Source organism: Saccopteryx bilineata, chromosome 11 (assembly GCF_036850765.1).
Source record: "Saccopteryx bilineata isolate mSacBil1 chromosome 11, mSacBil1_pri_phased_curated, whole genome shotgun sequence".
NCBI lineage: Eukaryota > Metazoa > Chordata > Mammalia > Chiroptera > Emballonuridae > Saccopteryx > Saccopteryx bilineata.
This window is the reverse complement of record NC_089500.1, coordinates 70,814,063-70,883,745: the sequence shown is the minus strand read 5'-3', so window position 1 is coordinate 70,883,745 and position 69,683 is coordinate 70,814,063. Positions and strand designations below refer to the sequence as shown.

Sequence of the window (69,683 nt, the reverse complement as noted above, 5' to 3'; positions counted from 1 at the left end):
CCAGCCCAGGGCATGAGTGTCAAAGCAGGCCAGGGGGGAACTGTCCGCCAGGCTGCCCCCCTCCAACTGATGGGAGAAATAGATGAGAAGAAGTTAGTGACTCATTTGTTTTTCTTTGCAAAAACGAAAAGGACTTTAAAATTTCTAAGTATTCACTGATGTAGCCCTAATGTAAAATAATGTCCGTGGAGTAGAATGGGAACTTAAATAATGAGTACATTTAAAGAGAGTTAAAATTCATGTATGCTTTTCATATGCCAGGAACTGCTCTAAGTGCTTTACATGCGGTATCTTAACTCACTCAATGGTGACAAACCCCCCCCCCCCCCAAGAAGGCAAGTATCATCGTTATCTGGATCTTAACTGGGAAACTGTCACAGGAGGGGTTGTAGACTGGAGAAAGAGGGCTTTCACTTTTGTAGCACACAGATCTGCTTGCTCAGATTCCTTTTTTATGAGGACGGATTACTTTTATCATGGACATGTCTTTTTGTCTTCAAATTCTCACCAAGAAAAGGTTCACACTCACTGTAGAATGTTTAGAATATGAAAACAAGCTCAAGTGGGTAAAGAATGACTCGTAACCTCGCCACACAGAGGACATGCACATGTGGTGTTTCCCTTTTATTTTCTTTGTCTAAATCTATAATTGGATGTTTATGAAAACACCGGTTCACGCTGTAATGCTGTTTGAAAGGCTGCTTTCTCGACTAGCAATTTTGTCACGGCCACTTTACCATGTCATTATATTATACCATCTTCCGCCTGGGCATCGCGTTTACCCTGTTTTGATTGCCTCCTGCTGAACTTTCCTCTTGCGCTTGGAAGTGGAACAGGGTGATAATTGAAAATCGAATGTAAATGTGGCAGAATTAACCTGATTGATAAATCAGCCAGCTCTGGTTTTCCTGGCTGTGAATTCTCCAGGAAAGAATGTGAAGTATTCTTCCCACATCCTCCCAGGAGGGCGGCCAGGGCTTCCAGGCCTGGAGGTCAGAGAGGATGGAGTTGGTTTTCCAGTCGGGGAGTGGGAGGATTCTCACCTGTGGGGCAGTGGCTTCCAGGACCGCAGAAGACGCAGAGGACGGCAGGGCAGTGTGAGTGTCCACATGTGGCAGAAATTGAGCTCCAGCTGGAATGCCTACATCCGTCCACCTCGCAGGATGCCAAAACCTGGTGAGGGGATAGCTGTGAGGAGGAGGATGGAAACAAAAACCACGAGGAGGCCAGCTGCTGGGAGAGGCCAGTGTGAGTGGGCAGCTCGGCAGCCTGCCTGGAGGAGCAGTGCCCACAGACAGGAAGGACCGGCATTCAGCACGTAGCACAAGGAGCAGCCATAACTGGGGCCATCTTCACTGATTAAGGACAAGTTGCCCCCGTCCCACCAGACCCAGCCCTTTGTTTGCTTATATGGGGATATCTGTTTTGTTCTGTCTTCTTGTTAAATTCAGTGAGCCAAGGGAGGAAGCCCTAATAATGATAGGAAACTGCTCACCAGCTCACAAAAATAAAGGAAATTGGTGTTTCTTCCCCATCAGGTGTCAGGGAGCTATTTGTTCCTTCCTTATGTGCAACACCACGAGGCTAAATCTCTTGTGTTCATCCTTGATCGCTGGTTACTCACTTCAGACGTCCTCTGTGCCTTTCACAGGTGACAAGCTCTGCTGGATCAGTCAGCTCCGTGGATTAAGGGACCTGACCTGAGCCAAGACAGATAAGGGTGGGGACCCTTGTTCTGGGCCTTAGTCACTAATCACTAAATCACTCTTTTAAATCACAAATGTGTTTTATAGTTCCTAGCAGGTTTCTTCACCTTTCTGTGAAATAGGTCTTCGCCCCTTGGCAGCCCTCGGCCAATAGGAAGGACAATCTCACTGGCAAATTAAATGATATATCCACAGTCAATACTTTCCTGTGTGCTCCAATCAAACCAGAGTGCACACAATGCTCCAGCAGATGCTTGGACCTCCCCAGTGTCGCTCTTGCTGTTCCCCCAGAAGGCGCGCCCCTCGTTTCTGCCTGTCGACATCCTGATCATCCTGTAAGAGTCCACAGAAACCACTCTCCTCATAAGGCTGCTCCATTCCTCCTCTAGGAAGCCATCTTTGCTCTCCCACAGGCCTCAGATGCCTTTGATGGCGGCAGTGACCAGGGCACACTTTGCAAGCTCCCCGGAGGCAGAGGCGGGGCCTCATTCATCTCTGCATCCTTCACGGGACCCAGTCCAGGATTCTGCAACCTAAGGTGCAGCCAAATGTTTGTGGAGCTAAAAGTGAGCCCTGGGCTTCAGCTGGGACGGAGTCTCAGGCTATTTCAGGCCCTGGCACGGGAGGGGTGCTGGCGGGCATGCCAGGGCCAGGAGAAGCAAGGACAAGCGGGAAGGAGGCTTCCGTGACTGGGCGGCCTCTCCGCAGCCCCCTCGCCGGCCCCCTCCTCCCCGCTCAGCCCCTCCAGGAGCAGGAAACACTGTGTCCTGAGGACTCTCTTCTATCAGGCTTGGGCCCCTGAGGGCCCTCGCTCCACCCACTCTGTCCCTGGGTCATTTCAAACAGGGCAGAGGCCCAAGTGGGTCTGCAGAGTATGGTGAGTGGGGCTGTGGGGAGAGGCCAGGGTCCCGCCCTCCGGTCCCTGGCTTGGGCCCCACACTCGCTCTTGGTCTAAAACGTGCGCTGCCCTTTGGGCACTGTTTGGAGTGTGGAAGGGGCATGAGCTCATGCTGCAAGCTGAGGAGCCTTCCCTCCCTGCTGCAGCATGGGCCACATGATGAGGGTGGGGACGAGGGAGGTTAACTCTTGTTCTGAGGAAGAGGCCAGGCTGGCATGGGGTCAGGCAGAGCCCTCCGCCCTCACCGGGCTGCCCAGGCAGAAGGCCCGTCTCTCCCGGAGCCGAAGGGAGGTTTCCATGGTTGGGACGGATGTGTGTAGGGGACAGCCTTGGGAACCCAGGTTGGCCAAAGGGAGGACGAGGAGGCTGAAATGGTTAATGGTTTGTTGAAAAACAGGGAGAGTCCCTCCTCCAGGGGCCCAGCTGGCTGCAAAGCCAGGAACAGAGGCTCCAAGGCTGATGCAATGGGACCCGCCCTGCACAACAGAGAGGGTGCGGAAGGCGGGCTCCCACCCAGCAGCAGCCTGAGCACAACCTACGGCTGACAGCTCTCCTCCGGCTCCAACAAATCCGCCGCAGGGCAGGGCCTTTGGGGCCAAGTGGGCAAGACCCGGCCTCCCGAGCTTCGGGCAGTGGCCGCTCCTGTCGGCCCCACTCCACCCTGCTCCTGTGCCTTCCCGGCCAAGGCAAGCCCTTCTGCTAGCCGGCAACAGGGTGTCTAATCGGCGCGGCCCACCTCTGGTCTCCACCAATCCCAGGACCATTTCCAGTCCTACAGGGCAGGGGCAGGGGGCAGGGGGCAGGCAGGGGCCAGAGAGGCCTTGCTGGTGAGGAGCCCAGACAGGCAATGTAGTCTCTGCTCCTGGCAAACTGGTGTCTCCACCTGACCAGCTCACTCTCTGTTGTCTTGTGACAGGGCATCGGCCACAGTCACAGTATTCCAGAGACTTCTAAATGACTCAGGGCAGTTACAAGGGTGGGTGTGTTGATCCAAACTCCAGATGGACTGGTGTCTCCACCTTGGGGTCTGGCCTAGTCTCAGGGGCAGGGAGAGTGTGTCATTTGTTTCTGAGAGGGACTCTGGAAGGTGGGGCCCAGGAGAGAGGAAGGAGAGCTCTTCTCTGAGAAGTTCTCGGGGAGGAGCCCGGGTCTCGTGACCAAGTCCTGCCATTGACTCTAAGCCCCATGAGGACAGGAACTGCGTCTCTCTTGTGGACTGCAGGCTCGCTGGTGCTGAGCACAGCTCCCAGCACAAGCCTATGCTCAGTCAATAACGGAATTGGCAGAGACCTGGCAGCGGCTGAAGTCCAAGGTCAGTTTCACAATTTCTGCAGTCTGCTTTTGTGATAAAGTCCTCAACACACACACACACACACACACACACACACACACACACACAAAACAAAACCAGAGAGTAGCACAAAGAATCACCAGAAGAAGATTTCCTTGACTGTTGTTTACTATTTGTGGATGCTGTCTAAGCCTTAAATTTCACTGGCTGCAGCTTTGGGATGTGAAGAAAGAGACATCAGGATTCCTAGTGCAAGCCGGAATAATGCATTTGAGGACAATTTGAGGGGCTGCTGGACACAGAGTCGCCAGACCTGGGGCCAGGTTGGGCCCAGGTGGTGGCAGTTGGTCACAGCTCGATCCATCCAACCCTCCTCTTCAAGGAAGTATGGTCCCAGCGCAAACAGGCTCAACCCTGCGCGGACTTCTTCCCCTGCAGCGGGCAGGGTTCTGCCGCTTTGTGTCCTCTGGGAAGCCGGCACAGAGAGAATTTCAAATTTGCAACAGTCACCTCCTTCCCCTCAAGGTTTTTAGCCTGGATTCACATTTTAGAAACTTACATTTGCACAATACTTGTAACTTGTTCAAAGCTCGTTTATATTGATGTTTTGCTGGAAGGAGTCATCGCAAGCCCCAGAGGGAGACCCCGTCTTGCAGGAGGAAACAGGTGCAGGAAGGTCCAGGCTTCCAGCGGCCAAGTTGGTAGCAGACTCAAGACTTGAGGCCGCATCTCCGCCTGCCCAGATGCCCGGCCCTCCTCCACAGCACGCAGTCTTCCCCTGACTCAGCTGTCACGAGTTCTGGGCACCGCACCTCCTGCCCCTTACTGTCAGTCACAAAGGGCCTTCTCCCAGGCCGGGTGCACAACCAGGACAATTGGCCCCATTATTTACATTTTTGCTGCTTCTCTCTGGCAGGACCTGTGCTGTGTGTGACCCAACCCTGTCTCTTTTGCCTAGAAGCCATTCCGTTCCCCTCTGAGTCCTACCCCGGTGCACACACACTATTTATTTCGCACCAGGCTGCAAACAACTCCAATGTCCCACGATATAGGAAAACGCGTTCGGCAAACTCCTATGGCAATAGAGGGAACACTTGGGTCATCTCCGAAAAGTATGTAAACAATCTCGGTATGGGGCCCTGTGTTTCAAAATCCTGTGATTTGATCAAAGCAGAACACAAAATGGCACACTGATCACAGGTATAGCAAAGTGAGCACCTGAAAATGGGTAAGAACCAGAAGTAGACTCAGAGGGGTGTAAAGAGATCTTTCTCTTCATGGTGCTTTACTCTCCTCCCCCCCTAAAGAATATGCTCAGAACAGTATAAACAGCAGAGTAAATAATAAATATGATCGTGATAAGCAGAGGAGGAGGCAGAGAAGGAGGAGTCTCTCCTGGTTCCCAGCAGGCTGTCTGTCTTGTGGAAAGGGCTGGAATTGTGGTAGGGGGGGAGGGATGGAGGAGGGGGGGCTGGAAGTGGGGAGTCAGGGAGCTGTGGGAAGGGGAGGCAGGCATGCCTCTGGGAAGTAGAGTAGGGAGAGAAGGGGGAGCCAGCACCCACAGCCTTGTCCCTGGGAGCCCCTTGGGGACAGTGGGGCAAATTAGCATCGTCAGTGGTGCCTCCCAGGGTTGTACACCATGACAGTTCTGAAGATGGGATGTCATCTAAGATCTCCTGCAATCTTTCTGCACCTTTCAGTTCAGAGACCAAAGTGGGACCTGGCCTACAGGAAGTGAAGGCCTACAGAGAGAGCACAGCCTTGCTGGGGCTGTGGGGGGCGGGGGCAGTGCCAGCCTGCAGGGAGCAGGCGGTGTGAAAGGCGCCAACCCAGGGGCCTGGGGACCTGGGGGCCTGGGGGCGGTGCACTCCACAGGCAGATCAAACTCTCCATGGCTTACACCAGGGGTCGGGAACCTATGGCTCATGAGCCAGATGTGGCTCTTTCGATGGCTGCATCTGGCTCGCAGACAAATCTTTAATAAAAAAAATAATGTTAAAAATATAAAACAGGCCCTGGCCGGTTGGCTCAGTGGTAGAGCGTCGGCCTGGCGTGCAGGAGTCCCGGGTTCGATTTCCGACCAGGACACACAGGAGAAGCGCCCATCTGCTTCTCCACCCCTCCCCCTCTCCTTCCTCTCTGTCTCTCTCTTCCCCTCCTGCAGCCAAGGCTCCATTGGAGCAAAAGTTGGCCTGGGTGCTGAGGATGGCTCCATGGCCTCTGCTTCAGGTGCTAGAATGGCTCTGGTTGCAACAGAGCCATGCCCCAGATGGGCAGAGCATCGCCCCCTGGAGGGCATGCTGGGTCGATCCCGGTCGGGCACATGCGGGAGTCTGACTGCTTCCCCATTTCCAACTTCAGAAAAATACAAAAAAAATAAAATAAATAAATAAATAAATATATATATATATAATCTCAAACATTCTCATGCATTACAATCAATTCATTTCCTACCACTCATGTTCATGGTTGCGGGTAGCTGGAGCCAATCACAGCTGTCCTCCGGGACAACACCAAATTTTATTGGATAATGCCTAACGTACACGGGTCATTGTATGGCTCTCACAGAATTACATTTTAAAATATGTGGCATTCATGGCTCTCTCAGCCAAAAAACTTCCCGACCCCTGGTCTACACTGACCCTTGATCTCAACAGACCCCTGGTTTACACTGGCCCTTGATCTCAGCAGCCACTGCCCGGAGCGGCTCCAGCTCCCTCCCGCGTCCCCCGCCCTGGTGGCTGACACCACCATCCTCCAGGGCCTGCCAGCTCCGCAGGACCTTGCCCTGGCTTCAGCTCTCACTCCGCCCTACTTCTCACCCTCTGCCCCACCCCTACGGAGACACAGTTCCTGTAACATGCCCAGCTGCTTTGCTGCCCTGCCTTCTCTCAGGCTGTTCCTTCATCCCAGAATCCCTTCCCGACCTCGTCCAGCCGCCTAGCTGTCAAGAGTCAGCTTAAGCAGCCCCACCCTCTGTGAAGCCTTTCTGCTCACCCCTCCGTCCCCGCCCTGCCCGACCCTCTGTCCCAGGTAGATAGCACTGCTCCATGGGTCTCTGCAGGCCAGTACCTAGCACTGCCCCCGGCACAGCTTCCGTATTTGAAACACAGCTCATGAATTAAAAAAAAAAAAAAAAAAAAAAAAGAATGAATGTGAAGGGTAACTCTGGGCTAGACTAGACCAGGCCTGCATGTGGTACTCCAGTACCACCTTTTTTCTGGTGACATTTTCCAAGTCACGTCTACCCTCAGGCTACTACTCCTTTCCAGAGCAGGGTCCCCTCCCGTCTCAAGGTCCTTTGGAGGCCTCCGCCCACCCCACGACCACTCACAGCAGGGGCACCAGTCCTTGGGTTCCTGCTCTTCTCAGACCCTGGCCCCTGGTCTTTGATCCGAGCAAGGGTTGTGCTACTCAGGGGATTGAGCCCCCTGAGTCAGGTAGGTTTGGGCTGGGCCAGAGACAGGTCAGTCTCACCACCCATGAGAGGTAACCCTCTTTGCTGGGCCCTGGGGGTCATCTAGGAGGGGTGGGGACAGTGTGAACTGGTTCACACCGATGTCAGGTCATCATGCTCTCTGGCTGGATGAGTTCTTTGATCTCCAGATCACGCATGGTAAGGGTGGCAGTCACCCGTGTCCTCCGTGGCAAGCTGGTTTCTGGTTTCCAGGAATGCCCTTGGCCCTGGCCTGCTGCCTCTCCCACCTTGCAGTCGAAGTACTCCCAACGCCCTTAGGCCAGCCTCCCCAGCCTCCTGTGGGCCAGGCGCTCAGGTAAGTGGAGTCAGACCTGTTAGTCTTCTTGACTCAGACTCTGAAGGCACTGACTGCTTCCTCTTGGCCTGGCTCTATCTTAGCAACAGCCACTCTGGGAGCCTGGTGGAAGGGGAAACCTAGTATTTCAACTCAGGAGTAAAAGAGGCTGAATCTCATTGTCTGAACGCGAACCTCTCTGTCGAGAGGAATTTCAAACATCAAATCCAAAGGACAGGCACACCTATGCTTTTATTTTTGTCAAAATAAACTAACTTAAGCCACGTGTTTTCCTAGTCAAAGGATGGGGAGTTTCACCTCTGTTCCAACTGGCTCTGCCTCCACTCTCTGAGCAAGCGGCTCTGATCCCTGGCCTCGGAGGACAGTTCTGGCAAACCCACAGAATGAAAGCTACGTCAGGCTGTCCACCCAAAGAGTCCCGGGTGGGCAAGGATGGCTGCTGGCCCCAGCTGGGAGCTGAGGAGGAAGGTGCCAGCCAGGCACCTCTGGGTGAATCTGGTATCCTGGTCCCCCGTCTCTCTGTCCCTTCTGCTATGGGAACACCCCTGAGAGAGAAGATGAGGAGCGGGAAAGAGTGGGCAGATGAGAGAACCCTCACAGTTAAAGCCCAGCATCTGCAAAAAGCACACGTCCTCCCACGAGCTTCCACAGGCCGCCTTGTGGGGCTAGGTGGTGGGAACATGGGCTTCTCTGACGAAGACCGCTGGGGCCTGAGAGACACTCTTCCCAACCTTGATTGGAAACCAGTGGGGAAAATGTCACTTCAAACCACAACTTTGTTCTTGAAAGAGTGGACCCTGTCAGAAACCTAGCGGGATTCTGGAAACGAAAAGGCGGGCTTGGGGGGAGGGGGTTTAGGAAAAGAACCCTGGACAGACTTGAATTCTCAGCACAGAGAGGACCGGCTTCCGAGAGTCTGTCAAGGAAGGGAGGTGGGGTGGAGGAATGGGAAAGGAGTAACGGGGAAGTTAGATAGGACACAATGGGCCAGGGAGCTTTGTGGGGTGGTGTGGCCGGTGAGAAATCCCGGGTGACCAGATAGCCAAAATAACTTTTCAGAACATTTCAAAAATATGACTTTAAATTGTTTGCTGTGTGATGTAATCTCTCCCCTGTGGCCAACAAATTTTCATTAAAAGTTCTGTTACATGTTACAGCATTATTTTTGTGGTTGTTTTGGAATAGGGGTGGGGGTGGGAAGGAACAGAGGCTGTGTTCCCTATGTGAATTGACGGCAGGAACTGAAGAAACGGCCCCAAGGCCAGAATACTGAATACTGAATACAACTTCCAATGAGGCAGAAAACTAGGGCCAGAGGTAACCACAAAAATCGATGTCCCCCCAGGAATTCACAGAAATCCTGGGGAGGGCATTGGACTTTCCACAGGACATGGGAGTTCAAGCCAATGTCATTTGAATCTCAAAGGACACGCTACCTCAGCTGACATTAGGTTACAAATAGGCTTGGCTTCTCCAGCTGGACTAAGCCTTACAAAACACAAAATGTGTCACCCGCCTCTACTACCCAGGGCCAAGCATGGGATGGCACATTGTAGGGCACAGTGAAAGTAAATGAATGGTCCATGGACGCCCCAGGTGCCACACTGAGAACTGAGAGAATTTAATGTTCTGGGGTATGGTGGAGGCTGAAGCAGGAAAGCCACTCAGTCTGGAAATGTCTCCCTCAATCTACATCTTCTGACCCATTAAGCTCTCTGGCCAGATAACATCAGCTCTGTGGCCTAAAGATCTGTAAACAGACCAGACCTAGTGGAGATGGTGGTGGAGTAGGTCACAAAGCGTTGTGTAGAACTAAACTGCTCTGAGTCTGCCCACACTTACAGAGTCAAGGAGGTGTACATGGCCCCATGGAAAGGGACTTCTGATCCGAAGGTCCTAGGGCAGGGGCATTGAGTGAGTGAGCTGTCTCGGGCCACAGATGTTATGAGGACTGGCTGAGGAATGTGTCATGTGGGGCTCTGGTCTTTGCCCCCAAGCACTCCTCTTATGCCCTTCTGAGGCCTTGCTGGGAACCCTACAGCCCAAAGACCCCCCAGTTCTGCGGCATCCCTACAGGGACCACGCTCTGCTCATAGGGCTGATGGCGCCACCTGGCGGCACAAAGGGTCTGACTCATCCTGGGAGCCGGGAAACAGAGGGGGTGGCTTCAGCGGCCCAATCCAGCGCGGTGACGTCATGACAGAGCGCCTTTTCTCCCCGCCCCTTCTCTCGCCCTGGAGCTGCCAGTACTCGACGTGGCGTCACCGCCCTCTACCCTTACTTTGCGTGCGTGTGTGCGTGCGGCGGAGGTGGCGGCGCGGGCCGGTCGGAGCTCGCGGCTGCTGCTTCTAGCTTTCCTGTCGCCGCTGTCGCTGTCCGGCTGTCTCGGACGGCGGAGCGGACCAGGCTCCCTCCCCGGCACCTCGGCAGCCGACGCCGCTCGGCGTGGGGCCCGGCGGGAGGGTGGGCGAGCGCGAGTCCGCGGGCGCCGCGCGGGCAGGCGGGCGGGCGCTCGAGAGGGAGAGAGGCGGGGGCGGCGGGTCAGCGGCGGGCCCGGCCGGCCGGGGAATGTCGATGCCTGACGCGATGCCGCTGCCCGGGGTCGGGGAGGAGCTGAAGCAGGCCAAGGAGATTGAGGACGCCGAGAAGTACTCCTTCATGGCCACCGTCACCAAGGCGCCCAAGAAGGTGCGGGGGCTCGGGGTGGCGGCGGGGCCGGGGCCGGGGCCTCTTGGAAGGGCGCGAGCGGGCGCCGCGCTCCAGCTAGTGCGCGGCTTCGGGGGCGAGGTTGGAGGGTCTCGGGGACCTCTGAGATGGGGGACGGGGTGGCGGGTGAGCCTCCCCGGGCCTATCCCGAGCTGGAGAGGCCGCCCCTGACCTCACTTTCCTTTGTCCTTAGGCCCTAGTCCTCCGGGATCTTTCTGAAACCCGGCAGGGCCGGGCCTTCAGTTTGCCCCTGGCTGTTCCTGGATGAAGGGCCTGGAAGACAGGAATGGGAGGGGGAAACCCACTCATTTGACCCCTGTGCCCGGCCCCTGGGGATGAGGGTGTACAGAACATCTCCGCCTGGGGGAGTGGGTCGGTCTGGTAGAGTTTCTTTGGGAGCAGTGGCAGGTTTATCTAACAACTGCGTGCTCGTGTGGAGGCAAAGAGACATGCGTGGGACTAGCTCTTAAACGCAGGTGAAAGCCGGGAGGGCAGCGCGAGACTGAAAAGAGGGCTATGATTTCCACCATCTGTGGCCGTCCAGTTCCTCCACACATGTCAGAAATGAACACTTGGAGGTTGGTGACAGCAGACCCTGTCATGGATACAAGTGAATCGTGTAGTCATGTGGGTAGACCACTCACGCGTCCCTTGAGAAGGGAGCTGGGGTGGGTTGGACCGGTGGGCGAGAAGGCACGATGGCTCATTCTTGACTGCAGTTAGGGAGGCAGAATGAGTTTCATCTATTGTGGGTTGAGCTCAAAGGACGTCCTTCTAATTCTCTCGTGGTGGAAGATTAAATGGCAGCCTTTGGAGCGTCCTGTCTCACTCGCTCTGGGATGGTGGAGTCGGGATCCCCAGGGCTTTCTGAGCACTTGCTGCCAGCCACATCTTGACTTGCCACATACGGGGCAGCCAGATCACAGGAGAGCAGAGGACCTCTGCAGACCAGTGAGAACTTGGGTGACTGTTTCCCACCCGCCTCTCTGCCTGAAGTGTTCCGTGGGGGCAGCACTTGTATAAGCTGAACAGAGCCGAGTTTGCAGGAATAGTTACAAGCCCTTGAGGCTCCTATACCTGAACCGGTTAAGCTGTCATAAGTGGGAGAACTGACTTTTTTTTTTTTTTTAAGGAAATGAACACCCCAGAAATCAAAGCAGGATTGAAAAGACAGGCCACTCTTGTGTGCCTTAGCTCCATTTACCTATGAAATTAAGATTTTACCAATAGGATCCTTTAACAAATGTTGTGAAAGATCCCTTGATTCTAAGGAGCCTGTTTAACCTTTGTTTTAGTGCTCTGAGTTCAGCTGACTGCGTATTGGAGCAGTAACCCTTTGTAATCTGCACTATGTAGAGACCGTCACAGCCTTCATAAGCAGAATACTTACGGGTAGTACCTATGCTGAGTTAGGAGAAAGACTGGGAAAGCCCTGGTACCCTAAGTCCCTGAACTCTCCCTCTCCCTGTTAGCTATCTGTTGTCTTGTTTCTTCAGGAATAGTTGCCTTTGTTTGCACTTGCCTTTATCTTACCAAGCTCTTATTCTTACAAGTGCCACTATTAATAAAGACAAAGTTTGTATTATAGAAGGTAAACTCCATAAAGTCAGGGACTCTTGTGCACCATTGTATGCGTCTTGCATGGCTCTGTACCTGCCACATAGTAGCTACTCAAATATTAATTGCCCACCTGGCTACTTAGTAATCCAGATGTCACTATGGCTGCCTACCAGGAATAAATATCCTTTTTCCTCTTTTCTTCCCTGGAGGAATATTGCTAATGTGTATTATTGTCAGGCCAAGTGCTAATGATCTTAGAGACTCATTCCATTTGCTGACAGAAGCAGCCTGGGCTAGGAATGTAGGAAGACCCTGTGTTAGTTTCCTTTGCTGGTAATTGAATCCCTGTGTTTCTTACTAATTTCTCTCTCTCTGAGCTTATTATGTAGCATTTACAACAGCACTGTATTAAAGTGGTTTATGATAACTAATTACCCTTTTCCTGGTGATGATAAAGGACGTTAATTTAGTTAATGAGTTGGTTGAGGACTAGTCAAGGTCACATAGCAGCAAGTTCGAAGTGATCCATTTTTTTAGAACTTCAGTTGAGTTGGATATTGTGACCGAAGGCCCTTTTGTACCTGTGCCATGTGTTGATACTGTGAAAATACATGAGAAAAATAAGAGGAAAAACGTAGCTTAGTGTGTACCGAATGGTGTGAGAAAAAGGCCTCTTCAAAGAGTGCTTTCCTTTACCTGTGCAGATTCCGATGTGGCTCTGGACCAAGGCATTCTTAGATTATTCCAAGCCCTTCGGCCCTTTGGGAAATGAGGACATTTCTGATGCCAGTCAGGGGCGGTAGGTTACGTCAGGGTGACCTTGATGGTCCTCAGATCAGATCCACTGTTAACTGGTGAAGTTTTATTCACTTTTTGGGAGGGGAGAGTAGATGTCCATCAAGTAAAAGCATAGATACTGAGATTTCTTCAGATAATCATGACTTTCCCAGTTTCATATGCCTTGGAGTCTGCCACAGTGCTGTGTAGCTAATAGGACTTGTTGGTTTGATTCTGGGCTTGACCTGGTTGTCAACAAGCCAATTGGCTACCACCTGAAGCAAGTGAGTTTCTGTGCCTCAGTTTCATCATCTGCCAAATAAATGCTTTTTGTTTGCAGCAAATGGAAATAGGAATAGGTTGGGAAGCAAGGTATAGCAAAACTGATTTTTAAAAAGAAGTCTGTTAGTATATTACACTCCTTTTCAGTGAGCATTTGAGCTGCTTATAACACAGGACTTACGCAATATAGATAGGAAGTCAAAACTCTACAAGTGAAAAATATTGTTAACTGAGGGCTGAGACAGTTAATGAGACTGATCATCACATGTAACTAAGCTTCCTAGGGGCCCAAGGATAAAGAGAATTTCAGAGTTATGGTCTTATTAGCAGAGTTAATAATGCACGCCAGTTCCATAGGAAGACAACTTTGTGCTGACACTTAAGTTCTAAAGGAAATTTTTGTGGGACCAATTTTAATTTCTATAAAGACTTGTTCACAGTGGTCACTGGTGATTTCAGATGGTATTACCAGGAAATTTGGGTTAGAAAGGAGTCCTTTAGTTGTACATTGTACCACAATTTAGCAGGGTCCTTGCTTAATGTTGGCGCTTATCAGTCAAACCAGTTTCCCATAATCATTGGGTAAATCCCTCTGTTTCTGCTACTTTGTGTTACAAAGGTAACAGCAGTCCTTGGGCCTTTAGAAATTGACATTGTGTCAAGGTGATTTTTTTATTGATAGAGTAAACCCAAATCTCCAGCTTTTTGATGAAAATTACCAGAATGGGCATGTTTCTCTGGAAGGCCTGTCAGCACGATTGCTCTTCTCTGTACTTCTGCACATTTGGAGGAGCTCCCTGGAGTGATACCTTAGGCATTTGCCCTAGGATTTGTGCAGTCAGACTTTTACCACCAGCACAAGAGGGGCAAGGAAAGAAAGAACACAAAAGAAGTTACTCTTACCTGACCAGGCGGTGGCGCAGTGGATAGAGCATTGGACTGGGACACAGAGGACCCAGGTTCGAAACTATTAGGTCGCCAGCTTGAGTGCAGGCTCACCTGGTTTGAGCAAGACTCACCAGCTTGAGCCCAAGGTCGCTGGCTTGAGCAAGGGGTCACTTGCACTGCTATAGCCCCCTGGTCAAGGCACATATGAGAAAGCAGCCACTGAACAACTAAGGTGCCGCAACGAACAATTGATGCTTCTCATCTCTCTGCCTGTCTGTCCCTACTGTCCCTATCTCCCTCTCTCTGTCTCTGTTACAAAGAAAAACAAAGTTACTTTTGCTTGCAGGATATACTTTATTTGAATAAAGCATATATGTCAAGGGGTCAGCTAAACTCAGGAGGCTACCAGGTAGAGCCCCAGCGAGTGCTGCATCGGTGTGAACCCCTTCAGTGAATCCGGGTGCACCTCTTCTCTTCGGGTTATATTATGGCTAATTCTTGGTGCAGTTAGTTGTGCAGCATTTACACCAGTAATTAGAGTCACTGAGAAGAGATTTAATAGGGTGACATTTGCTATCTTCCCACATCATTAGTATCTCTTGATTCTCTTAAGAGTGCTATTGTATTCATGGCAGTCTTTGAACAGGAGTCAGACATGTAAGAAGATCCTATCTTTCTTAGATTTCTCCGTATTTGATTCTGTTTAGTTAATTCGACACTAGTTTCCATATCACGTTGTTCTAAGCCAGGGGTAGTCAACCTTTTTATACCTACCGCCCACTTTTGTATCTCTGTTAGGAGTAAAATTTTCTAACCACTCGCCAGTTCCACAGTAATGGTGATTTATAAAGTAGGGAAGTCACTTTACTTTATAAAATTTATAAAGCAGAGTTACAGCAAGTTAAAGCATATAATAATCATTACTTACCAAGTACTTTATGTTGGATTTTCGCTAAGTTTGGCAGAATAAATCTTTATAAAACAACTTACTATAGTTAAATCTATCTTTTTATTTCTACTTTGGTTGCTCCACTACCACCCACCATGAAAGCTGGAACGCCCCCTAGTGGGTGGTAGGGACCAGGTTGACTACCACTGTTCTAAGCTCATTAGACTTTTAGCTTGTGACAGCAATCTGTTCATTGTCTAGGTCCTTTGCTGACAAGATTACAAATGTGGACCATTTGTTTTATCAGGAGGTTATGGTTTGGATCCATTGTGTTACCCAATGTAATATTCTTGTAAATTGGTTTATCAAGGTTTTTTTTATATAAATAAATTTTTATTTTAATGGGGTGACGGTTTATCAAGTTTTTAATGTTATTTGGTACATATTGAATACAATCCAGAGCTTTAGTTAACTGTGACTTCTAATCAGTTTACTTTGCCACCTCATGTAGTTAAGAACTGTAAACAAGCATTTTAATGCTCTCTTAGGGCTGTTATTTAAAGGAATTGGCCAGTAAAGGAAACTCATTTATACCTGCTTATTTCTCAAGTTTGGGAATCTGAACATTAGAAGGACCACCCTTATTATTCTGAGTGTAATAATTCAGAACACATCATAGTGAGGTGAGTGAGAAGTATCCCCATATATGGAGAACAACACATTGCACTGACCAGGGAAATCTGAGAATCCAAAATACTACAGGTTTTCCTTCCAACTTTTGTCAACACTGTCAGTGCCTTGCATATCGTAAGCAGTTAAAAAGTCATACATAATTGTGGCCACCTTTTCTCTTCTGATTCTATATTTCCCGTTGACTCATTTAGGGAGTCCCAGTGTTGCTTGGCTGTTCCATGACACATCTTTAACTTTTCCTTTTTGTTCCTAAAACTGAGGAGTAGTACAGTGTAAGTCAAGTAGTTGATTTTTGGAGTCAGGTTTGCCTTCAATCTCTACCGTCTAATGGACTTGTGATCTTGGACAAGTGACTTAACCTGTCTGAGCCTCGTTTTCTTCCTCTCCTCCCCCCCCCATCTCTTTCTTTATTTCTGTCTTTTTTATCTGTATGTGACTTTATTTCAGTCTCATTCTTGAGAGATAGTTTTGCGGGGTCCACAATTTTAGGTTGACTTGTTATTTTCTCCACATTTCAAAGGTATGTTTCCCTCCTGGCCTTAGTTATCATGAAATAAAAGTCAGCTGCCTTTCTATTTATTTGTATATCTATCCCCCCTTTTTTTTCTAGCTACTTTTTAAGTTGTTTATGACTTTGTATCACTCTGGTCAAGGACATGGACTTTGAGCCTCCATTTTCTTATCTGTTAAATGAGGAATAGTAATAGCACTACAGGATTATCAGGGTAATAGCATTTAGTAAATACTAGTGTATCTGCTCCTTTATACCTAGGGTGACCATACATCCTGGTTAGCCTGGTACAGTTGTAGTGTATCCCTCTTATCCCAGTATGTTTGTTCAATTAGTGCTGCCTTACACTCTGAAAAGTACCTTGATTTATTTGAGATATTCTTAAAAGAGTTCAAACAAAGATGTTTTTATTAGAACAGCTTTTCAACAGCTGACAAAAGTGTTATTTTGCGTACAACTTACCACCTGTTGCACACTAAAGTAGACGCTGGTTTCTAAGAAGTACACAGACTATGGGAGAACTTACTTAGAGCTTGTGATGAGGTTGGATCCTCTCTACCCGGCTGACCACTCTTCACCCCACCCCCCATTCCACACAAGGCATAGAATGTGAGTGTCTAGCTGAGTCCAGGAGCTTATTTCTCCGATCTGCAGTAGTTTGGGAGTCTTCCCAAACTAGAATCCTGGAATTACATGAAACCAGTAAAGATTCCTCTGAGCTGTGACTACCCTTTTACGTAGTCACCTTCAGATGGCCTCTCGGTGTCCTGCAAGGCCCTCCCCCAGGCACTCTCTTTCTACTCCAAACAGTCTGCTCCTCATTACGGGTAACTGACGTTCCCCTGAAGAATCGAGTGGCCTTTGCTCCACAGCTATTACAGAACTCGGATGAACACCCAGGCCTTTGTTGACACTCAGACTGGTTTCATTTTTGTTCTTATCTCTGTTCATTTTTTTCTAGATGATTCAACCCAGTGCCTAAATCTCAGAATGTATATATTAAAGGTACACTTAGCAATATACAGTGGGGCATAATCATTTACTGCCCTAACAGGACACAAAGTAAAAAAGCTTGATGTACTACTGGCAGAAAGTAGTACTAGAAGTGCTGAGATAGAGAGTGGAAAGGACTTTGACAGAACCATAAACCTAGGACTCTCCAAGCACGTTGCTGCTTTCTTTTATTTATTTTTTTAATTAAGTATAGTAGACATACAATATTATATTAGTTTTAGGCGTACCATGTAGGATTGTACATTTGTATACCTTACAAACTGATTACCACGGTAAGTCTAGTAACCATCTGTCATTGTACAAAGTTACTATGATATTATGGACTATTTTCTTTATGCTATACATGACATCCCCTTAACTTTTTATTTTCTAACTGGGAATTTGTACCTCTCAATGCCCTCTTCACGTTTTTTGCCCATCTCCCCCGCCCCCTGGCTACCATCAGTGTGTTCTCTATGAGTCTGTTTCTGGTTTTTGTTTTTGTTTTTCAGATTCCATATGTAAGGGAAGTCATACACCATTTGTTTTGCTCCTGCTTTCTTGCCATGAATGCCCTAATGCCTCAGCTAATGTGCCTCTGTATTCAACCTGCAGGGCTGTATGTTCTCTTTTACCAGTCCAAACCAGTTTACTGCTTTCAAAATGGACACTCTGTACTCAGCTGTGTGCTAGAACAAGGCTTAAACAGGAGGGGTGGGGACTGCTCACTTTTGTGCTGTTCATCTTGGACCTGTCGCAGGCGTAGTTCTTTACAGTCTGAAGAAATGCCCAGCCAGAGCAAGTCCTGTTGTTGATAGACTCTTCTCTTCCGAACCTGTGTGTGTGTGCATCAGTGGAATCCCAGTGAGCCTGGCACTCAGGGTGCCGAGGCAAGGCTCACGTGCTGGTCTGCATGGTGCACAGCTCTGAGCCGGATGGTGAACTGGTAAGTGGCAGAGTGAAGGGGTCACATGCCTGGAGGCGGTGAGTGCACCGGGTTTCATTCATGTGGGCCTGAATGAAGCTGTTCACAGCGCTGTGCTGTGAGTACTGTCAGGATTTGGAGAGTTCTGTTTTTAATAAATGGCTCCAACTTTCTAGTACTCGAATTACTTGTATTAAAGTGGAACTTTGGGGCAGGGGTTTCCATGAGCATAATGGGAAGTACTTTATCACTTTCCTGTAGGACTGGCTTGACCTCAAGTCAAAGTTACTGGGCTGTGACCTATTCTCCTGACTGGTCTTAGAATTCTGAAATCAAAAAAGGGACCTATCAAGGAAGTTACTAGGACAGAGATTCTGCTCTGTCCTCTTTGATCACCTCCACCCCATATCCTTCCTCAAAGGCTTTAAAGAAAACCTATTTGGGCTCTCATGACAGTTAGCTTTATTTTGAAGTTGTGGAAAGGAGCTCTTGCCTTGCATTTTCAAAGTGTGCACCCTGATTCTGTTTCTAATTTCAGAAGAGAGCTCAGTAAGTAGGCAGATCTCTGTGGAAGGGGAAGAACTTACATAGGCTTCTCTTTGGCCAGTCTGAGATGTTCGCTGGACCACAGCCCTTGAGGGCTCATTTCAAGAACTCATGCCTACTGAAACCAGCAACTTTGGGGGGTTTGTGCTGAAATGATTTTCAGTACTGACTGATATTTAAATCTTTTTCTTCATTTGATTTCTCTAGACCAAGCATATTGAGGTCAAGGGCTAGATACCTCACACATGTGTACTATGTATGCCTCTCAGTACTTGTTTATTGAGTTAAATATTGTGAGATGATTGTCCCTAGGAGAAAGTGAGTTTGGCTCACTTTCCCTTTCAGGTTGGCCTGGGGTATTTTTCTAACTTAGACTTCTCCCACATGGGTGGTAATGGAGAACCATGAACTGCAGATGAGAAAGTATGAGAATTTCTAACATCTTAGTAGATCCCTGTATCTGCCAGAAATCGCTATGGTATGAGACTTGAGAATACGTGACCGCCAGCTTCTTAGCTCAGTAGCATGAGAACCACAGGACAGGAGTCTGGAAGCTTAGGGATATCCTTAGACATACTCCAGAGCTAACTTGGATTTCCCATCAAGTTTTTTGTTTTTGTTTCTTTTACAGAGACAGAGAGTCAGAGAGAGGGATAGACAGGGACAGACAGACAGGAATGGAGAGATGAGAAGCATCAATCATTAGTTTTTCGTTGCACGTTGCGACACCTTAGTTCATTGATTGCCTTCTCATATGTGCCTTGACCACGGGCCTTCAGCAAACCGAGTAACCCCTTGCTCGAGCCAGTGACCTGGGGTCCAAGCTGATGAGCTTTTGCTCAAACCAGATGAGCCCACGCTCAAGCCGGCAACTTCGGGGGTCTCGAACCTGGTTCCTTCCGCATCCCAGTCCAATGCTCTATCCACTGCGCCACCGCCTAGTCAGGCTCCCATCAAGTTTTAAACTCAGCATTAGGGACACTGGCCATAGTTGTAACTGGTAGTCTGATTTTCACATGCTCTTCATTTAAAGAATAGAGGCTTACTCTTAGGGTGTTTGAGTTTGGAGACCAGTGATGAGTTGAACAGTTTCATTTCAGAATGTCTGTTGGGGTCCTGGTAACAACAGCTCAGCCCAACAGCACCTTCTCAGTCTGCAACCTTGGCAACCCTTCCGGACCAAAGGCTGAGTGGGGTGTTCAAAAGCTGTGTATGTCCTTGTCTTTGAAATACACCTCTGTAGAGCTGAAGTCTTCTGGGAACTGGGCCAGTGCTTGTCCTAACCAGGCACTAAGACTAGTTGGCACTGAGGATTTTGTGTGTGACGTTTCCCTAAAGTAGGTGACCTCGGCAGGACTCAGGAAAGGGAGACCTTCAGAATTTTGCCGCTTTGGAAACAGAAATAGGTGCTTCCTATATGGCAGATGCATTCATTTCTGGTAACTAGTTCAGTTTCTGTGGGTGGCCAGGTGGTCTCCAACTTCTCATTCAGGGCTTGAGTTTTTAGTGCCCAGCTTCAGAGCACCAGACTTCTTAGCAAGCAAGACATGAAGATTCCCAATGTTTGGTTCTTATGGAGAGCAGCCCAGCTGGCTTGTTGTGCTGGATTAGATGACTTGTGAATGTTAATTATACTGATCAATACAGTGGCCTTGGTAACAGACTTGTAGCTGCTGTAGAATCTGTTTACTTCACATTTATAACAGAAAAGAGACCAAGCTGGTTGGGAACATGGTGTTCTGAGTGTAATAAACTGTATTGTGCATCCAAGGAAAATTGTGTGCCGGGGTACTGACCCTGTTGTACCCCTTCCCCAGGATTTCCCAGCGGGAAGCATTACTCTGGGGGTGGTTCTGTTACTTTTTGTCAGTTGAGGGTGAATTGAGGTTGGCAAAGACTTGGCTTTTCATGAGATGGGGTAAAGGCAGTTCCTAAATCATAAAGGTTAGAAGAGGAGCATCCATTCTGGGAGACACCTGAGTTTTCTACCTAGTTTATAATTAGGAGTGGAGAGTTAATGAGATTAGTTTCAACCCTTGCATTCAGGAGAAGGAACCCCTTCTATCTGGGGAGTAGAAGGTCTGGAATCCTGCTCATTCTTTTCAGACTCTGCAGGGAAGGGATTAGCTGAGCGCTGGGCATGTGTGAAGTGAGAGCACCTTGCCAGTTTTTACTGAATTTGGACCAAGTCATTGTGAAAATACAGTTTCTTCCTCAGACAAGCCCTTGGTCATGTTCTCCTGAGCCCTCCCTGGTGGATCCGTCTGATGGACGTAACAGGTGGAGGTGTTTGTAAAGGCAGGTTCTCTACTTCCTTTGTCTTACCTGTTTTGTCTCTGAACAAGATGTAGCTAACCCCTTTGTTCCCTGTGCTCCTTGAGTCGCTCAAGAGCCTGGTAAACTGGTGTGCCTCAGTTTCTTTATCAGATCCCGCCAAGGTCGCCCCAGACCCGTACTTCTCATGGAGTGGGAAGGAGTGGAAGTTACCAGTCATGTAGGGAGCTTTTTCAAAGTTTATGCTACCAGAGCCCTAACCCGGCCTACTCACTCAGAATAGGGCGGGGTAGAGGTAAGGGGCAGCCGAGGCTGGGATGGTGCAGCGTTACGAAGCAGCTTGAAAGAGCCCAGCTTGAGAACCATTCTTTCAGAGCATTGAGCAAGGCTGGCCACGCTTGTTAGGAAATTTGGGGTGGTGATGCAGCTGCCACCTATCTTGGGTGACTTCAGCATTGAGGAAAAATCCCGTGTCCTGTGTGAGAGACCCTGAAAACGACCTCTACTTACCCTTCTTTTCCAAGGTGTACAGAGTAAGCTCTGACCAGAAATCCTGCAGCCCTGTCAGCCCAGGGCCGAGCTCTACCTGTGCCCCGGGCCTGTGATGGCACTTAGAATGCATCGGTGAACAAGACAGTGATTCATATCCTGTAGAGTTTATATTCTCGGAGGTTATTGTTTGGGTCATGTAAGTCTAGTGTGGCAGTTGTTAATCATTTGGGGTTTGAAGCTCTAGCAGAGCTGTGTTCGTCTTCCAGAAGTACATACATATATATAACAGTTTGCATGTATGGGGAGTTGGCAACCTGAAGCCCATCCATGGGCCAGATTAAAAACCTAGCGTGCTTGCCCAGAATTGAGAGTGTGGGGATTGGGTTAGAGGCAGGCCATGAGTCGGGTGTTTGGGACTGTTATGTCCTAGCTAGACTGGGTGGTAGTTCTTTATCTGCACAGCCAAGACAGTCTGCAGAGGACTGGTGGGTGTCTCTGGGTAAAGTATGAATGAGGAATGGCTAGGCCTCCACTAAACCAATGGCATTTCTTAAGTCTGTGCCTTCTTTAAAACCCTGAGAATGATTGTGACTCTCCTCGTTCCCACTGAGCTTTTTGGACTTCATGGATTAAAACTCAGGTCAGAATATGAGGGTTTCATTAACATGATAATTTATATTATGAATTCCTGGACTAATAGTGATAGTAAAATTATAAAGATCACGAGAGGGCATTTTAGTGAAATTCTGGCATCAAAACACAGAAAGTTGATTGAAGGGCTAAGGAAATAGCCAAAGAGTGAACTTGGAGGAGGATGATAGGGTAAAAGGAAGGCAGAGCGCAGAAAGACTGCTGACTAAGCAGGTGGGCCAGGGAGCCAGGAGAGCAGCTTCCTTCTTAAGCTGTGTGAGGGGATTTGAGACTCAGACAAAAAAATTCCTTTCTAGTCTGGAAGAGGTCTGTTACTGTTGTTTGATTATCAAATAGAACTCGGGATAAAAGGGAGAGGACTTTCTATATTAACGTCTCTCTTCCTGGAAAAGTTGGTGTTTGACTTGCCTGAATGACCAAACCCTGCCTCGGGGTTAGGAAAATGTGTAGCATTCTAGTACTACAGAAACATGAATGAAGTTCAGTTTGCGGCACTGTGAGAAAGAATTACGTAGAAAAAACACGGCCGGATTGAGAGACTGGGTGCAGCAGGCCTGCGGAGTCCTGCAGCAGTTCTTCCTCTCCCTCCCAGGATCCCAGGAACCCGTCTTTACTGTAACCGCAGGCCAGGACCTGCTGGGGGCTTTGCAGGGATGTTCTTTTCTCTGCCTGAGGTCGAAGGGGAGCTTTCCATACCCACACTCAGAGGTTGCTGAGGAAGTGCTGTAGTCAAGGCCTTTGGGCTGGACTTCTTTAATTTCAGAGCCCTTCAGAGAGCAGAGCTCACAGGCCTCCCCAGAGGAGCCAGGAGGCTCTAGATTAGGCGTGGCCAACAGTTTTTACCCCCGGGCCAGATTAGAAAGAAAACTTTTTCACAGGCGGTTGAAATATTAAAATTAAAAAATGTTAAATACAAAAACAATTTAAGTAAACAAAATTTTATTATGTAATTTGTTTATGAATAAATATAAGTGAGTGAAAAAAATTTTAATATACAATATTATTTTAATAAAAAATAATTACATACCGTATAAATATCCAAACTACCGAATCAATGGAAACAATATTTAATTAATATAATGAGCTTGAAGGGGTTATATCGCAAATAAAACAATTATTTCATTTTACAAACAGCCCTGACACATTTTCAGTTATCAACTGCAGCTATTGTCTATGCTACAATGCCACTTGATTCAGCACACTTGACCACAAAAATGACAAATTGTTTGACCTTGGATGCACACTGGCAAACTCCGCCTAAAAGAATGTGGATTTCACATCACCGCTAAATGTCAAACAGTTCATATCGAGTACAAATGAGTGCAAAAGTTGTAAATCTTTATAATGGAATATTTTTAAAAATAAAGTATTGCGAAGCCATTTCATCAATTATTGGAATTCTTTTCCGCATATCACTATTTTCTTACATATCTTGATTTCCAATAATCAAAGATACTTCCACTTCTGAGTAGCTGAGATTTTAAAGTAGCGGAGAATATTAAAAATTTAATTGCTGGCCGCATAAACTGATTACACGGGGCAGATCTGGCCCGCGGGCCGTATGTTGGCCATGCCTGCTCAGATGGTTCCAGTGGTAACTGCTCTCCAGCGTACAGAAAAACTTTGCCATGAAACCTTCCAGCCTGTTACTCTAGGGCATCTCATCATTTGCTCAATGGTGCCTTAAAGCCAAAGCTACCTAACCCAGGTGGAAATAATCACAGCCAGTTATCTTTATTTTCTGTTTTTAAAGAAGCCCTTTAAAATGTCAAAGGAATTTCAGACCTCACTTCCTGGGTGTGTTTAAAGGTTCTATTTGGCTTGTGGAACTGTAAAGTTAAAACCTGATACTGAGTTTTTAGAATAATTCTATTAAAAGCCATATAACCAGAATTTTTGTCTTCATTTATCAAATGAGTACTTTAGATAAATGTCTACCATGGATATGAAACCAAGAATCAATCATCACATTTGTTACTTAAACCCAAAATATGTCAATAAAATTAACAATCTTACAAGAAATGTTTTTTAGTTGTAGTAGAGTCAGAAAGGTGGTACCAGAAAGTGAGAAACGAAATGTGTCTTTTGAAAAAAGTTTTACTTGCGGTCCCCAATTTAATATAATTTGTTTTGTGTTGGGAAAATCCAGCTTTGCTAGATCTTTCGGACATGTAAGGTGCACGGTGACTTGGAGTGGGTACTGTTTGGCACACTACAGATGAGAGAGGGACCCTCGTGGACTGTCCTCATTTTAAGGGCATGTAATCTGATTGTACTGATATTAGTGTGAAAGAAAAGTTCCCCATCACCGTTCTTCATAAGATGAAGTACCTTAGAAAGCACATTTAGGAGTAGATTCTCTGTTGCCTGTTGTAAAAGGTGGTCATTTCTTATGAAAATAGCCAGCAGGTTTCTCAGATGACAAAATACCATACCAAATTGAAAATCTTATATAAATAAATCCAGGTGGTATTGCTAAATTGCTTTTGATGTGAGTAGGAAATTCTGGGCCATTCCTTTCGCCCTAGTAAAACGGTCAGGATTAGACAGCCCGTGTATTCTCCTCTCCCCTCCATCCCCAGAGAGAGGAAGCTCATGCCAGAATGAGTCTGGGCTCTGCTATCTCTCCTCACTCCTTCCCAGTCTAAGAAGCATCACCTCTTAATGGTGATTCCGTGGCAACTTTAAAATACTACATTTCTTTGCATTGTTTCACTTCTTCCCTACATCAGGCTAGATTTTGGAGCTAAATTCTTTTCCTTCCACGCCCTGACAGATGTTCATCTGGTGTTATAAACCCAGAAGGCTTCAGTGCAGCAGTACGCTGTTGTAGACTGACCCCTTGAAAATAAAGGGAAAAGCTGCTGTTTCCCCCAGCCTATTCCAGCTATTCCAGAAGAACGATAGTAGTACTTACGGGTTTTGTAGAGGTTTGGGATGGTGTGTAGAGGTAGTGTGTTTATGTTTTGCTTTTTTATTTTTATTTCGTTGTTGGTGAGCCAATCACTTAACCCCCACCCTTGTTGAGTTCTGTCATCTGTGAAGGGATAGCTCCAGCATTCAATGGATTCCAAAAGGTTTTGAAAAATACAAGTCCTCTACTACAGTATAAGGACATCATAGGTAAGTCACTAATGTTAGGTAGGCTGCTTAAGCTAGGAAGTCACAGAAATCTAGGCATGTGGGCCTTGGTTTTCACAATGCTAGTGAGTAGGTATATTTCCAGCTTCTAATCAGCTTTAAGTAAAAGTCCTAATTTACTGGTTTTATGTCAAGCTTTGAAAATACAGATCAGTGATGTTCTAGCAATGTTTTTGTTTTGTTTTGATTTTTTTTTTGACAGAGTCAGAGAGAAGGATAGATAGGGACAGACAGACAGGAAGGGAGAGAGATAAGAATCATCAATTTTTCGTTGTGGCACTTTAGTTGTTTATTATTGCTTTCTCATACGTGTCTTGACCGTGGAGCTACAGCAGACCAAGTAACCCCTTGCTCTAGCCAGCAACCTTGGGTCCAAGCTGGTGAGCTTTGCTCAAACCAGATGAACCCTCGCTCAAGCTGGCGACCTCGGGGTCTTGAACCTGGGTCCTCCGTGTCCCAGTCCAACGCTCTATCCACTGCACCACGCCTGGTCAGGCTCTAGCAATATTATTTATTGGTAAAATTTGCTGACTAACTTTTCCTGTGTAAAATTTGATCTTGACTTTTGGTTTGCCATATAGCCTAAAGCAAGGGATTTTTATCTTTGTGTGTCTGTCTGCTTTACTCATTAGAAAATGGCTGTTCAGAAAGTCCCAAGTCAAGACAACCCAGACTTATATATTCTGGTGTGTGTGTTGGCGGGTGGAGCACTTGTACGGTATTCATTTGGAGCAAAAGGTAGCTCTTCCTTTTAAATAGCCCAGCTTGTTCCTTATAGGTGGCTTTATACCGACACTTTTACCTAAAACTAAGCATATACATCTCAAGTTAAAAAGTCCAGAAGGATGGCAAATATTGCCTCTCTAGAATGAAATATACAGCTGTGGTTTTTTTTTGACGTGACTGATTATCTTTCATAGATCTTTGTCCATGTGTTGTGTCTGTCATCTCTCCTTCTAGAGGCTCTTTTGTGTTTTGTTTTTAAGAGCTGGGAAACTAAAGCCAACTACAGCTAGCTGATCTTTAAAGTAATTTCACCTTGCCCTTTGGACTTGAAAATATTGTCTCACTACAGTATGGGTTCTGAAAGGTCCATTCCACTCACAATACCTGTTACTACATAGTTACTATTTAACATCGTCTTTAAAGTCAGATTATTTTACTTAGTGTTGAGTTTTGATCACTTTTTCCATCCTTGAGCCTCTACTTTATGGGAAGCGGTGGAGGCTACTGGAAACAGATATAGTTTCCATCTCATTAACTTTACTGGGTGTTAGTCTAGGGTTCATAAAGCTGACCTGCGTGGGCTTGGCGGCCACTTACTGGGAGCTGCTTGTAGTTCTGTGTATGCTATTTGGCAAGTACTTGCATGTCATTCACCTCTAGCTAGCTATGGCCTTCCCAAATGCTAAGCTGACTTACAAGCCATATCACTCAAGCAAATATGTGAAGTGGGTTTGAATTTGTAAGATGTAATTGGCTCTCAGCTTAAGCCAGACTTCCAAGTCAAGGGAAAAAGAATTATTCTTACACGTCTGTACTCTTGTTTCTTGGTAGGGTAAGACATTATACATATGGTATTTACTCAGTCCATGTGGGCACCTTCCAAATGCCAGAGAGATACCATCTTCTTCCTGGAGCTGTCCACTAACTGCTAACGTTCAGAATTAACTTTTTTTTCCTCATAAAAAATTCATTTGAAGAATACAGATTTACCTGTTTGTAAAATTGACAGTTTTTCATCTTAAAGAACATACCATCATACGTTTCCAGTTTAACTTTTCTATTAGAGAGCAAGACTGTCAATATTTTAAAAGAGATACAGATAGGAAAATTAAAAGTTTAAAAAATGCTCATGTTAAATATGAAATGGAAATATCAATGTGAACGCATGAGTAAACAAAAGGATTGATTTCTCTCTCTACCGAAAGAACCTGGAAGCGCTGACACCCCTGATAGCAGTCAGCACACCTTCTCCCCAGGTGTCAGTTTCAGAAAACGTCCTGGAGAACTGGCTGGCTCCAGGTCTGAAGCAGAGCAAGACCAAGGTGCTCCTGCTATGTCTCCTGTGTCAGGGAGGAGGTATTCAAATGGGATCAAATCAAACGGGCAGAAGAGTCAGCTTGAAGGAGGCTCTCACAGGTCCAAGTTGGGACAGTTGCAAGTGTAACATTGAATGAATAAAACTATGAATGACAAGTAAAAGAGAAAAAGGAAGAAAAGCTTTTTTAGAATGCCAACTAATTTGTTTGGAAAGAATGATAGAAAAAAAGTCATGGTTCTATGAGCCTGTTCCCTCCCTGATATAACTGGTTCCAACAAGGATTATGAACAGATGGTAAAATCAGTAGGAAACAGGGTATTCACAGGCTGACAAGTATCAGTCCACAGATTAACCTTTACATGCAAAAAAGAAAGAGTACCTTCCAAACAGTGACAGCCCCACTTTAGCCAACAGTTCAGTTTAGGTGGAGCAGCCTGATGCTGTGTGTGGCACCTGATCTGACACAGAGTGAAGTATGCAACATCCTCTGTGAAACAGTCTTGCTGAAGTTTTAACTTCTTCCTAATAAAACCTCAGAACTGAACTTCCAGTGTACATGAAGGAAACAGTATGAAAAATTCATGCTATGGAAGATTCTGTAAGGCAACTGGCCTGGACTCCTCAAGAAGAGGCAGCATCACAGGGACGTGGCAGGGGCGGAAAGGCAGAGGTCTGTTCTAGATTAGCAGAAACTGAAGGAACCTACCAGCTAAGTGCATTTGGTGAACCTTGATTCCATCTGGAGATAGAAGAATTGGGGAGGCTGTTGAGTCTACAACTATGAAAGCCATTCTTGAGATACAGGAGAAGTTTGAATGTAGGCTGGATATTTGATGATAAAGGATTATTGTTTTGTTGTTGTTCCACTTATACATTCATTGATTGACTCTTGTATGTGCCCTGACCTGGGATGGAACCTGCAGCCTTGGCGTATCAGGATGATACTCTAACCAACTGAGCAACCCATCCAGGGTAGATTATTGTTAGTATTCTTAAGTATAATGTTATTGTGGTTCTGTAGGAGAATATCTTTGTTCTGATAAGATGCATTCTGAAGAATTTGTTGGTGAATCTTCATGTTTGCCACCGGTTTTTGTTTTGGTTTGGTTTTTTGCAGAACCATTTGAAAGTGTGCATTTGTACATCTGTATAACATAGAGAAAGCAACCTAATATGGAAAATGGAAATCTTAGGGCATATACGTTTCATTATACTATTTTTTTAAAATCTCATATGTTGAAAAGGATCATAATAAATTTAGAAGAATAAACAAAGTGCAACAGTGGTGTGTGTGTGGGGGGTGAGGTTGAGGGGACTGTTGGTGAATCATAAAAGTCATGGGTATGTTTCAGGAACCTAGATTTCTTCAATCGCCTGAACAAATAATTTTTGTAACATGGACTTGATAATTCAATGTCAGGCACAAAGAATGACTGGCATGCTTTCATATAATTGGTGGTGGCTGAGGATAGCAAAGTGTGGACAGGTCGATGCTGAATAGACATCAAAACATAGTGCGGATATGTGTTCTGCTCTGTTGTAAATTGTGGTTTTCAGAAGAGTAGGAAGCCCTTCTCTGCCCCACTGACAGCCATTTTTAACCTCCTCATTTTACCTCTAGTTGGCAGTTGGAAGCCCAGCTCACTGGTTTTTACTAGATCACTTCAGGAGATAACAGAAGCCAGTGAAGAGCGTGTTCTCGTGTGAAGAGAGCAGAGTAGCTAAGGGTAGACCTGCTCTTTGGCAGAGTTTTCAAGCTTTCTGTTCCTTCCTTACCATTAAGTGACTCAGCAGTGTGGGCCCTGGTGTTGCCTCTCCCCTTCCTTCTCCCAGCGCTGATGAAACATCAAGTTGAAACCCATTTTGAAAGGAGTGTTTCTTCTGACTGGAATTGGATGCTAGCAGTGAGTGATATATCCTGTTACTGTTGAGACAAGGAGACAGTGGAGTTAGGAGAGTCGTGTGTGCTGTGATTAGCTTGCCCATTGCTGCCCCCCAGAAACTCAGGCTCCATCTGGGAAAATTGAGAACTTAAGAAACTTGAGCCCTGGCTGTGGCACAGTGGATAGAGCGTTGTCCTAGAGCACCAAGGTTTCTGGATTGATCCTGAGGTCACCAGCTCAACCCTGAGGTTGCCAGTTCGAGCTCTGGTCAAGGCACATATGGGAAATGTGAGAAGCAGTCAACAGGTTCCTAATTAAGTGGGACAAGAAGTTGATGCTTCTTCCTTTCTCCCCCACTTTCCTCTCTCTCAAAAGAAAAACAAATTTATAAAAAAAAGAAGAAGAAGAAACTTGAGACCAGGAGGTAGGACCTGGTTTCTTGGAAGACTGGTTTCTGCTCTGGGAATGGAAGAGGTGACTGAAAGGGCTGTAGATTGGACTCTGTGGCCTGAGCATGATTCCCTTGAGATGAATTGTTTCTTGGTGGTGTGGCTGAAGGCAGCATGATGGGAAGGGGATGTTCCTCCTCTTCTTGGGCTATTCCCTTTACCTAACTGAAAGTCTGGAAGACTTTGGACTTATATGGTTCTTGTACCAAGAGGTTCTTGTTTGTTGCTGTTTCTCTGGTTCCATCTGAAATGGAATTAGACTGATCAGTGGTAAGTATCAAGAAAAGGTCTTACTGTTCAGGCCGACAGCCATTTCCTCTTCTTTTCCTCTGAAAAAAGAGCCAGTGAGAGAAGAACCTGTGGAATCTAGAGAAAGAGGACGATGGCCAGAAGAAGAGGGAAAGAGCTGACGGAGATTGGGAATCCTGAGAGGTTTATAGCACACTGCTTAGTAATTGACCTTGTTAAAATTTCTAGCTTCTGACCCTGGCTGGTTGACTCAGTGGATAGAGCATCGGCCCGGCATGCAGACATCCCGGGTTCGATCCCCAGCAGGGCACACAGGAGAAATGACCATCTGCTTCTCTTTCCCACCCCAACAGAGGATAGCTCGGTTGATTCAAGCTTCAGCCCCAGATGACGATTGCTGGGTGGATCCCGGTTGGGGCGTATGTAAGGGTCTATCTACCCACCTCTCACTTTAAAAAAAATTCTACCTTACAATAGTCACTTTTTTGCTCGGTTGCTAAGTGTTAGCTAAGATATATGCTGACCATAATTTTAAAACAGAAAAATCTGCACACACAGTATGGTAGAGGAGAATGTGAGACAGATTATATAAATTTGGGACTGTCTCAGAAAGTCAGTGTGCCTGAAGAGGGATACTGGCCCTTTCAAATAGTCCTTAGCAGTGAGAAAGACCGATCCCTGCGCTGGCTGGATAGCTCGGTTGGTTTGAGCATCGTCCGAAGCGCAGAGGTTGCCGGTGCAGTCCTTGGTCAGGGCACACACAGGAACAGATTGATGCTCCTGCCTGTCCCTTACACTCTCTAAAACGTCAGTAAAAGGTAAAAAAAAAAAAAAAAAAAAAAAAAGATCCTTTTATTCACTTCTAAGCTATACTTTCTTGATGATTTGTTTTTCTAATAATTGCTCTTTACCTTGAGTCTGGTTCTTCATCCTTAGGAGGAAGTCTTTCTGAGGAAATTCAAAGCTGTTAGATTGGCATGTGAAATAACAGGTCTAATAACAAGTGTGACCTATCTCTGATTTTTGGAGGCCTGAGTTACCAAAAATCAAGATAAGGTTGTGAAGCCTATAGTATTTAGCATGTTCCTAAAGATACAGTAACATTCTATGACAAAACCTTTTGTGTTATCATTAATTACACTGTGGGTCAGAACACATCTACAGATTGGAAGGGGCCATATTTCCTTCCACAGATCTTTCCTGGAATGGCAGTAGTACTTAGTTGGTACCTACCAAATGTGTTAACTAAAATAATATAGTGAGTATTATCCTGATCACCATCCCTTGGCCAATTTGTCATAGTGGAATGCTATTGGTTTGTGTGTGTGTGTGTGTATGTGTGTGTTTTTCATTTTTTCCGAAGCTGGAAACGGGGAGACAGTCAGACAGATTCCCGCATGCGCCCGACCGGGATCTACCCGGCATGCCCACCAGGGGACGATGTTCTACCCCTCTGAGGCGTCGCTCTGTTGCATCCAGAGCCATTCTAGCGCCTGAGGCAGAGGCCACAGAGCCATCCCCAGCGCCCGGGCCATCTTTGCTCCAATGGAGCCTCGGCTGCGGGAGGGGAAGAGAGAGACAGAGAGGAAGGAGAGGGTGGGGGATGGAGAAGCAGATGGGCGCTTCTCCTGTGTGCCCTGGCTGGGAATCGAACCCAGGACTCCTGTACGCCAGGCCGATGCTCTACTGCTGAGCCAGCTGGCCAGGGCCGGAATGCTATTGGTTTTTAATTCTCTCTGATTTAGGAGCTAGAAGGCAAAATTCGGTGGGACCTGGGAAGTTAGTATAGCTAAGCTATTTAACATCTGAGTAGACAGACCCTGTGTTTGTAAAAGTAAACTCAGCTTCTAATGGTGAAAAATACCAATTAGCCGAACAAGTGGTCCACAACCATTTTTCTTCGGAGGCTTACAGAGAAGAGGTTGTCTGCAGTCCCTTTTTCTTGGTGAATCTGAACGACGATTCTTTTAGCTCACTCGGTCACTGGACTTACCTCTAGGTGGCAGATGTGCCATACCCCAAGATGTTTCTTTTGTGGAGCTTTTCTTCGCCATTCTCAGTAACACATGGAAGAGGGTCAACCATGGTGCCCACTGAGCTATTTGAAGAGGTGCTCTAAAATAGCACGTTAAATTGGCCTGGCGGTTAATTGGGTTTTTAAGGCACAGCTAGTAGACCTCTGTGTTTGGATGTGCCGTGTGGAAAATGGGTCAGTCTGACCTTCTAGCCTGTCTTAGATGTGGTAGAAGTTCAAGAGTGGAATACTAGTGTGGGTGTTGTGGGGAAGGCTATTTTATGGGGTGGTGAGTATCCAAACACAAAACAGCTCTTTAACAGGACTTTCTGACTTCAAATACTTTTTGGACTTTACCTATCTCCTTTTCCCACCCCTCCTCCCCATCCTACATCATACTTAGTCCTAGCATTTCCCTCAGAGCTGGCTTTGAAGAAACCCTAAAGGACACCAGTTAAGACTCAATAACGATTGGAAGAAGTCATGATAATAGGAAGTAATAATGTAAACAGGACAACTTTGCATTCATCATTGGATTTTGCTTTCACCTAACTGATCATATTTGGCTTAAATGCAGGGAGGCCAGCCCAGCTGGAAGGCTATTATTGAGATCTGGTTTCATGAGAGAGAGAGAGCCTCTAATGTCCAAATGTTGCTTTTGGCAACAGTATTTTTATTTACAATGTGAAGGTGAACAGCACTCCAGGAGGTACTTGGTTGGCCACGGGGAAGGCAGCCCGTAGCTGGGCAACCGTGGCTGTGATGGAGGTTGGGGGAAGGAGAGGAGACGAGGCCATCAAGCATCTTTGTGTAGCTGGACTGCCTCATCTATACACAGTGAAAATAGCAGAGAGCTACAAGACTAGATGGCCACCCATCCATGTCGTGGCTTGAGTTAACATTCTGCCCTCTTCAGGTATGGACCATATTTATCATTTCAGAGATGAGGCTCTGCACTGACTCCTAAGCTGCTTGCAATGCAGTCTAATATTTTTAGATGGGAGAGATTTGCTAAGCTCTAGGCGAGTGATGAGCTGTGTTAATACAAGGTGGATTATGACTAGTCAGTTCTCAGGGTGCTGAAGAAACACACTTCTATCTTGCCACAGCTGCCCCTCTGGTTTTTATTTTAAAAACTGCAAATGTTACTGCAGTTCCCTCTTCCACCCCTGGTAGGTGGTGTCTGGGAATATACCCAGAACCTTTTGAAAAGAGACTAACGGGAGGGAGTGTTACCTAATAGCCAGGAAAAGGGAGCAGTTTCCTGATAGGCTGCCACGTGAGGAGCAAGGCGGCAGGGGGAGGGGGCTGCCCCCGGAGTGGGTTCAAAGGCATCGATGGTCTCCTATTTTTTCTGCCACCAAAATAACTGTGTATTGGGTGAAAGTCGTTGCCTTGGTCCTGGATTAGTCTCAGTAAAACTGCTTTGCTGACGCAGAAGTCTTGTGAGCATGCAGGGGGAAATCCTGGCTAGGAGGGCAGATGCTGAGCCGTGGCACCTTCAATGAGTGGGGGGTTTGGTTTTCTTTTTTCTTTTTTTTGAAAGGCAGTTGTGCTTTTGACATTTAAGCTATTTAAAGTTTTTGCACCTAAAATGAAAAAGATAACTTCAGAAAATCTGGTGCAGTATATGTTGTTTAGCTTGAGTATTTATTTATTTTTGCAATTTTATTGATTTGCTCTTACAGGAGAGAGACATTTGCAAGCTTCCCTTGTCCTATAGATAATTATGAACACTTCCCCTGTGCAAGACTCTGGGCTACAGGCCCGGATATTCCAGGCCTGTGGGATCTGTCCTGAGACAGTAAAACTGACTGTGGACTCTGCCCTACCCCCCCCCCCCCCAATTTCACAGAATAGCCTAAAGAAGAAAACTGCCCCGTGGCGCGTTGCGCCAAGGTGGGAAGTCCACTCGGGCCTTTCTCTCAGGCCTGCTGCCCCAAAGTAGCGTCTGTGGCTATGACTGCATGGTGGGTCTCTGCTTTCATTCTTGGTGTTCCCTTGACTATGGCTTCATTACGTGTGGAGCTTCATTAGGGCTTCATTACCTGCTCATTCATTAACCGATTTGTTCATATTAGCTGCCTCTGCCCAGGCTGCACATTTAGTCTGAGTGCTACACTGCCCCTGATGCTGCCCTGGCTGGAGGGTACATGTGACAGAGGAGGGGGACTTTTGGGAGCTGTAACTAATGGGTAATTGACTGTTGCTGGCTTCAAAGTAGTTATAACCATTTTTGCTAGAATCACAGGGGAAAGATTTTAACTTGTAATAGTTTATGTTTCCAGAGATGTTTGCTGAAGACTTAGCTTAATGGATTCTCCATGGGAACATTGTCAGATTGTGGGGAAAATCTCCATTCAGATTCTCAACCGATTCTGTTTTCCAGGAGCTCAAGTTTAAAGAAAGAGGTTATCAGGGTTTAAGTAGGAATTCAGGAGGAGGGTTTAAACCAGTAATAGAAGAATGTGTTTTCATACACTTGAGAAACATCCATTAATTTGCTTATAAATCTGAGCTATTTGCTGTTTATTTCCAAGTTTTCCAAGTATCTTTCAATTACAGAGTTCTGGTTTATTTCTTTTAAGGTAAATTTGGGGTTTTTTTTTTAAGATTTTATTTAGTGATTTTACAGAGAGAGGAGAAAGAGATGGGAGAATGAGAAGTATCAATTCATAGTTGCTTTACTTCAGTTGTTCACTGATTGCTTGTCATATGTGCCTTGACCAGGCAAGCACAAGGTTTCGAACCAGTGACTTCAGCGTTCTCGGTGATGCTCTATCCACTGTGCCACCCCAGGTCAGGCTAAAGAAGTTTTTAATGCACAGTTTACCAAGTCATTATTTTCTTTTTCCTTTAAATTAGTCCTAATTAGTCAGAATTTATTGTGGTGTGTATGTGTTTTTTAATTTGCCTTTCATTAGTGTATGGTATTTTAGTGGATATGGAAGCTTCTGGCATACCACGTGGGCTCTGTGAAGTACATGGTAGGCCTGTGACTATTGGCACCCCAGTGTTTGTCACCATTTCAAGGCATCTTTTCATAATTCTTTCCAAAAAGAAGACCATTGCTCACTTCAGGATAAGAATGTGCTACAAGAGAATATTCTGGAAAAAAGAAAAAAGCAGAAGCACAATGAGATTATGCCTGGTTTTTGAATGAGTTGGGAAGAATGGTAAAGGACTTAATGTATCAAGGTTATAAAAGGAAAGAAAACTTGGAATAGGGGAAGGAAAATTTGTCAAATTGGACAGATGCTAAAAGAAGTTGGGTTTTAAGTCCCCCGCCCCCTGCCAAAAAATTTTTTCTGCTGAAACAATTGGGCAGAGACAGTGGTTGACATTTTGGAAAGAGTCAGAGGGTAGCCTCTGCTTCTCCTCACTTCTGGTGGGAGAGTTGCTGGCTTAGCAGTAGGAGCTACATGGTACCAGCTTTTCGGGAAGACAACCTTATGGCCTGAAAAAGTAGAACATTTCATAGAACCCTTGTAAGCTTTCACTGTTTTTCTTTTCTTCTTATAGCAAATCCAGTTTGCTGATGACATGCAGGAGTTCACCAAATTCCCCACCAAGACAGGCCGCCGATCTCTGTCCCGGTCCATCTCTCAGTCCTCCACTGACAGCTACAGTTCAGGTAGGTGTGAGCTTCAGCTGTCCACGACCTCTCTTCCCTGTTCTGGATCCTGAAGCAAGCTCTGTCCCCAGAGCTTTTATGTAGAATCTGAAATACCTCATGTCAGGACTGCCCATCTTTGTGCCGAGAGCTGATAATTAGTGGTTGGGCAATAAGAATTTTCCCAGCCAGCCTTGTGGCTGGGGACGCATTTGTCATCTTGAGGCTTTCTTCCCCTGACTGTCTCTGTGTGTGGTCTGTGGCCAGCGCCTGGTTGGTAGTTCTGGGCCGGTTCCCACGTTCATTGTTTACCAGCCCAAATGCCAAAGGAGAGATCAATGGTGTTGGCTGACGGCACGGGACTGGAAAAGAGGTGTACTTTGAAAGCATAGTTCCTCATTTCTTTATGTAAGACCCTTTTTCTTTGTCTCCAAGATTGCTTGAATTTTAACAGTAAAACTTAGTATTTTGGCCCCTTTTGTTTGCTAGATTATCTTTTCTGTTGAAGTGCCCTTCCCTGGTCACCCTGTGCGGTGGGGGAGATTCATACTTCTTTCATGTGGCTCCTGCTCTGTTCCTTTTTAGTCCTCTTCTGTCTAAACCCTGTGTAGGTCGTCTTTTGTGCCCTTCTCACCTTTAGAGTGGGTCCTAGAAGGTTAACCTGGCAGGGATATGGAGCCTGAGAGGTAGTGGACTAGAGGGGCACATTGCTGAGAGGGGCCTCCCACCCAGCCCGTGTTCAACGGAGGAAGCAGCGCTAAAGGATGGAGAGGCTGCCTGACCAGGCGGTGGCACAGAGGGCCACGAAAGACCCAGGTTTGAAATTCCGAGGTCACTAGCTTGAGCGCAGGCTCATCCGGCTTGAGCATGGGATCCTAGACATGACCCCGGAGTCACTGGCTTGAGCTCAAGGGTTGCTGGTGTGAGCAGGGGGCCACTCACTCTGCTGTAGCCCCCTGGTCAAGGCACATACGAGAAAGCAGTCAATGAACAACTAAGGAGTGCAACGAAGAATCGATGCTTCTCATCTCTCTCCCTTCCTGTCTGTACCTGTCTCTATCTGTCCCTCTTTCTGACTCTCTGTCTCTGTCAAAAAAAAAAAAAAAAAAAAAAAAGGATGAAGTGGCTTGCCCACAGTCAGACATTGCCATTAATGTCAACACAGAGATTTGTACCAACACCATTTATCTTTTGCCAGAATATCATTTGCACTGTCTTACTAACATTAAGGACTGGGCTTTTGAGGTACAGGGAATGTAAAGAAACAAACAAGTTTTTAAAAACTTATTCTCCACCCTGTGCCACTCATAACCCAATGTAGACAGGGTGGGCAGAGAAGGCAAGTGGTGGCATGCAAGGTGAGTACCGAAATGAAGGTACAGATTCACTGTAGGCCTGTGTGCGAGAGAGGACCCAGATACAATGGCCGTCATAAATGAAAAGGTGGTCTTGGGATGTCTTGGAGTGACAGAGATGGTGAATGACAAGCAGGCCACTCATAGCTAAGAAAGAATTAATTGTGAAGGATTGAGTTATGAGAGGAAGAAAGATGGAATGAGTAAGAAAGCTTTAACAAAGTCTTCAAAGATCTTGATGGTCGTGTGTTTTGGGAACCTCCTAGAGCAGTTTTAGCAGCTCAGTGATACAGTCCACTTGTTCTAGTGGGGCAGATACCATTCTTTTTTTTCTTTTCTTTTTGAGATAGAGGGAGAGAGATGAGAAACATCAACTAGCAGTTGCATCACTTTTTAGTTGTTCATTGATTGCTTCTAATACATGCTTTGACTGGGGCCTTAAACCAAGCCAGTGACCCCTTGCTCAAGCCAGCAACCTTTGGGCTTAAGCCAGCAATCATGCTTATGATCCCATGCTCAAGCCAGCAACCTCAGGGTCTTGAACCTGGAACCTCACCATCCTAGGTCAATGCTCTATCCCCTGTACCATCAGCAGTCAGGCAGTAGATACCTTTTGTAGTGTCTGTTAGCTAGACAGAAGTATTGTGTTATCTGGGAGTACAGAGAAGTCAGCCAGAGAGACTTGGAGCACTGGCAGAGACAGTGGTCAGGGAACTATTTGGTTTACACAAAGGACTTAAGAAGTAAGGAGTGACTATAGTGTATCCTCCTGCACCTCTCTTTGAAAGAGCATTTAAATTTTTATATGAAGCTGCTTTTTAGAACCAGAGCTGCTCACTTGTGTCATTTCTTTCCATTGCTATATTCCTTGAGCACAACCTAGTGTAAAAGCCTTTGTAAGATTGATTACCTTACCACTTTCGTCTGTATGTATGGTTCTGAAAATGTGGTCCTCTAAACAGCAGCATCAACAATACCTGGGTGCTTGTTGGAAATGCCAGTTCTTGGGTCCCACCAGAGACCTTCCAAAGGGTTTCTAGTGGTGGGGCCTAGCCAACTGTGGTTTAGCAAACCTTCCACATGATTCTGGTAGAGGTATAGGTGCTGAAGTCTGAGACCAGTGATCTATAGAAATAGCATTCTTTAGTGTCCTAAATTATTCTTCCATTTTGCCATGGCCGGTTCCAATTCAGGTGGGAACCTGATTACCTGGGATTCACTATCACTGGTACCAGATTGGGACCATAGCACCTATCACAGGCACTGATGGCAAAGTATTACCTATCTGGATGAAAGGGCCACAATCCTGAAAGGTACATAGCAGTTTCATTCCTGCTGCTATGAGACCTCGGAGGAGCAGAACTGAGAGAGATATGAAGGTGCCTGCAATGAAGAGTTGGTTTAATTTAAATGAGAGTCCCTTGGGGGCCATACTCTGTGGAGTTGGGGCCATTGAGGCTTTTGTGTCCTTGTTTCTCTTTTCTGTCTCCAGCTGCATCCTACACAGATAGCTCTGATGATGAAGTGTCCCCCCGAGAGAAGCAGCAAACCAACTCCAAGGGCAGTAGCAATTTCTGTGTGAAGAACATCAAGCAGGCGGAATTTGGACGCCGGGAGATTGAGATTGCAGAGCAAGGTAAAGGAAGGGGGTCAGTCGGGGCCAGAAGCCACCACTTGCTGGTCATCAGGATCCACAAACAACCGGAGGCTTGAAAGCTAACTTGAAAGTCTGCTGGGGAAACTCAGTGTCCTGGACTCTTGTGCAACCAGATCTCTGTGTGGAGCTTGAGCCTCAGGATTCTTGTTCTTGTCCTCCCTGCTTCCTGTTCTCAGCATGTGGTAATACCCAGAGTAGTTTTTGTTACCGCCTCCCCCACCCTGGCACCATATCCAGAGGTCTAGTTGCGGAGTCAGCAAGTCTGGGATCGCTGCTACCCTGTGGTTAGTTCTGCGGGATTCCGCCATAGCTGCCAATCTCCGAGGCCCAGATTTCCCAGAAGCCCAGATGTGTTGTGGGAGGGTTTTCAGCAGGACGTGGTGACCTAGGGTCTCCATGGGTCTTCAGTCCTGAGCACCCTCTGCTGGAGCAAGAGTAAAAGTGACTGGTGGTTTCTCCATCTCACACCTGATGAGTTCTCCTTCCTCAGTGATGCTTTTCCATTGAAAGCGTGTTCTGTTCTGTTCTGGGAGGGAGTATGGAAACCAGAGAGACTGGGAGAACAGGGTTGGACAGCCTAGAAAAACAGAAACAAGTGGCTTCTGCTGAGGGGAAGCTTCCTTCCTGGTGTGCTGGGTATACACAGGAGTCCATCGGCCAGTGCCATCACCACCTCCTTCCCCGCAGTGAATGGTGAGACTCACCCTCCGTTTAATCAATTCTGAACGTTTACTTCACTCTGTATTCAATCCTCCGCACAGGAGGCTGAACCCAAAGAGGAAGAGAAATTCCATGTGATTGCCTGACAGCCCTCCACGGTTTTCTGTTGAAGCTGCCAGTTATCACAGAAATATGCTTGGAGTTTCTCTAACCTATCTCACCATATCTCACAGCTCCAGACCTGCCCGCGCGCTTGCTGGGCGGGGACTGACGCCGCTGCTAGTGCAGACCTAGCTCAAATCCTCTGTTCTTTCACAGACATGTCTGCTCTGATTTCACTCAGGAAACGTGCTCAGGGGGAGAAGCCCTTGGCTGGTGCTAAAATAGTGGGCTGTACACACATCACAGCCCAGACTGCGGTGAGTTTGTGGGGAGAAAACAGGGACATCTGATGGGGGGGGGGCAGCTTTTTTTTACTTGCTTTTCCTTCCCTGTCTATCCAACCTCCAATAAGGATCTCCATGTTACACAATAATGGGACTTTCTAGTTTGTTTGTATGGGTGTAACCTACTTTGAAGAAACCTGACTTAGATGTAGACATGCAAAAATAGGATTGTTATAAAAATGTTACTAAGACGTTTAGGTACATACCTTTTGGGTAATGCAAGATGTCAGCATGCCCCCTCGCTGGAGTCGACCTGCTGTAACTTCCCAGCGGCACACCTGGTGCTCAGAGTGGCTGGGTTTGGCTGGGTCCTGTGCCGCTCCTGTCTGCCTCCTCCTCACCCTGCCTTCCTGTGCATCTACTCAGGTGTTGATTGAGACACTGTGTGCCCTGGGGGCTCAGTGCCGCTGGTCTGCTTGCAACATCTACTCCACTCAGAACGAAGTGGCTGCAGCACTGGCGGAGGCTGGTAAGGCCTTTCTTCTCTCGTTGCTGTTCCCAGCTTTGCCTCGGGATAATTATCCAGATGTCGTTTTATGTATCACAATTGTCTTTACAGTGTTATGTCTGCTAGGGGCTGTTAAGTTAAAGGAAAAAGGAAGTATCAACAGGAAGAAAATGGATAATAAAATTAAGGTTCATGTCCATGATGGAATATTATACAGTCATCAACAGTGACCTTTGAAAAGAATCAAATTACATGGAGAAATGTCCAACTACTAGTGTTAAGTGAACAAGGAAGAATGTGAAAGTATACAAGCTATATATAAGCATGAGCTCCATGGGTCTCCTTTGGCCAAAAGTCTCATCACTTTTGAGAGAACACAGGAAGTGCCTTTTTTGTTGACTGTATACTGTCAGCATAGTTGATAGTTAATAATTTGGTATTCAATGTTACTTTGAAAATATATGGTCCACTTGTGAGTTCAATTAAAAATTTTTTTAATTTATTGATTTTAGAGAGAGGGAGAGAGAGAGAAACACCAGTTTGTTATTCCACTTATTTATACATTCATTGGTCGACTCTTGTATGTGCCCTGACTGAGGATCGAACCTGCAACTTTGGGGTGTGGGGATGACAGTCTAACCTCTGAGCTACCTGGCCAGGGCACCATCAGACGGTTTTTACTGTTAAATGTTCAGAAGAACATCACCATGAGGTTTCTTTAAGGGTCTCGCTTCTCCCTAGGATCCTCAGCAACTCAAGAACTCTTGTTTTTCTTACTCTCTTCTGGTGTTTATTGCAAAAAAATTCAGGCTGTTCTAAAACAAAGCACCTTAATTCTGCTACACAGAGATAATATTTGACCATTTTTTTCGTTTTTCTATTCACTTTTTACAGAGATACAATTTTATAAACCAAATACAACATTATCAGTAGTAGTTTCCCACGTCACTGAAAACTTGGCAGCATCACTTGTCATTTGTCGTGTCAGTCATCTGGACGTGTGGTCTGACTTCACTAGGCGCTATTTTGACTTTTGCACATTCTAAGTTGTTTCCTTTGCAGCATAGTTTCTGTAGCCTTTTCTCTTTGCATGGGTCTCAGAAAGGGATATCGGTGTAGGAAACCCCGGGGGTCAGCTGATCCGTGTCCGTCTGTACAGGAGTTGCGGTGTTCGCGTGGAAGGGCGAGTCAGAAGATGACTTCTGGTGGTGTATCGACCGCTGTGTGAACATGGATGGGTGGCAAGCCAACATGGTAATCATGCATACTCATCCTACACTTTGATAAGAGATTTGTTGCCTTTTTTCCCTCAAAGCATGGTTCCCTGAATATGTTTTGGATGTTTGGTCTGACTCACTTACTTTGTTGCCAAAGTGTTTGGCTTGCTACCTGCTCAGAAAGGGTCTGAGGACTGAATGTACAGGTGGGAGAGGGTGAGGCTGACTGAATACCTGTGGCTCAGACACAGCAGAGTGAACTAGCAGGATAAGAGGTGGTGCCTCTGCCTCTACGGAGTGGGATTCTCGGTGCTTCCTTCCTGCCCCGGCTCTCCATTTGCATCAGAGAGGCTATTTATTCCAAAGTCTCGGCTGAAAATAAGTGTGTGATTAGCCTAATACTCTTCACTAGAGCCTAGAACAAACTTAGGAATCCTTTTAACCATTTTTTCACCAACAAAATTTGTTTACACTGTCCAAACCTGCTCTCAGGAGCCCTGAGGAGTGCTCTTCCAAAACATACAGGGCTCTTTTCCTAGCGCAGACAGTGGGTTCAAAGGTCCCCCCCAGCTCTAGCAGCCTGAATGCCCATAGAAGTCTTCTGGCTGTTCTGTAGATCCTGGATGATGGGGGAGACTTAACCCACTGGGTTTATAAGAAGTACCCAAACGTGTTTAAGAAGATCCGAGGCATTGTGGAAGAGAGCGTGACTGGTGTTCACAGGTAACAGATCTGGAGTAGCTGCCCCTCGTGTCCCTGCCTCCACAGTTCTTCTGGTCTCTCCCAGGCGGTAGGGCCGTGTGCAGGCTTGTAGGGACGCAGTGTGAGTGTTCCGTTAGATAACACTGTTTGAGTTTTTATTTTCAAAAAATCAAGGAGACCCTGAAAGGAAGCTGAGGTTCTAGTTTACATATTTTTCTCTCCCACTTATTCCCCTGTGATGCTCAACCAGTGTTGGGAGGTAGGGAGTATGTCTTAAAAAACTATATTCAATATTGTATCATAACTTTATATTTGAAAGAGGAAAAAAATTCTGTTGTAAAGCTGTATGCAGAACATGCTACAAAAAGTAAAACTGGACAAAACCTTCTTGGCTTGTCAGAGTACCTAAAAGATACCTGAGAGAGCGTTGCTGGGGGGGCACGGTGCATGTGCTCTCCCACACGGAGGGAGCCGGCTCAGAGGCGTTGATGGTCTTTGTGTATCAGAAGTAGGCCTGGGCTTTTTAAAGATTGCAAAAATGCTGATCTAAGGAAATACATCCCCTTTTATGGAAGAGAAGTTAATTTCTTCAACTGAGAAGAATTTTTTCCTTCCGAAAAAAGGGGGGATGGAGAAAATGAAGTGAGGAAGGATGACAAGGAAATTTCTTGTTTACTAATGTCCTTGGGCATGAGTACGGCTGGGGAGGACAGCATGGAGCTTGAAGAGAATTAGGCAGAGTTTGCCGCGTACTGTGTTTCAGCAGCTGACTTTGTGTGTGTTTTTGTGGCTTCTCCCTTTAGGCTGTATCAGCTCTCCAAAGCTGGGAAGCTCTGTGTTCCAGCCATGAACGTTAATGATTCGGTTACCAAACAGAAGTTTGATAACTTGTACTGCTGCCGAGAATCCATTTTGGATGGGTAGGTAGATGCGTATAGGGACTCAAGCTTAGAAGCGGTGGGTGTGGGTTGGGTTGCAGGGTTAGTCTGCATCTCTCCAGTCTTGTCCCCTGTTCTCCTTGGGCGCCTGGGGTCCCCTCATGCCCAGCCCAGCCAGCTTCTGGCTGGAGTTCTTGTGGGGCATGCCCCACACTTTTAATTTTGTACAGAGGGACTGTGTTTGAGCTAAGAATGTTCGAGTTGAGCTCTTGTCTGTTCCCACAGCCTGAAGAGGACCACAGATGTGATGTTTGGTGGGAAACAAGTGGTGGTTTGTGGCTACGGCGAGGTAAATACCCGGCCTCTGTGCTGCCTTTTTGTACTTATCAGAAAGGCTGGGGGAAGCCTTGTGCTGTCTGGGTGGAGTCACCAGTGTAGGTTTAAAATGCCCCTTCAGCTAACGTATCTCAGGGATAGCAGACTTCCTTTATTCGGGTTTATGAACACAGACATACAGAATGAAGTGAGTTTTCAGAGTTCAGCTCTTTGTCTTGTGGAATGCAAAGTTGGCATCATTTCCCCCATTTATAACAACCACCTTTTTTGAGGCTTAATTCAAGTGAGTATGTAGCACTTCAGCCCCGCAGGTGGTTGGCAGTGGAGTGAAGGTGGAATCGTAAGTGGCACATAGCTGACTATCTCTATACTGGAGTAGGTGGAGACTTCCTGTCATCAGCGAGGACTCGCAGAGGTCCTGGGCTGCCGGGCTGCCGTTGAGTTCAGTGCATCTCACATGAGAGTTACTGGTCTTGCTGGACTAGGAAACTAGAAATTATAGTTGTTCTTCCTTGGCCTTGTTCCCTAATGGTAGCACTTTGATTTCCTTGTTCTCTTTTACTGTCCCCAGCCCCGGCCCTTGCTATGAGTGTGACGTCTGACTAAGGGTCACAGCATAGTCTGGATCTGTTTGTGCTGTGCCCGGTTGGAGCCCCACTGCAAGGGCTCACGCGATGATGGCTGATTGCAGGGAGCTTACTTCCTGCCTCCCGAAGAGCCTCCCTGCCCCGGGACCCAGGCCTGGGCGGACCTGACAGCCCGGCTTCCTTCTGTCACTGCAGGTGGGAAAGGGCTGCTGTGCTGCTCTCAAGGCCCTCGGAGCAATTGTCTACATCACGGAAATCGACCCCATCTGTGCTCTGCAGGCCTGGTAAGGACAGAGGATTCGGTTTACTCCCGGGACTGTTCCTGAGGCTCCTGGTCGGTCATGTTACCTGTTCCTGCAGAGACCTCTCAGGAGAAGGCTCGGATCGCTCTCCGCCCACTGTAATCGCAGGGCGCTCCCAGAGCTCCCTGGCTTCCTCCCCTCCTTGATGGAGTCTCGGGGACTCTGAAGAGGCTAGAGTGTAGTTTAGCACCGCCTGTCCCTTGCCATCCCTGGGGGTTGGCAGTGGATCTGACCTTAGGAATTGACTGTGTCATTTGTGACCGGCTTCTGGCCCCGTGCCCCCTGGCTTTGCTCACTGCGTCTTCCTTTTCTTCCAGCATGGACGGGTTCAGGGTGGTGAAGCTAAATGAAGTCATTCGACAAGTGGATGTGGTGATAACGTGCACAGGTGAGCGTCAGGGATGTGCCCGGTGGGGTGTCAGCTCTGGGGCTGAGTCTTCAGAGCGGTCGGACTGCCTGTCCTGGAGAAGACGACCTGTGCTCACTCTGTGGAGGAGTCTGAGCCAGAGGAAGCTGTCAGAGTCAGAACGTGTTTTCCAGAACAAAGAACCTTTTTCCCTGATGGCTTATTGTGCTGCTCAGTCTTCAGCCAGGCAGCGTGGCCTGCGAGCTGTCACGCGGCACACCCTTGTGTTCTCACAGCGCGTGTGTGCTCCTCGGTGCCAGCAGACTCCTGTCCGTGTTCCCCTGAGCACCTCGCCCCGTGGTCCCCGTGGCAGCCTTCAGCCACTCTGCTTTGCTTCCAGGAAATAAGAATGTAGTGACGCGGGAGCATCTGGACCGCATGAAAAACAGCTGCATCGTGTGCAACATGGGCCACTCCAACACGGAAATTGATGTGGTGAGCTTCTCGTGCACCTCCTGCCAGACCTTTCCCTCCGCCTGCTGCGAGAGGCGCAGTCGGTGACCCTGCTCTCTGCCTTTCAGACCAGCCTTCGCACGCCCGAGCTGACGTGGGAGCGCGTCCGTTCCCAGGTGGACCACGTCATCTGGCCGGATGGCAAGCGCGTCGTCCTCCTGGCCGAGGTGCGCACAGCTGGGCACCACCGGAACAGCACAGCCGTGGAGCTGGATCCCTGGGGGACGGAGGCAGGGGACAGTGCTAGGCCTTTGTTCCCCTGACCTCTGTCTTTGGACAGTGATATATTTCTCAAATGGTTTGGTCCCCAAATAGAATCACTCAAAAAAATACCTACTGTGCTCAACAGCACACATACTAAAATTGGAATGATACGGAGATTAGCATGGCCCCTGCGCAAGGATGATGCGCAAACTTCTGAACCGTTCCATATTTATAGAAAGAAAAAGACAGAAGACCCCACTTTTTAGTAAGTAACATACTGTTTCCTGACCGCAGCTGAGTCTTCAGCTTGTCAGACTCAGTGGACTTGCAGAAAATAAGCTAAAGCCTGATCTGGAACTCGTCCCTGCCAGCCGAGCCCAGAGGGGCATACGGGCTTCTCCTGGTTTGCTTGTCTGGTGTGACGTTGGAAAGTGAGCCAGACGGAAAGCACAGCTCAGCCCAGGCTCCCTCTTGCCTTTGCAGGGTCGTCTGCTCAATCTGAGCTGCTCCACCGTCCCCACCTTTGTTCTGTCCATCACGGCTACCACGCAGGTACGTGATGTCGTGCTTGCCGTTCTGCTCTGAGTGGAACTGGGCCTCAATCAGGGTTTGCATTATCTACACGTCCCTAGATCCAGTGGGGGCGGGCAGGCCCTGGCATGTTGCTAAGAAATGCTTTTGTGTTTTCTGACCCTCTTCTCCCACCGTAGGCTTTGGCGCTGATAGAGCTCTATAATGCACCTGAGGGACGCTACAAACAAGACGTGTACTTGCTTCCTAAGAAAATGGGTGAGTGAAAAGCAGTAGAAACCCTATGGACCCCAGACTGTTACATGGTTTGGTAAAATGAAAAGCATGGGATTTAGAGTCAGAGTTCTAATCCCTGCTCTAGCATGGAGGTTTTGGACCTCAGGACAAATTCTAATCCCCATGAGCCTCAGTTTTCTTATCAGTAAAGTGAGACTGATGCTCTTCCATTGCAGAATTGTAGTAAGAATTACCATTAGTGAAAGTGCTCTGCACGGTGGGTGTGGGTAGATGTTCCTCTTCTGTGAAGTCTGATGGTCAGTAAACTTCCCACTCTACCACTGAGCACAGCTTGGGGCCAAAAGGAGAAATAAATGGCCTTGGCCTTGTCATTCCTCTTCTGCGTGGATATGCAAACAAGCTCTTGTCATTCCAGGGACAGCTGTGCTGTGTTTGTGTGACGTGATACGTCATCTCTGGTTCTTTACCTTCCTGAGTTGTGTCCACCGCCCATCTATAATTTATGGCCCAAAGCCCTGTCCGTCCTCTTAAAGCTAAAAAGCTTCTTGTTCTCATCACCTCCATCCAGTAGCTTACCTCAGATTGTTTTTTTTAAGTTCATATCCATAAAGGTAACTCCCAAGAAGATTATCCATGTAAAATTAGTAAACTTGTGCCAGCCACCTTAGAAATCCCTGGATTCTAAGATTAGAGTCCTTCAGGGATCTTACCTTAAATTAATGTTAATAACACAAGGCCTTTTGAGCTTCCTGGTGTTTACTTTGATTCCTGACTTGACTATAATCCAGTGAAGGAGGTTGCTGCAGGAAGGTAAGAGTAGTTGATAATATGTTGACCACTGAGGTGTAGCCAAAAGCTTTGCCAGAGAAAGATTAGGAGGTACAAGTTCATCCCGTTTTTGTCACCCAGGCATGTGGCTTTCTGTGTGCACTCTGGATCTACTGAGAGAAGTACGCTGCTTAGAAAAGCAGTGTCGAGGGTCTTCTTAAGTAAGCACATTTTTGAGATGTAGATTCTTCCAAAGTTACTCCATCCCTGTTCACTCTCAGAGAGCTTCAGATGGAAGCAGGGAGAGGTCATACCCTGAGAGGCATGTTTGAAATGGAGTCTGCTCCCTTCACTTTGTTCTCCCTAGATGAGTACGTTGCCAGCTTGCACCTGCCATCATTCGATGCCCACCTGACAGAGCTGACGGATGACCAAGCAAAATATCTGGGACTCAACAAAAATGGGCCATTCAAACCCAATTATTACAGGTAACTTGGGGCAAAGCAAGTGAGAAGCTCTTCCCAATATTAAACCAAGCCGCCTAGCCCACTTTCTTGAACGAAGCTGACGTCATACCTCCTTTGGAAGAGTCCAAGGACTCTGCCCCAAGCTCACGGGGCAGGCAGAGAAATCGTGTCTCTCTTACTAGATGTAAAGGAGTGAAGATTTTCTGAAATTCTGGTGGGAGCTTGGGCCTCACCCCTAGTAATTCTGATGCGATTGGCCTGGGATGGGTCCAGGCTTATTTTGTAAAAGCTCCCCAGATGACCTGAATGTGTAGTCATAGTGAAAACCATGGATGCACATTATCAGGGAGCAGGAGATGAAACGGGAGGTGGCATTGTCAGAACCCTGTGGAGGCCAAGGGAGGAGTGATCCCTGCGGGGTGACAGCAGGGACCCCAGCCCGGGCCGGGGAGGGACCGTGGACAGGGTGTCTGTTTCTGATTCTGCTCTCGGAATTCTCAGTGTAGGCCACAGTCCTAAGCAGCCCTCTCTCTTCACAGATACTGATGGACCATATTACCAAGGACCAGCCCACACGAACCACACAAGTCGAAAAGAAATCTTTTTTTAAGATAACTTGCATTTTCTTCTTATTCCTTTCCTCTTGATTTATTTTTTTTTTCAAATAATTTCATTCTTATTTTTCATCTCATCCAAGTTCTGCAGACTACACAGGAACTTGCTTCATGGCTCTTTAGATTGAAATTGAGGTTCAAGGGTTCTCACCCTAGTCACTAAAGAAGGATTTTACTCTCCCTGCCCAGAAAGGTGATCTTCCTTTTGCCATTTCTGGGGACTTTTGTTGTCTTAACTGGGTACCTTATTAACAGGAAATGTAAGGTACCTTCCAAGTGGAACAATCTGCAATGTCTAAATTGCCTTAAAAGCGCCCATTTTTTAGCTGCTGAAATTAGTGCTCTTTGACTTCTTCAGAGTAGCAGGGTGGCACCTGCGAGCCAGGTAGGTTAGCTGTAGGTGGCGCATGTTAACCCCTAGATACTCTCGGGCCTGTTTCTGTGGGAGGGGGTGTGTCTGGTTCAGAGGGTGCAATGGTGAGTGTTGCTTGTTAAGACCCAGGAGGCACAATTGGGTTTAGTACGGCCCTTCCTCTACTCCCACCAGACCTCCTTAGTTTTCAGGTTTTTAACCAGATTACACTCTGTTAAGTTGAATTTTTACCCTGGCATTTATTTCTGTTGTGCAAAAAACAAACGAAACATAAGACACATCTTTAGTGTTAATGCTGAGAAACTGCTTCGGTGGCTAGTTGGTATCAGTTTCTCTTTTAAAGCTTTGGAGCTAAGAGGGCAGAGTTGAGTCTAAGAAATGTTGGTCTCAAACTCTGATAAATCCCTGTATCTAGCCCACAGTTATAGCTTCTGTGAACTGGGGCCACAGCTATGCTATCAGCTCTGCCCCTTTACAGCTTATGCTGAAGGCGATTTCTTGAGCCATTACTCAGTCAGTATAGAGCACTGAGCTCTATCTTTAGGATTTATCCCTCGAGCCAATTTCTGGTCAGCTCTGCTTCTGCAACCTAGAATATTTAAAGGGAGGTAGATGTGGGGGTTGGGGGGAAGGCTGCATCGGGCGGTGGTGAGGGAAACTAGCTCCGGATGACGTGCTGGGACACTGGGCCCCTCTAACGTTAGTTCTGCAGAAGGAGTACCACTTCTGATTGGCACGTGTCACAAAGAATTTCTGAACTAAGATCAAAGGGCAGTATGCAGAGAGGTGGTGATCAGGACGTCTGGGCTCATGCTCTGAAGCAGCTTCCCCAAGAGGAGACGCTCTCCGTGATCAGAGGCGTATGCCTGTGCCGTGCATCTGCAAATCAGCACTTCCGCATGGGCACGTGAGCTTATGCTCGTGAGCTTTAAGTCTATTATTATCCAGGATCCTAAATCCCTAACTTGTTCTAGCTTGTGATCCTTCAAACTTGGGTCAGGCATTAGTGCTAGGTACTGTAGGAATTTTCATTTCTCTATTGCCATTGATCAGAGCGACCTTCAAACAGGAATATGAGAAAGGAAAGCTTTCATTCTGCCACTTCCTAGCAGGGGACAGTGGACTTGCCAAACTTTCTTCCATTTCCTCTCCTGTTTCTCCCCACTCAGCCCCTTCCCACTCCTTGCCAATGTGACCATGCTTGCTTCTTTGTAGATGCTAATGGTTCAAGCCCTTTTCCCCAGGGCGTGTAACCAGCCAATCAGAACACCATATCCTTCAGGGGAAGTAACCTGGCCAACAGGGAGGGGTATCCATCCTGTCATCTCTGCTGGAGGGAAGGGGCCCTTCCTGCTGCCCTCTGGCCTGCCCCTGCTCCGTATCTATTACTCTGCCCATAGGAATAATAGGTAAGGGCTCCATCTCTGCCAAGCCATGTAGCAAGGGCACCGTGGAAGAATGTCTGACATCAGAGGGAGCGCGTGCAGAGCAGCTGGGGAGGAACAAGTTTATTTTGTATTGAATGATTTTTAATGAATGCAATATTAATCCTTGCAGATGAGCAATAATCATTAAAGTCAATTAAAATGACCTTACTGGAAGTCTGTCGTTTTTGGTTGAACAGCATAACTTCATTAGAACCTGTTTTCTAGGCTGGGACATGCCATGGTGAGTCAGCAGCATCTAATCGAGATTTGTTGAGGACCCGATATGCAGAGAACAGGCAGGAATCCGAGTGCCTCGGTAATACCTTACGTTTTGTATGCCTGCTTTGCCAGGGACTTTCGCTCACTTCCTCCAGGAAGCAGGCCTGCTGCTTAGGGCTCCTCGCTTGCCGAGAAGACCCTGTATCGAACTCTTGTCCTTAAAGAGTGTCTCCAGTGTTCTGTAAGCTGACTCTCTCCCATTTCTGAGGTGGTTGCCTGTCTTTTGAGGTGACTATGTATCTTTTAATACTGTTGGAGAGCAGTGCCTTTTCTGTTTTGTTACACTGGTCCAAAACAATATTGATTATTTCTGCACAGGCTGGTAAAATGTGTGTTTTTTATTCTGTGAGACTTTAGCCATGTGCATAAAACCAAGTGCAAATCTCAGAAGTTTTAAACCAAGCCTTATGCATTCATTATGTATATAATGTATGGGGCTGCTTTCACAACACAGTGGCAGAGTTGAGTGGTTGCACCCACATGGCCCACAAAGCCCAACATCCTTTCTCCCTGGCCCTTCGCAGGAAAAGCTCGCTAACCCGGCATGATGGCCGTGTAAGGTGTAAGGGGAAAGGTGGTTGGGAGGCATTGGGTTTGCCTCCTGGTGGGAATGAAGCAGGAGTCTGCGAGAGCAGAAACGCAGGGAAGTGTGAGAAAGTCCAGGACGTTGACAGTGCTACTCTGGGGAGCAGAAGTGGAATCCACCTGCACCTGCCACGAGTCCCTGCGGTCGACATCTCAGCCGCCCTGGGAACTAACTGGTAAAGTGAACTTCAAGGTGACTTGGGAAGGAATTAATGATTCCAATTTAGACTGAATATTTGAGTACAAATTTAGACAAGTTGCATCAGTTATATACACACATACATGTATGTACTCTTGGAAACTACATTAGTGGAACTTTTAATAATTGTATTTCTTTTGTTTGCATTTGATTTGGGGTTGAAGTGCTCAAAAAAGGAAATCAAATGTATTAAATGTATAAATGCATTTGGAAATGTTTAAAGGAGTTTAAGTTTGCCTGACCTGCGGTGGCGCAGTGAATAGAGCGTCTACTTGAAATGCTGAGGTCCCCAGTTCAAAACCCTGGACTTGCCTGATCAAGGCGCATATGACAAGCAACCAATGAACAACTAAAGTCAGGCAACTGTGAGTTAATATTTCTCCTTCTCCCCTCTCCCTCTTCTCTCTCCGAAAAATATTTTAAAAAAACAAAAAAATTAAGGAGTTTAAGTTTATAAATTGGATGTTCAAAGTCCCCTTAAAAGTGATTAACATTTGCTAGATTTATAACTACATTAAGATCTATAAGCTGAACTTTAAAAAGTGTAACGTTTTCAATTTGTTGCTTTAATCATTTGAATGTTATTTTTTTTAACTGAAATAATGTCTTCTCTGCCTGCACAGCAGCACTTAAAGACATTTAAAAATGTCCTCTAAAAAGAATTGTTCTGGATTGTGGGCCAGAGAGCGGATACTTGTCTGTGATCCTGGTGTCCTGTAGCTATGGTTCTCTACTTCAACCACTAGATGGTGCATTTTCCTCACATCTGGTTGTCACACAGGGTCTCTGGCCAACAAAGGATGATCAAGTATGAGCCTACGAATCCTTTTTCTGAACCCCCTGTGTTTTGAAATTGAGAATATCAGATTTTTAGGAAATACTCAAAAATGCAGTATATTAGGTAATACCTATTGGGGGGGTGCAGAGTAGCATCCCATATCAAATGTATTAATATTTCTTCAATTAGGTTTATTAATATTCACAGATAAGAGATAAATGCTATTAATAGCCTCCCATCAGTTCAGATCAGGTTTTTCTGCCAAATTAATTTTTGCCAAACTGCAGGAAAAGTTTGGTTTGTAGAAATTTTTAAAATTTTGGAGTTGTGAATAAACGCTTATAGCTCTAACACACTTAGGTGGTGTGTAACTGGCCTCCATTCTATATGCTTTGCACAATTAGCATACTTGATTCTCACAATCATCCCATTAGATAGGTAGTACTGTTATCCCATCTTCCAGATGGGAAAATTGAGACAATGGGCTGAAGTAACTTGCCCGAGGGTACACAACTCCTAAGGTGGTGGAGCTGGAATTAACCCAGACAGTCATGCTCCAGGATCCACCATGCTTAGCACTTGGCAATAGCACTTCTAGGAAACAGCCCCAAACCAGGGTTCTGGTATCGGAGTCGCATGCGGAGTCACATGCGGGGCTGGTTAAAATACAGAATCCTGGGTCCTGTCCCAGATCTACGAAACAAACTCCCAGAGCCATAGGGAATTTACGTATCCCCCCAGAATCACCATGCGGTTGATAGGGAAAGCTAGGGCTTGACCTCGAACCTTTCCGGCTTCTTACAGCCCTTCTAGGTCAACTCGAGGCTCTCCAAGGGTACTTTCAGGCAGTTTCTCCATGGATGGCATTGCTCAGCAGATTTTTTTAACGGAAGTGTCAGCGTGGACATGAAGACCCAAACTGAAGATGCCGTGACTTCCCTCTTGCTTCCTGAATGCAGGTCCTGACAGCCCAGGGATCCCGCTGCCTCCCAGTGCGCGGAGCTCACCTTCTGACGCCAGCACCAGTTTCCACTCCCGGAGCCAAGACTCACTGATGAGCCGTTGGGTCCTTGCGCTCTGGGTTTGGCTGGTTTTAAATCACAAAAGTTCTCACGCACTTTCATCACTGATTCCACTATCTCGGTGCATAAACACCAAACAAAAGGTCCATTTTCTTCAATGATTCTCTCGCCTTTGTATTTCTGTCTAGGAATATTACTTCCTAAGGGTCACTTATCTAGTGGGGAAGTAGTAAGGGGCTTGAACTGGATAAATACGAGCAAACTGCCCTGCTGAAGGTCAGCAGCACAGCCTTCCCTGAGGGGCACTGGCTCTTCCTGCTCGCTTTCAGGGGAATTGGTCAAAAAGGATGGGTTTGTGTAAAGTTCTTTTACGTAAAGTCTAGGGTTAAGATACGGTAAGTAGGGAACTGTCTGTCTGTGTCACGTACAGTGGGGAGCAAACCAGGACTGTGGCTCTTTCCTGTGTGTGGGCTTGCTAATGCCTAGTCAACGAGGTCCTTACTCTTTTCTGATTCTCCTCAAGATCAAATGTCGAGTAAAAATATAACCAAGTAATATGAAGGTTTTCCACCCCCTCCCATTTTTTTCCAGAAATGTTTATGTTCAATTGATTTTTTTAATTTAAAAAAAAATGGGGGAAAAGACATAACATAAAATTTGCCATCTTAAGCATTGCTAAGTGTATGGTTCGGTGATATTGATACATTCACAGTTTAGTGCAACCATCACCGTCATCTGTTCTCAACCCTTTTGATCTTGCAAAGTTGAAACTCTGCCTGTTAAACAACTCCCCATCCCCCTCTCTCCCCGTGCCCTGGCACCCCCCACCCCATTCTATTTTCTAAGAATCTGACTACCTCATATAAGTGGAATCACATGTATTTGTCTTTCTGTGAGGGCTTATTTCACTCAGCGTAGTGTCCTCTGTGTGCGTCCGTGTTATATCACATTGCAGCATTCCCTTTTCAGGGCTGAATACTATTCCCTTGTACGTAGTTACCACATTTTGCTTATCCATTCGTCTGTCCATGGACAGCTGGGTTCCTTTTTAGCTATACTGTGAAGAACTCTGCTAAGTACATAGGTGTACAAATAACTCTTCAAGACCCTGCTTTCAATTCTCTTGGGTGTGTGCCCAGAAGTGGAATTGCCCCATCATGGTTATTTTATTCTTAATTTTTTGGCATAACTGTCATACTGTTTTCCATAGCAGCTGCCCCATTTTACACCCCCACCTGTAGTGCACGAGGGTAAATTTCTCCACATCTCGTCAGACATCCCCACTGAATATAAAGTGGTATCTTGTAATTGTGATTCAAATTTCCCTAATGATAGTGATGTTGAGCATCTTCATGTGCTTGTTGGCATTTGTATATCTTCTTTGGATACATGTTTATTCCAGTCCTTTGGCCACTTTTTAATATAGTTGTTTGGGTTTTTGTTGAGCTTTTGGGGTTTTCTATATACTCTGGATATTAATCCCTTATCAAATATGTGATGTGGAAATATTTTCTCCCATTGTGTGGTTTTCCCTTTTACTTTGTGGATAGTGTCTTTTTGATGCACAAATTTTAAAAATTTTATAAAGTCCAATTTGTCTCTTTCATTGATCCCAACTTTACACTATTGAAAATAATTTACAACCCTGGCCAGTTTGCTCAGTGGTAGAGCATCGGCCTGGCATGCAGGAGTTCTGGGTTCGATTCCCGGCCAGGGCACACAGGAGAAGCGCCCACCTGCTTCTTCACCCCTCCCCCTCTCCTTCCTCTCTGTCTCTCTCTTCCCCTCCCGCAGCCAAGGCTCCATTGGAGCAAAGATAGCCCGGGCTCTGAGGATGGCTCTGTGGCCTCTGCCTCAGGCACTAGAATGGCTCTGGATGCAACAGAGCAACGCCCCAGAGGGGCAGAGCATCGCCCCCTGGTGGGCATGCCAGGTGGATCCTGGTCGGGCGCATGCGGGAGTCTGTCTGACTCCCTCCCTGTTTCCAACTTTGGAAAAATGCAAATAATAATAATAATAATAATTCACTGCCTGGAACATCAGCAAACATACATGTTTATTTAAATCTTTATTTCCTCAGGATCTATTACTAGAAGTGGAATTACTGAGCCAAAATCTTCCCTATTCTGAAGATAGCCAAAACAGTGTAGGCCCTCAGAGGTCCCCAAACTTTTTACACAGGGGGCCAATTCACTGTCCCTCAGACCGTTGGAGGGCTGCCACATACAATGCTCCTCTCACTGACCACCAATGAAGAGGTGCCCTTCCGGAAGTGCGGCGGGGGGCGGGATAAATGGTCTGAGAGGGCCATATGCGGCCCGTGGGCCGTATTTTGGGGACGCCTGGTGTAGGGTCTTTAAAGTCCAATTTCTCCCCCAAGTAATGGAGCTTGTGGTAGGTCAGTCTTAGAACTCGACGAAACTTCAATCATCAAAACTAGATGTCAGTTGTGTGAGGGTTGTGTGGGATGTGCTGGCTTTATCTAAGAGGCCGCTCAGCATTGGTTCTTTTCCTGAAAATTCCTGAGCTTTTTCAAAACTATCAACTTGGTCTAGTCTAGCTTGGATGACATGCTCATTTACATTAAAGAACCCACTAGGGCCTGACTAGGCGGTGGCGCAGTGGATAGAGTCGGACTGTGATGTGGAGAACTCAGGTTCGAGACCCCGAGCTCATCAACTTGAGCGTGGGCTTATCTGGCTTGAGCAAAAAACTCACCAGCTTGGACCCAAGGTCACTGGCTCGAGCAAGGGGTTACTCGATCTGCTGAAGGCCCACGGTCAAGGCACATATGAGAAAGCAATCAATTAACAACTAAGGTGTCTCAATGAAAAACTAATGATTGATGCTTCTCATCTCTCTCTGTTCCCATCTGTCTGTCCCTATCTATCCCTCTCTCTGACTCTCTGTCTCTGTTAAAATAAAAAAAGATTAAAATCAATTAAAAACATACTTAAAAAAAAAAAGAACCCACTAGGAGGGACTCTGGCAGAAATTATGCAAAAGTTGCATCACAGGGACTTCCTGAGAATTGAGCTGAGGGTGTGGAGAAGCCAAGCAAGATGTAGTTTTGGAGGGAGCAAGACAGATACAATGCCTTGAAGGATTTCACAGCACAGTAGCATAACTATTACACGTCACATCTAAGATCTCAAACCTGACATGTCCAAAACAGAAATCTTGATCTTCCCTGTAAGTCAGTTTTTCTTTCCCCTGAGATATTCCTATTTTTATAAGCAATACAAACACACACCCAGTTTCTCAAACCAACAACCTAGGGCTCATTTTTTTTTTTTCCTGAAGTTAGAAGCGGTGAGGCAGACAGATTCCTGCATACACCCCACCATGATCCACCCAGCATGCCCACCAGAGGGTGATGCTCTGCCCATCTGGGGCATTGCTTCGTTGCAACCGGAGCCATTCTAGCGCCTGAGGTGGAGGCCATGGAGCCATCCTCAGCGCCCGGGCTAACTTTGTTCCAATGGAGCCTTGGGTGTGAGAGGGGAAGAGAGAGATAGAGAGGAAGGAGAGGGGGAAGGGTGGAGAAGCAGATGGGTGCTTCTCCTGTGTGCCCTGGCCAGTAATCGAACCCAGGACTTCCACACACCTGGCCGACGCTCTACTGCTGAGCCAACCGGCCAGGGCTAGGGCTCATTCTTTATTCCTCTCTAACCTGCTGATAGGAGTCCAGCCTTTCAGCAAGTCCTGCAGAATCTACCTACACAATATTGAAATGTATGGACCCAGTGCTCCACCCTGTTGGAGCCACCATCATTTCCATCTGAATAATCTAACCTGTCAACCTTCATTCCTTCTTGCAACTCCTCAATCTCTTCTCCAAAAGCAGCCAGATTGTCTTTTCAACATCAGACCATAGCACCTCCCTTTTAACACCTCCAGTGACTTTCCATTTCACTTGCAATAAATTTCAAACTTCTTTCCATGCTCTTCAGAGCATAGCATTTATCTGGCTCCACCATTGTCTGGCCTTCGTCTCCTACAAGTCTTCCCTGACTCATTCAGTTCCTGCCACACTAACCCCAGGGCCCCTCCAGTGAGCTGGTCCCTCAGACCTCTGTGGATCTTTTCAGGGCTCTCTCTCTTTTCAGAACTCATTCAGGATCCCACCCTCAGACCTACCTTCCCTGGGCAGCCTACCTAATGTAGCTATGCGTCCTACCGCCACCCCATCACCACTGCCTTTTTGCTTCTTCCCTTCGCTTCTCTCGTATATATCCGTGTGCTCAGTGTTTGTCTTTCCCACAGGCACTTTGTGATCAACTGACCCAGCATAGAGGAGACATTCTAAGTGTTTATTTAATGAATGGTGAATGAAAGTTTGTCACAACTGTAATTGTTTTATTGATTTATTCGTTTGTTTAGTATATCTCTCCCATGCGATCGTCAACTCCGTGGAGTCTGGGAACGTATCCATTGTGTTCACTGTCTCCTGAGCGTTGAACAGAACTATAAAAGTGACAAATGCAAAGCCATGTTAAAGGAAGTTGGGGGACAACTAAAATGACTAAAGGAGCTAAGGGAGACCTCACAGATCAAAGGATATCTAAATTGGGACTGAAATGAAGTGGAAGCTAAAGAGCAAAAAAAGGAAACGTTCAAGCAGAAGGAATCTCGCGAGCGTTGGGCAGCCAAGATGGCTACAGCACTTGCCGCCACACTTAATATGGCGACTAGGGAGCGTCCCGGAAAAATATCTCGCGAGAGTTCCTTCCTGCTACTGTCCGGGAATTGAGTTGGGGGTGTGGAACAGCCAAGATGGAGCCGGCAGCCGGCGGTCCTAGCCCGCTGATCATGAACAACAAACAGCCTCAGCCGCCGCCACCTCCACCACCGGCAACCGCGCAGCCGCCACCCGGGGCCCCGCGGGCCGGCGGGGGTCTCCTACCTGGGGGCAAAGCCCGAGAGTTCAACCGCAACCAGCGCAAAGACTCGGAGGTCAGGAGCTTCGGGGGGCGAGGCTGGCACCCGGCGGGCGGCGGCGGGTGGCCCGGGCCCGGGGCAGCTTTGGGGTCCGAGCTGAGTTTCCAGAAGGGCTCGGCAGGGCCTGGCAGGGGAGTTGTCATTTCACAGCGAAAGGAGCAGGACGTGAGGCTGGTATCCCCGGGCCGGCGGCGTAAGGCGGGGTCCGCGCCCCGAGTTCCGCCGCTGGGGAGAAGCTCCAGGAGCCGGTGGTTGCTCGTTTGCTCCTCCGGCGCCCGCGTTGTGGACGCGCCCTCGGACCCCAGCCGCTGGGGAGCCGCCCCCAGCCCCAGCTCGGGGGTAAAGAGTCGGCGGCCCGCGTGCGCTCCCGGGGGCCGGGGGCCGGGGGCCGGGCGGCTGACACCGACCCTAGTCGTCCGCGCGCCGGTTCTGCGGGTGCCGCGGCGCGCCGACCGGCGTGTGCGGGCGGAATGGACTGGACGCGGGACGGAGCTAGTGATCACCAAGTGCTACAGCGCCCGGAGGTGGCGAGAGCAGGAGGGGGAACGTGCCATCTGAGCTGAGCCAGGACAGGTTCAGGCCGCGGTGCGACAGTGCCCGGTGGTTGGTGTGCCAGGTGCACCTGCTGCCGAACCGGTCAAGATCAGAAATACACGTTTTACACAGGAGTGAGGGCTCAGCACTCCCTCCTGTCCTGCTAGTGGGTTGTTCCTCCCCTTCCAGAGACACCGTAGTCGGGACCTGAGTAGTCACCTCACCCGAGTTAAGAAATTCCTCCCACTGCCTCCCATTGTGGAATTCATGAATGAAGACACTCATGTCGCAGCGTTCTAGGGCTTCTTAATCAGCGCGTTCCCGAAGCACTTAGCAAGATGTCGCCTTCACCCATGACAATTCTGAGGCTCATGGGTCAAGCACTTGTTAGGTTATATCCAAGTGTGATGATACTATCTTTAGACATGCTTAGGTCAAGCTTTGTTTTTTGTTGGCACGTGCAAACCTCTGGTAAAACGTCAAAACTTGGCAAGTTCAAAGCGAACATTGCTTGGGCTTTAAATGAGTTTATTTGAAAAAGCAAAGAAACTGGCCTCTTAGGAGCCCTTGCATGGTGGGGTGATGGGACACTAACAGTGACTAATTAATGACTACTTAATAATTTTTCAAGTGTAGAGAATTGTGAAAGTGGTGGAGGTGACCCTGCTTTCATCATGAGAGGAGTTACAGTTTAAAAAGACTTACATTTTCTTAAGTAGCTATGAATGGTCAAATAAATATTCTTTGATGCATTTAAATCTCTTTCTACCCTTTAGTTTGCATTTGGGCTCAACACAAAGAAGGTCAGTCAGTGAGCACATTTAAGTTGAAGGGCCTGTCTAAAGTCGTTTTCTTAGACATACTGATGCTGTCTTGGTGCATTCTTGAGTCATAGCTGAAATCAGTAGGCTGGGGCCCTAACAGTGCTGGGGACAGGGAGGCTGACGTTTGATGTGCTCCTTTAATTCTGACTAGTGCTTGAAAGCCGCCTAGGTAGATTTTTGTCACCCCCATTTCATAGATGAAGAAATTGAAGTTGACTGCCCTTGTGGAAGTGTGCACTCTGCTGCCTCTGAACAGGGAGTAGAGTTGTTCGTGTCATTCAGTGTTTGTGGTATGTTATATCATTTAGTGGGTGGTCTTTGTCCTCCCAAGTAGCTTGTAATTAAGCCTGAGGACTTCGCCTATTTCTTCACTTCTCTCTTCCCAGAATAAGGCTTCCAGGATGATGTTTTCTCAGTGATCACCTGTCCCCAGCAATAAAAAGATCCTCTTTGTCACATTTTCTTCTGCGTCTGGGAGGGAAGCCATTCTGTTCAGCTGCTGCCTTCTCTGTCAGTTCTCCGTGAAATCTGAGAGAGGGGCAAGAAGACTGAGGGTGTCAGTATTCATTCTCTCCTGAGTTGTTGACAGCCCACTGGCCAGGAAGAAGTGAAGCTTCCGGAATCTTAGGACCATGTGGAATCGTGTATTCCACTGCATGGAATACATAGAAGCTTGTGTTCTTTCATCCAACAAGTATCTATTTGAGAATAAACCATTCATTCACTTTCTCATTCATGCCAAGTAGTGTGCTGGGCATTGTGAAACCATTAGTGAGCAAAAGGCACAAAGTTCCCCATCTCAAGGCACTTGTAGTCTCATGAAGAGGTAGACACTTAAGTGTAGATTCCAGTGTATAATTATAAGTTATGGTAAGTGCTCTGAAGGAGAAGTGCAAGGTGCTCTAAGAGGCCCGAGCTATCCCAGGAGACAAAATATTGTGATAAAACATCAGAAAAGTGGAGACACTGGCAGTGATGTCCTTAACGCAACAGTGTCCCTGGGAGCACACTTGCTTCCTCCTTGGAAAACCCCATGATCTTTTGTATCACTCCTGCTCTCACCAGGGCTATTCCGAGTCGCCGGACCTGGAGTTTGAGTATGCCGACACAGACAAGTGGGCCGCAGAGCTCTCGGGTAAGCAGAGACCTTCGTGTTAGGTGGAGGTGTTTTTTCCTTACTGGTCTTTTATTTATTTTTTTTTTTTTTGTATTTTTCTAAAGTTTAAAACGAGGGAGGCAGTCAGACAGACTCCTGCATGCGCCCTACTTGGATCCACCCGGCATGCCCACCAGGGGGCGATGCTCTGCCCATCTGGGGCATTGCTCTGTTGCGACCATAGCCATTCTAGTGCCTGAGGCAGAGGCCACAGAGCCATCCTCAGTGCCTGGGCCAACTTTGCTCCAGTGGAGCCTCGGCTGCGGGAGGGGAAGAGAGAGACAGAGAGGAAGGAGAGGGGGAGGAGTGGAGAAGCAGATGGGCACTTCTCCTGTGTGCCCTGGCCGGTAATCAAACCCGGGACTCCTGCACGCCAGGCCGACGCTCTACCACTGAGCCAACCAGCCAGGGCCTCCTTACTGGTCTTTTATAAAATTAAGAGTGAATGCCATTTTGGTGTTCATTTCCCCTTTTAGTTAGTCTTACTAATGACATATATAAAACATGTTAATTATGGGAATGAAGCCTCGTGTAAATCATAACTTTGGCTTCTTCCTTACAAGCGTCTTTGTGTGGTCAGCTCCTTTGCTGCGGCCCAGTCCCACTGTGGACAGAGATGCTCCCTGGCCATATGCTGTCCCCCTAACAGCGGTCCCTCACAGAGCAGTGAATGAGAAACGCCAGCAAGGGGGCCTCTCCCTGTGCACATCTGTGACCGCCACTGTCGCCTGTGTGTAAGGGGAGGTTAGCCTGGCTGCCCCTCAAGCCTCCACAGGACAGGGCTCTTCAGGAGGTAGAGCCTCTTGAGAGCCATGTGGTTGGGACAGCGGACAGCTTCTAGCATGGCATGGTGTGGCTGATGTGCACCAGGCTGGCACTGCCCGGCTTTGTGCTTTGCTGGCATGCTGGTTGTCATCTGCAAGGGAAGCCGGCATCCCTCCATCCTGATTATCAGGACACTGAGACCCCCTCGGTAATTACAAGACACAGTCCAGGAGTGACTGTGTGACTCAGGGCCCAGAAGCAAACGCCTGGCCTTGGAATGTGGACACGGAGCTGACGAGACCTAGTTCTTGACAGAGCTGTACAGCTACACGGAAGGACCGGAGTTCCTGATGAATCGGAAGTGCTTCGAGGAGGACTTCCGGATCCACGGTGAGACTCCCCCGCCCCTTATCGGGAGAGCTGCGGGGTTTCTCTGAGTCATCTGAGTGACCTCGGTCATCCTGGACTGGCCTCCGGAGCCTGCTGAGCCATGGCTGTGCCAGACCCGATGTGACATTTAGGGTGGTGTACTTTTCAGAATTTGAGTATTGGGAAAAAAAGAAACTTTATGTGATTAAAATTGCAGCAAAAATAGCTTTGTTTCAGCCTGGAAATTCACATTCACAGAGCAGCAGTGTGCCCTCTCCCCTCACGTAGAGAGCAGCTGGTGTTCCTGAGGTCTCAGGCCCCGGGGAGTCCTGAGTTGGGCGGGGTAACACGGCGCCCAGGCGTCTGTGAGGGTTTTTCCAGCGCAGGTGTAACTGGTCTCTGGCCTGCAGTGACAGACAAGAAGTGGACCGAGCTGGACACCAACCAGCACCGCACACACGCCATGAGGCTCCTGGACGGCCTGGAGGTCACTGCCAGGGAGAGGAGACTCAGGGTGGCTCGGGCAATTCTCTATGTCGCCCAAGGTACTGCGTGGGCCCCCAGGGCCCCCGGGCCTGTCCTTCCGCGGGGGGCCGGCCAGACGCGGAGGCCTCAGTGAGCCCTGCCGGGTCCGCAGGCACCTTCGGGGAGTGCAGCTCGGAGGCGGAGGTGCAGTCCTGGATGCGCTACAACGTCTTCCTGCTCCTGGAGGTGGGCACGTTCCACGCCTTGGTGGAGCTTCTCAACATGGAGATAGAGTGAGTTTGGAGGCGCTCGGGCAGGGGCAGGGTGGGGCAGAGCTAATGGAACGACTAGTCCTGAGGCCGGTTCCGGGGTTGAGTTCTTTTTGGGGGGCGGCTGAGTTCTTCCTGGGTCCTGATGGCGACCTTAGATGGTGCCGTGTGCCATCTGAGCACTGTTACAGGCTTTTACTCCTTGATTGGGCAGCAGGGGTCAGGGGAGCCCCCCTCCCGTCTTCAGGGAGGCGCTGACCCCAGTCTCTCCCGCAGTAACAGCGCCGCCTGCAGCAGTGCGGTGAGGAAGCCGGCCATCTCCCTGGCCGACAGCACAGACCTCAGGTGAGGCCGCCGGCTGGGGCTCCCTGAGCGGGCCTCTGCCGGAGGGAGCTCAGCACGGGGCATCGGCATCGGGGCGTCCTTGCTTTTCTTGCTGTGTGTGCGTTCCTTCTCACACACCAACCTGCAGGGGCCACGGGTTCAGTGGGGCTCAGTCGGCCCTGCCGAGGGCTCTCACTAGCAAGGGCTCTGGGTGAGTCTCCCCGAGGAATTCCAAGGGGAAGCCACCTATAATAGAACCACCGTGCTGCTGAGGACTCAGTGTGGCATCTTGGACTGGACAGAACACGATGTGACTCCTTAGGCCCACCTCCTCGTTCACAGCTTGACCCCCACCCACGTAGGGTTAGTCCTCACAGTTCAGGGTGCTTCGTGGCTACACAGGAAGTCATAGCAACTGCTCAAGAGCAAGAGCACCTTACCTTTTGTGAGGACTAGAACTGTCTCTTTGTGCTTTGGGAAGTTTTCAGACTGGGTGTTGGTGGGGTCCCCATGTAGGTAGGGTCTCCGGGCGTCGCCCTGCTCACTCCTCACTTGTCCTCACGGTGGTGAACACACCTGTTCTCGCTTCCACCGTGTTCTGCTCTGGCGGCTCCAACCACCCCCCCACCAGCTCCCTCCCACCTCCGTGGTTTTCATTCCAGGAGGCTCAGGGCCGGAAGTGCTTTTGGCCATTCCTGTTCATGTTAGTTCGTTCAGTAAGCATTCGTCCGGCGCCTGCTTTGAGCGGGCGGTTTGCTAGACACTGGAGGTATGGAACAGTGGATCTGGTCCCAGCCTTAGCAGCTTGGGCCTCTCAGTTCCCTGCACGTAACAGCCCGCCCCCTTCAGCTGGCTCAGTGCACAGGCCTTCCTCATGTCAGCCACGTAGGGCACTCCATCCTGCCCTGTGACCTTGTCCCCAGGGTCCTGCTCAACATCATGTACCTGATTGTGGAGACCGTTCACCAGGAGTGTGAGGGCGACAAGGCCGAGTGGAGGACAATGCGACAGACCTTCAGGGCCGAGCTGGGTAGGACCCCGGGGACCCTGTCTTGACCCTTCCTGGTTGCTGAGGCTGGAGGGCTTAGGGAGGGTCCTGTTGCTGCCTGTGGTCCTGATGCCCTTGCGTGGCCTCCAGGGTCCCCGCTGTACAACAACGAGCCGTTCGCCATCATGCTGTTTGGGATGGTGACCAAATTCTGCAGTGGCCATGCCCCTCATTTCCCCATGAAGAAGGTTCTCCTGCTGCTTTGGAAGACAGTTTTGGTGAGCACCTCTCTGAAAGGGAGCTCAGGGCCCAGGCAGGAGGGGAGGGCGGGCACTGCTGCGGCCCCAGGGCTTCCCCGCCCTTCTTTCAGAGTGGTCGGCCCTTGGAGCCAGGGCCCAGTGACGGGTGGCCTTGCAGAGGGGCCTCTGCGTTTCCTCTTGGCCACACATCCTGTCAGCTCCTCAGGGCCCCACTGAAGCTGAGGGGAAAGCTGCATTGCTCCGAAACTGGGAGCAAGGGGCCTGGAGTTGCTGAACATCACTGGTTTCTAGGGCGGTGTTTAGATGATGCTTTTGTGTTTTTGTTTTTGTTTTCGGAACGTCCTACAATATACGGTTGACTTGAACTTGAACATGGGTATAAACTGTGTGGGTCCACTTATATGCGGGGGTTTGTTTTTTTGTTTTTTTGGGGTTTTTTTATATATGCGGGTTTTTAAAGTATGAGTGGACCCATGCAGTTGAAACCCATGTTCTGGAGTCACCTGTATTTTCGATTCACGGTTTCAAGTCCCTGTAGGTGGACGATCAAATTAAGTTATACGTGAGTTTTAAATTGCGTGGGGTGTTGGTACACCAGCCCCTGCATTGTTCAACTGTCACTATATTTCCAATGTGACTTTGAAAGTCTGGTGTGTACAGCTTTTTAACAGTATGTGTCTTACTGGCTTTTCTGGGAGCTGGAAGGGTTAGGCTCTGCAGTCTGCCTTTGTGTTTACTGGAAGAGTGTAGTCGCTCATGTAGAACTGAGTGTGTGCACTAGGCTCAGTTGGCCCCCGTTCCTCCTCTCCCTTCCCGATGTCCCTGAACTCGCATGGGCATGGGGGTGGGCGTAGTTCCTTGTTCAGAGGCTGTGCGGGCCCCTGTGAGGATGTGGGTTGTGGGTGCTCCCAAGCCCGGTGCGGCCTGTGGCCTGGTGACGTGGCCTGCTCCCTGGTCGCAGTGCACGCTGGGCGGCTTCGAGGAGCTGCAGAGCATGAAGGCCGAGAAGCGCGCCCTCCTGGGCCTGCCCCCGCTGCCTGAGGACAGCATCCAAGTGATCCGCAACATGCGGGCCGCGTCCCCGCCCGCGTCCGCCTCCGACCTGATCGAGCAGCAGCAGAAGCGGGGCCGGCGGGAGCACAAGGTGAGGGCGACCGAGGTCCCTGCGCGACCAGGGTTCTCAAGCTGCTCACGCAGCGGCGTGGTCCCTGGACGAGGCGGTTGGGCATTCCCTCCGAGCCACGAGTCAGAGTGGAGGCCTCCAGGCCGGGACACTGTGTCCCCATTCCGGGGTCCTGGTCTGTGGAGGGCACTCAACGTGGCACTTGTGAGGGACTTGGGCCCCACCGTGACTCCTGTCTTGTTCCCACCGCCCCCTTCCTGCGTCCCGGCCCCCAGCTTCCTGGCCCTTCCCCGGTTCCTCAGTTGCTCTCGTCCGCTCCGCGTCCATTTTCAGGCCCTGATAAAACAGGACAACCTGGATGCCTTCAACGAGCGGGACCCCTACAAGGCCGACGACTCCCGGGAGGAGGAAGAGGACAACGACGACGACAGCAGTCTGGAGGGGGAGACGTTCCCCCTGGAGCGGGACGAGGTGATGCCTCCGCCCCTGCAGCACCCCCAGAGCGACAGGCTCACCTGCCCGAAGGGGCTCCCGTGGGCGCCCAAGGTCAGGTGAGTCTCAGACCTCTGGTCGCTCGTGGTTCCTGGAACCAGCACACTCACAGCCACAGGCCTGGCACCTGGCCTCAGTCACCACACGAGATCCTCTGCAGGGACAGGCGACCTTGGCTCTGGGATGCGGCTCTCTCAAGGCACCCTGCGCTGGCCGGGGGTCTCGGGCCCTGGCCCCGCTGGCCTTGTACAAAGAGGCCTTTGTGTGGCTCTGGAGGCGGTAACAGGAGCTGGCTCTGGGTTAGACATGACAGCTAGTGAAGGGGGATGGGAAAAGTGAAAACAGACATTTAAGCGAACCCATCTCCATGCACCCTGGGGTTGTATATAGTTAACAGAAAAGTCTAGATTAGGGAAGAGTTCTTAGAACCATAATGAAGATATTTAAGATGTCTGTGCATGAATCAGTGGATGGGAAGGTATCTGGCTATATACTAATGGTGTCTGTTTGAAATGGCACCAATGTAAGAAATAGATGAACATGTGAAAGGACGTGGAAGTCATTTTTGTGACCCAGGTAAAGCCCCACTGCCGGTGATCCATGTGGGAACACCCGCAGCCCACCAGAAATGCAGGACACGCTGATCTTCTGAGGCAGGACAGTCGGACGTGCAAAAAATCAGTAGCTTACAGCTCTTGTTATAAAAATTTTAAATATTTGAACAGTTCTATTGACAGAGTTGTTATATCTGAATAAAGTGTGCATTTAATTCAATACATCACTTTAATTTTACAAGTAAACTAGTTGTACATAATATATTCTCAGGTTGCTGGTTCACATTATGAAGGACATTAAAATAATCTGAAGGTTTCGGTTATTTTTTTTATTTCCTTTAAGAAAAACAGTTGTGGGCGACTCTTTCTTCTGGCTTTATGATTTCTGGATGTTCTCCTTTCTCATTAACCGTGGCACCTTGAACTGCCCGTTAGTAAAATCCGTGCTCTTTCTGTGGCAGAGAGAAGGACATCGAGATGTTCCTCGAGTCCAGCCGCAGCAAATTCATCGGTTACACTCTCGGCAGGTGAGTGTGATCTGAGCGCCTTTTGAAGAAAGGTAACGAGAAATTCACTCTCCTGGCCTTTGGTGTTTAGGGACCCAGGTGGATTGATGTCTAGGCTTAACACAGGGCTTCCTTTATTCTCCAGCGACACAAACACGGTGGTGGGGCTGCCCAGGCCAATCCACGAAAGCATCAAGACTCTGAAGCAGGTAGGTGGCTTTGGGTGCGCTTTTGGCCTAGTTTGGTCCCAGGTGAGTAAAGTGAGACCAGCCCTTTGGGAGAAGCTGTTGTGGACTGTTGTCTGCTCACAGGAACCTGGGCGGGGGGATGGGCGGACTGGGGCCGTGTCTTCAGCCGCTCTTCATAAGTTCTCACTCTTCAGCTGAACTTTAGGTGGGGACTCACTGGTCTCGTTAACGATTATATTATCGGACAGTTGTAGGAGGTTTTTATTTTTTTACTTTATTGGGTTTTTTAATTTTTTTTATTTTTCCGAAGTGTGAAGCTGGGGAGAGGCAGACAGACAGACTCCCTCATGCGCCCAACCAGGATCCACCCTGCATGCCCACCAGGGGGCGATGCTCAGCTCCTCTGGGGCGATGCTCTGCTGTAATCAGAGCCATTCTAGTGCCTGAGGCGGAGGCCATAGGGCCATCCTCAGCACCTGGGCCAACTTTGCTCCAATGGAACCTTGGCTGCAGAAGGGGAAGAGAGAGATAGAGAGGAAGGAGAGAGGGAAGGGTGGAGAAGCAGATGGACGCATCTCCTGTGTGCCCTGGCCAGGAATCGAACCCAGGACTTCCACACGCCGGGCCGACGCTCTACCACTGAGCCAACCAGCCAGGGCCAGTTGTAGGAGTTTTAAGGGACCTATTAAATAGGCCCCCCTTTCCTTGTTCCAGTTGGTGACTGAGGTAGAGGACAGGCAGCTGTGGATCGAAAGGCCAGCTCTACCGCTAGTACAGCAGAAGGAGACTGAGGCAGGGGACCCAGCAGCAATGGGTGTTCCAATCCCTGATGTCCAGAGGAGGCGGGCTCACCCACCCAGACCCAGGCAGGGCTGGGATCCCGCTAAGCCTGGTCCAAGAGCAGAAGAGCACAGGCGTTGGTTTTTGTTAAAGAGCAAAGAGAAAGAGGCTGGGCTAAGAAGGTCCTGTTCCTCCTGCACTCCCCAGTCACGAGGGGGTGGGGACAGGAGGGACCAGGCTTGCTTTGCAGGTGCATGTCCCTCCACGTGGGAGGGAACGTCAATAGTAGGGAAGTGGTGTCTCCCCTAACAACGTGTCTGGAGTATAAATGTTTAAGTTTTGAAGCATAGTTTAAAAGTCTTTAATACTAAGTGGGGCCCATGAACAAGGCTTTGTGTACTTGATTCTGAATACTTGAGTACTTGATTCTGGTTTTTACAGTTTTTCCGTCACTGTAGCTATCTGAAAGTCCCTTTCTCTCTTTTAATTTGCCTTTTCCTAATCTTTTGGGTCCTTTTTACACTGATCTTAAGAGACAAGCGCTCACTTAGAACTGCTTTGGGTTTGGGATGCTAGTTAGGGATCTTCGTGGAGACCTAGTCCTCTTTGAGACGACTGTGTTTGAAGAAAGGTGCACCGGTCGCTGCGGGGGGCGGGGCGTCCAGCCCGAGCGTGAGAGCTGCCCCAGCGTGGTCTTCCCTTCTCCCCAGCACAAGTACACGTCCATCGCGGAGGTCCAGGCGCAGATGGAGGAGGAGTACCTTCGCTCTCCTCTCTCGGGGGTGAGTTGGGAGCCCCCCTCAGCCAGCAGAATTCCCAGCTCTTCCCAGGCACGCCGCTGGGCCTAGACCCTGAAGCTGCCTCAGTCCCTGCCCTCAAATGCCAGTCCCACTCCCACTGCAGGGGCACCTATGTCTAGTGCAGGGGTTAAGAGACTGAGCCAGTTACCCGCCTCTAAGTCCCGGTCCACCACTTAGTGGGTGCCTGCTTAGCAGGAGACTGGATCCTGCTTTAGTTTCCTCACCTGTAAAATAAGAATAATAATAGTACCTCCTTCCTAGAGTTGTAGTGAGGCTTAATCGAGTTAATACAAGTAACGTACTTGGCATGTTGTATTATTCAGGGTCTGCTTCATTACCAGCATCGTCATTTATATCAGTGGTAGTCTACCTGGTCCCTACCGCCCACTAGGGGGCGCTCCAGCTTTCATGGTGGGCGGTAGCGGAGCAACCAAAGTATAAATAAAAAGATTTAACTATAGTAAGTTGTTTTATAAAGATTTATTCTGCCAAACTTAGTGAAAATCCAACATAAAGTACTTGGTAAGTAATTATTATATGCTTTAACTTGCTGTAATTCTGCTTTATAAATTTTATAAAGTAAAGTTACTTCCCTACTTTATAAATCACCATTACTGTGGAACTGGTGGGTGGTTAGAAAATGTTACTCCTAACAGATACAGAAGTAGGTGGTAGGTATAAAAAGGTTGACTACCCCTGATTTATATCGATGTTTACAGATTCTCCTCCAGCCTAGAGTAGGCTGGCTCGGGATACGGTGGTCAGGTGGTCGGGATGGGGTCTGTAATTGTTACCATTGTGTTAAAAGGGGGAAGAGGAAGTCGAGCAAGTCCCCGCGGAAACCCTCTACCAAGGCCTGCTCCCCAGCCTGCCTCAGTACATGGTGAGCGCCCCTCTCAGGAGGGCTCCGGCCCTGGCCGGCGGCCGTCAGTGAGTACACGGGGTCTCTGTCCTCACTGCACTGGCCTGGGTGGCATGCCCTGCCAGGGCCCCTCCCCCCCCGCCCCTGCCACCTGAGCCCCTCCAGAGGGCTCCTGTCAGGGCTTAGCTCTGCTCCGGGGCGCACTCACGCCGGCTGTCCCCACGGTCTCCCCCAGATCGCACTGCTGAAGATCCTGCTGGCTGCGGCGCCCACCTCCAAAGCCAAAACGGACTCCATCAATATCCTCGCCGACGTGCTGCCTGAGGAGATGCCGTGAGTCTAAGCCGGGACCGGAGCAGGTCGAGCTCAGAGCAGGAAGTGGTTTCCTTTCGCTCGCATGGGTCGCTGGGCTGCTTTCTTTCTTTGACTCAACTTCTCTGCAGGTTAAGTTGGGTTATTTCTGGCTCAGAAGAAAAAATAAGTACGGGATTAAAGTTTCAGTTGTCCTGACTGGGGAGAAGGCTTAGTGCAGGTGGCCTGGATTCCAGTGTGGACTGTGCCACTGCGGGGCCCTGACTGAGCTGGGGGAGGCGCCTCCTCTGCAGGGCATTTCCCAGAACCCTCCCTCAGCTGTGTCCTGGGACAGCCAGGCCTGTAGGTTCAGCTTCAGGACAGTTTGCCCGCTCACAGCCGAGCTCAGCTGGCAACGGGCTCTTTCTGCCCACCAGTCAGCCTACCTGCGGGCTGCGTGTGAGGTCTCCGGGTGACCGGGAGCCCTTAGGGCCCTCCTCCCCGGGGGGCACTGACGGCATCTCTTTGATGTGAGTGCAGACCGAGATCAGGTTCTACTTTGAGAGGGACCTGGCCTCGACCTGGGCTCCTGCTAATGCCGCCCAGCTCCCTGGTGCCTGGGCTCCTGGCGTCCGGCGTGATGGCCAGGTGCAGGAGAGCAGGGCTCGGCTGACACCAGAGGGGTGTCCGGACACTCGGCCATCGTGGTGGTCCTTGGGAAGGGGGTTCCAGAGGCGAATGTTGTATCTCCTTGTAAAGATTGACAGCTAGAAGGCCTGAATTAAGAAACTTATTTTAAATGTCTAATCACTATGTTGTACTCCTGAAAATAATATTATTTTAAAGTTTAGTTGAAATATAAATTAGAAAAAAAAGAAACTGATTTAACTCAGTGCTTCCTAAGTTCATCTGACTCCAAAGCCCGTCTCGCCCCAGTGTGCGCGCTCGGAGCCGAGCTGTTCTGCAGAGCGCGGGAAGGACACAGGTGTGCGTGGGCACAGAAGCTTCGGGCA

General features: G+C 48.2%; 2 protein-coding genes and 1 pseudogene across 3 annotated transcripts in view; all 3 read left to right on the top strand.

Annotated features, from left to right (window-relative positions):
• The first annotated feature begins 9,946 nt into the window (after positions 1-9,946).
• Positions 9,947-48,484, top strand: AHCYL1 (adenosylhomocysteinase like 1). Of its 2 annotated transcripts, XM_066246279.1 has the most exons (17): positions 9,948-10,356; positions 35,158-35,269; positions 38,096-38,239; positions 39,239-39,339; positions 39,733-39,835; positions 40,974-41,068; positions 41,648-41,754; positions 42,537-42,653; positions 42,897-42,960; positions 43,730-43,818; positions 44,154-44,224; positions 44,583-44,677; positions 44,764-44,862; positions 45,383-45,451; positions 45,610-45,688; positions 46,803-46,923; positions 47,442-48,484. In XM_066246279.1, exons 1-17 carry the CDS (start codon positions 10,237-10,239, stop codon positions 47,446-47,448), a joined length of 1,593 nt encoding a protein of 530 aa, XP_066102376.1. In that variant the 5' UTR covers positions 9,948-10,236; the 3' UTR covers positions 47,449-48,484. The 2 variants fall into 2 exon arrangements, with proteins under 2 accessions (XP_066102377.1, XP_066102376.1); XM_066246280.1 differs by lacking the exon at positions 47,442-48,484 and having other exon boundaries at positions 9,947-10,356; positions 46,803-46,927.
• On the top strand, positions 45,034-45,132 carry LOC136315792 (U6 spliceosomal RNA; annotated as a pseudogene).
• Positions 48,485-56,944: 8,460 nt separating the features above from the next.
• The window catches only part of STRIP1 (striatin interacting protein 1), an 18,129-nt gene continuing 5,390 nt past the window's right edge, over positions 56,945-69,683 (top strand). The window contains exons 1-15 of the mRNA XM_066246681.1: positions 56,945-57,135; positions 59,544-59,613; positions 60,715-60,789; positions 61,179-61,313; positions 61,406-61,526; positions 61,779-61,847; positions 62,750-62,856; positions 62,965-63,092; positions 64,036-64,218; positions 64,531-64,748; positions 65,705-65,770; positions 65,895-65,958; positions 67,428-67,499; positions 68,326-68,400; positions 68,615-68,712. Of these exons, the coding sequence (XP_066102778.1) occupies positions 56,956-57,135; positions 59,544-59,613; positions 60,715-60,789; positions 61,179-61,313; positions 61,406-61,526; positions 61,779-61,847; positions 62,750-62,856; positions 62,965-63,092; positions 64,036-64,218; positions 64,531-64,748; positions 65,705-65,770; positions 65,895-65,958; positions 67,428-67,499; positions 68,326-68,400; positions 68,615-68,712 (1,661 nt within the window). The 5' untranslated portion in view covers positions 56,945-56,955. The remainder of the gene's footprint in view (positions 57,136-59,543; positions 59,614-60,714; positions 60,790-61,178; positions 61,314-61,405; positions 61,527-61,778; positions 61,848-62,749; positions 62,857-62,964; positions 63,093-64,035; positions 64,219-64,530; positions 64,749-65,704; positions 65,771-65,894; positions 65,959-67,427; positions 67,500-68,325; positions 68,401-68,614; positions 68,713-69,683) is intronic.

Excerpts from the sequence above, each read along its gene's own strand:
- AHCYL1 (XM_066246279.1), top strand. The coding sequence starts at position 10,237 with ATGTCGATGCCTGACGCGATGCCGCTGCCCGGGGTCGGGGAGGAGCTG. Across the intron at positions 39,836-40,973 it reads TGCAGCACTGGCGGAGGCTG|GAGTTGCGGTGTTCGCGTGG; the intron begins GTAAGGCCTTTC and ends CCGTCTGTACAG. Across the intron at positions 43,819-44,153 it reads ATCTGTGCTCTGCAGGCCTG|CATGGACGGGTTCAGGGTGG; the intron begins GTAAGGACAGAG and ends CTTTTCTTCCAG.